The 62,839-nt window shown below is 32.1% G+C and overlaps 6 protein-coding genes across 6 annotated transcripts in view; 4 read left to right on the top strand and 2 right to left on the bottom strand.

Moving 5' to 3' along the window:
- Positions 1–12,223: 12,223 nt before the first annotated feature.
- Positions 12,224–20,690, top strand: TRIADDRAFT_53918 (uncharacterized protein; the record flags this gene model as incomplete). Its single annotated transcript, XM_002110150.1, has 24 exons — positions 12,224–12,354; positions 15,058–15,142; positions 16,243–16,323; positions 16,577–16,787; positions 16,906–16,961; positions 17,080–17,157; positions 17,243–17,458; positions 17,549–17,658; positions 17,745–17,813; positions 17,937–18,002; positions 18,091–18,135; positions 18,235–18,271; positions 18,512–18,547; positions 18,618–18,692; positions 18,856–18,948; positions 19,033–19,168; positions 19,253–19,317; positions 19,422–19,522; positions 19,615–19,751; positions 19,827–19,899; positions 20,008–20,111; positions 20,195–20,273; positions 20,391–20,439; positions 20,511–20,690. The coding sequence occupies 24 exons, from the start codon at positions 12,224–12,226 to the stop codon at positions 20,688–20,690; spliced, it is 2,313 nt and encodes a 770-aa protein (XP_002110186.1).
- A 2,107-nt stretch (positions 20,691–22,797) lies between these two features.
- TRIADDRAFT_21266 (uncharacterized protein) lies at positions 22,798–23,517 on the bottom strand (the record flags this gene model as incomplete). The annotated part of the gene is made up of 1 exon (XM_002109631.1): positions 22,798–23,517. One exon carries the CDS (start codon positions 23,515–23,517, stop codon positions 22,798–22,800), a length of 720 nt encoding a protein of 239 aa, XP_002109667.1.
- Positions 23,518–25,243: 1,726 nt separating this feature from the next.
- Positions 25,244–28,797, top strand: TRIADDRAFT_53916 (uncharacterized protein; the record flags this gene model as incomplete). The annotated part of the gene is made up of 10 exons (XM_002110149.1): positions 25,244–25,377; positions 26,101–26,274; positions 26,588–26,667; positions 26,990–27,095; positions 27,242–27,322; positions 27,445–27,516; positions 27,674–27,786; positions 27,889–28,037; positions 28,170–28,451; positions 28,540–28,797. The coding sequence occupies 10 exons, from the start codon at positions 25,244–25,246 to the stop codon at positions 28,795–28,797; spliced, it is 1,449 nt and encodes a 482-aa protein (XP_002110185.1).
- A 1,515-nt stretch (positions 28,798–30,312) lies between these two features.
- TRIADDRAFT_37272 (uncharacterized protein) lies at positions 30,313–34,344 on the bottom strand (the record flags this gene model as incomplete). The annotated part of the gene is made up of 14 exons (XM_002109630.1): positions 30,313–30,452; positions 30,570–30,651; positions 30,841–30,942; positions 31,064–31,103; positions 31,258–31,345; positions 31,420–31,489; positions 31,560–31,643; positions 31,732–31,809; positions 32,049–32,156; positions 32,233–32,314; positions 32,492–32,616; positions 33,043–33,168; positions 33,536–33,738; positions 34,272–34,344. 14 exons carry the CDS (start codon positions 34,342–34,344, stop codon positions 30,313–30,315), a joined length of 1,401 nt encoding a protein of 466 aa, XP_002109666.1.
- Positions 34,345–41,581: 7,237 nt separating this feature from the next.
- Positions 41,582–51,067, top strand: TRIADDRAFT_53914 (uncharacterized protein; the record flags this gene model as incomplete). Its single annotated transcript, XM_002110148.1, has 20 exons — positions 41,582–41,730; positions 43,797–43,902; positions 45,101–45,172; positions 45,592–45,663; positions 45,900–46,173; positions 46,279–46,352; positions 46,462–46,527; positions 46,670–46,833; positions 46,980–47,031; positions 47,156–47,274; positions 47,674–47,707; positions 47,972–48,007; positions 48,176–48,259; positions 48,877–49,018; positions 49,209–49,261; positions 49,400–49,509; positions 49,626–49,750; positions 49,845–49,974; positions 50,141–50,226; positions 50,928–51,067. 20 exons carry the CDS (start codon positions 41,582–41,584, stop codon positions 51,065–51,067), a joined length of 2,088 nt encoding a protein of 695 aa, XP_002110184.1.
- A 6,885-nt stretch (positions 51,068–57,952) lies between these two features.
- The window catches only part of TRIADDRAFT_53913 (uncharacterized protein), a gene marked incomplete at both ends in the record, with an annotated part of 6,257 nt that continues 1,370 nt past the window's right edge, over positions 57,953–62,839 (top strand). Inside the window, 7 exons of the mRNA XM_002110147.1 lie at positions 57,953–58,104; positions 58,364–58,435; positions 60,302–60,410; positions 60,665–60,718; positions 61,084–61,149; positions 61,311–61,663; positions 62,033–62,084. Coding sequence (XP_002110183.1) covers positions 57,953–58,104; positions 58,364–58,435; positions 60,302–60,410; positions 60,665–60,718; positions 61,084–61,149; positions 61,311–61,663; positions 62,033–62,084 — 858 coding nt within the window. The remainder of the gene's footprint in view (positions 58,105–58,363; positions 58,436–60,301; positions 60,411–60,664; positions 60,719–61,083; positions 61,150–61,310; positions 61,664–62,032; positions 62,085–62,839) is intronic.

The raw sequence follows: 62,839 nt of genomic DNA, 5'->3' as shown, positions 1-62,839 counted from the left end.
GCGATAAAGTGATAACTTATAATCTATATATAATATTCTATCGACCTTGGACTAGTTCAACTCAACTTAATACTCGTAATTGCTTGCGAATATGAGTATTAAGTTTTGTTAAACTAGCAGTACTTTAATATGCAAATTTATTATTATTTGATAAATGTGAAAGATTTAAATTTTAGTTTAACATAATATGCCGGCCATTTTATTAAAACAGCATACAACGTCGATAATAGTTACCTAAGGCTAATCTAATGCAAAAATATGAAAATTGCCAACATTTATATTTCCAATTGATAGAGTTTTCCCTGTTTTAATTATTGATAAATAATTGGACGCTATAGAAATTACAAGAAATATGATCATAACCATAAATAACTATCATACTACAGTTTTTTCATTAAAAAATCATCTTATGCACTATCGACTAAATTAATCGTAATATAAAGTGTTACAACTACATCGATATAATTATCGATGTAGTATCTGGCTAGGCTCGTCCTCCTTCACTGAATTATAATTTTCCTATCAGAAATTCATGCTTGAAAGCCTGCACTAATACAATGTTTAATATTAATTCTGATTATTTCTAAGATTGAAAAATATGCTCCATAATAAATAATTGCACAGAAAATCTTTCATTTGTTTCATTTTTATAATTTTTTGTCCTTAAATTTTGAACTATTGATATTCGAGATTATCATATTTATTGATGTAATTCTATAACTATAATCGAAAGGTATTACTATAGAATAAGCAAATAATGAGCGACCAGCCTTAAATTTTTTACATCCTGCTATCTTAATAGGCATGCCGGATGGGTTTACTTCATGTTGTTAAGACATTGTTTCGTAACTCTAACTACAAAAAAGCAATTAATGTCGCTGATGAAAATCTATACACTCCGCTACATTACGCTGCAGCTAATAATCATGTTGATGTTGTATATTTTCTGTTGGATAATGGGGCAGGTAGTGATACAATATTTGTATGCTATGTGTATTATTATAACTAGTACAGACTAATCTTTTTTCTTAACTTATAAATTTCATAATAGCAAATTGATATTTTCGAAATTAAATTAAACTTGAATAACTTGTCTGCATTAGACATTAATATATCGGGAGGAGAAGATTTTATTGGTCCACTACATATAGCAATAAAGGAGAATAGCTATGAAACTGTCAAGGTTTTAGTTGAGAGAGGAGCTGCTCTAGACAAAAATGATAAGTTTGGTCTTCAGCCATTACATTATGCAAGCTCGAAAGGCCATACTAATATTGCCACAGTAGGTGTCCTAATATATATATAATCACGTAATACTATGAAGATAAGCTGATTTTTGTTATACAGCCTAGTTTTCGAACTGGAACATTAGAAAGTTGATGTTTATGATTTTAATTTAGACTGCTTTGATCATGCTATCGTATAGTACCTTATTAACCGATGTGCAAAGCGTCCAGAGCTGATTAATAGCGTATGTCAAGATTCCCGAACACCGTTGCATTTGGCCACCTTTCGTTGTTGTAATGAAATTGTTTCAGCTCTGGTAAAAACATTTTTTCATTCTGAATTGAAACAGATTGATATTAGCAGAATTTTTATATTGTTATATTAAACTGAAGTATTTTTTCGTACTTTCAGTTGTTAGCTAATGCGGATATTACCAATCCAGCCGTTCGCGGTCGTACACCTTTACACTATGCCGCTACAAGGAAGAACTATGAAGGATTTATGTTGATTTTAAATCGAGGTACAGTTGATTGCATGTAGTCTAAATATTGAAAATTTTATGAAAAATTACATTTCACCTTTAAATGGAATAACCTATAAATTGTGCTTATTTAGCTAAACAGTTAGGAATTAATGTTATTGAACATTGCGATAAAGAAAATGTCTCTACTCTTCATATTGCTGTAGATGGCAGCTGTCTAGAGGTATATTATTAGAATTCTTATTTATACTTAGCATTTTACATAAAGTAATAGATGTAACCTTATAAATGAACGGATAAGAAGACGTATTTGAATGATCAAAGTAGCATCGCTAACTGTTTCTATTCCGTTGATCTAGATTGTACAGCGTTGTATTGATGAAGGGGCCGACGTGAATGCCATGACTGTAATGGCATATAATATGAAATATTCAAATAAAATTCACTAGTTTAAAGGAAATAATCTCAATATCATCTCTATAACCATTCAAATTTCAGAATGAATTATTAACGCCACTGCATTACGCTGCTACATCTGGCAATGTTGATATCGCTAAATTGCTTGTTGATAATGGTGCATTGATTGATACTAGAGACAACTTTGAAATGACTAGCTTACACAAGGCTGCCTGTGCTGATCACCCTGAGATGATGAAATATTTAATTAGTCAAGTCAGTAATAGATTACAGTCTGTTTGAATGCAAATTTTGATGAATTTACATTTGGCAATTTTGATTAATTATAACCATTAGCTGCTTTAAATTAGTTCTAAAAAATTTGTGGCACTATCAACTCGTAGGGGGCAAATATTGATATAGAAGATGTTGACGATTTTACCCCTTGGATGTACACCGTATGGAAAGGATACTTCGAAGCTTGTCGTCTTTTACTAGAATTAGGAGCTGAAAAATCCTGCTGTCTCAAAACTGGCAAGACAGTAATGCATCTTGCTGCTCAGCAGCGTAGCTTCAAAATCTTGAAATTTTTATTAGATGTAAGACAGACTGGAACCAATTCGAATATATATATACTTTAATTGTGATATAATATTGTCCAGCAGTAAATCCATGCGTTATATTAATCTTGGTAATATACAGATTGATTTGAAAGCTAAGCTCAATAATATTTCTACAATTGCCGTGTATTTTATATTTGGAACGGACTATCGGTATTATTTCAGGAATGTTGCAACTGCATGTCAGGGAAGAAGGATAGTGGAGGATTCACACCATTTTTAATTGCTGCTCGAGAAGGAGATTGCCAGGTGTGGTCAATGTTTGAGACATCGATGTTGGATGATTGTTTATATATCTCCCATAATTTTAATAGCCCAAGCAAATTTTACTGTGAACTGAGGAGCTTGTCAGTGAAAGTTTTCAGATTGTTATGTAAACAACTACTTGTAATATTTCTATTGTATACCTAAATTAACAAATTTAAAGATGAATTGCTCCTTCAAGTGGAAACACTAAGACTCGCGCTCTTCAAAAAATTTAGATTAAATTTTGACAAATCTTATAGTTTTCATTATGCTCTGCTAAGTATTACACATATAGAGTTTACTACTTGAGGACCTGCTACGGTAATTATGATAACTGACATATTCTGGAAGCGCTCAAACTTTCATTTGCTAGTAGTATTACATCTGATTTACGTAGCCAATTATCACCATCATATTTTCTTCCATTCATTCGATTCTGAAGTATTTTCGTGACTTAAACGCTATGACTAAGGCTACTAAGCGTATAATTAGGTATCAATATTCTGCAGTTAGTATTAAATGTTCTCAGGTACTAAGCCTTAATGGGCATTAATTTGCATGAAATTTAAAATACACTTCTATCTAAAAACTAGATACCCGTGTATCAGAATTTTTTTAAACTGTAATTTCTTCTATAACAATAGATTGTTGAGTACCTTTTGCAGAAGGGATCTAAAGTTACTAGCACAGATAATGAAGAGAATTCTGCCATCCATTTAGCAACCAAAAATGATCATTACGATATGGTTGAAATGATCTGTAACATGAGAAGTGAAGTTGATGTTAACGCTAGGAACAAAGTTGGTCAACGGCCACTGCATTTTGCGTCCATTAACGGTAGCAAAAGACTTGTCAAATTACTATTAAAATATGGTGCTGATCCTGAGGCGAGGTACATTACCTTCCTGTTATACTTTTAATGCCGTAAATTTCTTCCATTCTAGTGTTCACTTATTTTTATGATTCATTGATGTGAACTTCAAATTTTGACTTTTTGCTTATCGGTAACATAAATGAAATTTAAAATCTTACATTCCAATGGCACTGAATTTTAAAATGTTTGAATTTGTAAATAAATATCTAATTCATATTTGACATTTTTAGGGATAATTGTTTTGGTGCACCAATTCATGTCGCTGCCAAATCTGGATTTAGGGATGTTATATCCGTACTTTTGGATCACAGCGCAAAAATTGATTGTCGTAATAAAAACGATGTTAGCATTTGCAAATAGACCATTATAGTTTCGTACTGATACTAGGATGATAAGTCTGTCATAAAACATTATCCGTATGTAATAATTATACAATCAATAGGATAAATTTATGCAATTATTTAATCGCAATTTAACTTCATTTAGAATACACCGCTACATATTGCCAGCATAAATGGTCATGTAGACGTCATCGAGCACTTATTACTTGAAGGTGCTCCAATTACTGCTCTTAATGACAAGAACCAGACATGTTTAGATGTCGCAATTGAATACAATCAAATAGAAGTAGCTGTAGCTATAATAAAGAGCAAAGGGTTAGTATAGTGGGTCTTTGTCTGAAATAATTACTGACTTGCTGAGGTGGAAAGGAAGTTAAATTGCTATCAAATTACATAAGTTTGAATATTATATTAACAGTCAGTTTGTATATGATTAATTCTACTTACTAAATGCCCTTCAGATGGGAGAGGGTTATGATGTCTAGATCACTTGATGGCTATACGCCTATGAAGAGATTAATTGAAAAGATGCCTATTGCAGCTGAGGTAATTATCAAAGTAATACGTATATCTAATTATAGAACTTAAATAGGTAATACTTTGAAGTAAGAGCATCAATTTAATCTTAAACAGGCTGTTATGGATCGCTGCATTTATCATTCAAATCACAGCTATGATGATCCGGATAGAACTGTAAGATGCGGTAGTAACCTGATTAACCTTTAAGTAGGATCTTAGCTAAAATTGTAGATTGTTTACGATGATTGGTAATTTATTGTAAAACGATTCATACAATGTATTTTGCATAATTTAATTTGCATTTGATTTTACGAACTTTTTACCATGTATGTAAATCCAAGATTACGTATAATTTCCAATTCCTTGAATCAAGGCCAGATGATTGTCAATTAAAAGATATACAAAATAGATATCTTGCCATAGTAGTAAGTTATCTCGATTGCAGTTGAAAATCTATAAAATTTTCCATCTTTATTAAAAATTAAACTATTTCGTAAATTTAATTATCTAAATAAAATGATTTTATTAGACAATGGCAGAATTAGGAAAGAAAAAATTGCTAACACATCCATTAATTAGTGCATATCGTTGTCAGAAATGGTAAGTTAATTGTCTAAGCACGATTCAGTTTAAATTCATAATTGCTTTGGCGCTAGAAAATATTCGCTCCTTGCTTAAGAGATACTCATCATACCACGCAGTGTGTTAAATGTCTAAGAGTAAGTTATTGATAGGCATTACTCTATTTTTACAATTAGGCAATCTGGGCTAAATTTTCTATATTATATTCAAGCATTATACTTCATTATCTACTTAATTGGAACTTCAACAAACATTACTATTGAAATATATGGATTTCTTGGAATATCAAATAATTATTCCAATGTAATGAAAGGGCCAGTGGCTTTAACACCTAGTCGGCCACCAACGGTAAATGTTCCGAAATCAGTTACTAGTGTGATTCTATTTTTAATAGTAAGCATGACTACAGGCCTTGATTCTAGTCAGTAGAATTTATTATACTTTAAAATATTTGAATTGCGTACTTAAAATAAATTTATTTACTGATGTAATCTTTGATAAGTTAATTTAACTAATTTAATATTTGTATGGTAGATTTACATCTAATTATATTTTAATATTATGTGATATAATTAGTGCCGCAATTTATTATATCGGATTTTATTGTTACCTCTACAGGAAGCTGACATACGCGGCCGAATTGCTATTTTGATCTTATCATGCCTTGCTTTAAGCCGAATTTTATTGGTTGCGTATTTTATGGTACATCATTTTTGCTGATATTCAAATTTTGACCCAGTACAAGCATTACGAACATCTGTATATTATTCTTACTTTATCATGTGAAGACTTGATGGTATTCGCGTTCTAAAATTCATTTGTTCAATTTTTTACCTAGAAATGCCATTACTTCAGTTCTATTTTGTTCAATATATTGGATATCTTGCTAATCATCACCTCAACATTATTTTCACTACCAATATATGAACCTTTGACCTACTTTAGATGTCAGATTGGGGCGGTTGCTGTCTTCTTAGCTTACATTAATGTTTTGGTTTATTTTCAACGAGCAAGACAAGTTGGAATTTACATCATTATGTTTCATAAAGTTATCATGACTATTATGAAAGTGATATTTATCGTCATACTCATTATTGTTGCTTTTACCCTTGCATTCAGCTTAACCTTTCCTTCTCAGGTACGGTAATTGATAAATAATATTCTTAAGGAGTTGAAAATCAACAGCACCTTTCTATCACGATAGCGTTAACTTTGCATTTCATTATTTCAGGATGATGCACAGTATTAATATTTTTTCAAGAAGGATACCTTTATATTAGATTAAGCATGAGTTGCTTTTTGGAATCAGATACCATATCAGTAATTTAAATTATTGATAAAATAATTTCTGTTACAGCTCGAGTTTTATTGGTTCCACATTGCTTTCGTTAGAACTATGATGATGATGGTTGGAGATATTAACTTTGCTGAGATGGTTAGAGAATTGCATTTCTCTGGTAATTTGTCAAATACTGGTCTTGGATTTGCCTTCTTTATTATGCTTATTGTTCTGGTTAATCTTGGATTAGTTAATTTATTGGTATGCTAACCTTTGTAGTTGAAATTTTATGTAAAGCTCTAGCTTATGATCTCTATTATAAATTATCCCCTCGAAAATCCTTAATGCGCTTGGAAGTTGCGTAACGTATATTTCTATATAGTCAGGGCTTATTATACAGGATAATGACTAAAGATAATCTCATTTAACTTGTTGCATGATTCTAAACTGATCATCCAGTCTCATTTATTGTAATCTTCGTTTTATTGCTAGTAATTTAGTATGTTAAAAATAAAATTAACTTTTCTCTCAATTTTTAAGATTGGTCTAGCAGTGGGTGATATTAATAAAGTTCAACGCAATGCTCATATTACTGGCATTACCATGGACATATGCATGATAAATGAATTTAATAGAACGTTACCATTATATATTCGTCGGCGACTTTACAAACCAAGCATTACAATCTTCGTAAATGGGCCTAGAAATAAATTTAAGAAAGTGAGAACAACCACTCTATAATTTTATGTTTTTCTAGACTTTTAAGATCGTTGTCACTTTAATTTGTCTCTAACGTACAATTTGTTAGTTTATTTGGATAAAGACATCTTCATTAGCAAGTATACATAAAGAAAAATCGCAAATTGTTCAGAAATGTGACTTGGCATGGCAAATTAAAAGACAGGAAAATGAGTAAGTTAAGCGACGACAATCATGAATTAATTTAATCATTAGCATGAATTATTAAAAAGAGGAATTTGCAATATTTTAAAATAGCAGTGAGCAACTATTTACATCGTATAAAATTATAGACTTTGATATTCAAATTTTAAAAGATTAAATATTGTCATAAAACTAATTCTGCGGTAAAACAATCACTTATCCGTAATAACGCAGGATAAACAAGATTAGAGACAATCTCGAAGACGTCAAATCGGATATCGGTTGCGCTAAAGATATGATAAGAGAACTTTTGGTTCTATCAGGAAGTAAAAGTCGTTGTATCTGATTCAAAGTGCCGAATATTCCTCCGTGAAATCAATACTGCTTGATTTATCTACTTGCATTTTAAATACTAGACTAAATTAGATTTTAAATTAATTAATCAAGGTGTCTTTACATTTGTGCATTTATTGCGTATTGTGTATGTAATCAATATTTTTATGCTAATCCTCATGGAATATAGATCAAGAGATCATGATCGATTATGATTGATAAAGCCTTTATTGCTAAAGGCTATTTCTATCTATTATGCGGTTAATTAGATATCGGCTGAAATTATATCGTAGTAATGATGAGAATAAAAGTATTTGCTAAATCAAGGATTCGTAGAAGAGAATCTACTAGTCCTTAGCTAAATATAGCAAGGATGGAGCAATAAAATACGTAAAATCTAAGTTAGCAATGTATATCTAGTCAATTTTTCACTTGTATGGATGCAATGATTTAAAATTCTTGAGTATTAGGGGTTAGCTCATATCTATCTAGTCATGATAAGCTAATTTTCGAGGGAGGTACCGATATATACGTTTACATTGCTGAATTTTAAAACTAAAACGTTAGACTTTTCTAACTGAAGTTAGCGATATCTGATAAGATTCCCGTTTCATCCTTTTTTTACCATAACACTAGCGATTTTTTATTTTTTGTTACTGTATAAATATTATTATTACAGTACATTAGACTGCCTAATTTGCTCTTGGCTACGGAAGACGGAGGGTCTATATTAATGAAATTTGTGACTGAAGTTTTGGTATATAATTGTACTTACGCGAATGTTACCTTGTTGATCTCTAGGGACTTTATGATATTTTCATATTAATTCTGTCCATTTTGCAAACTAGATTGAAACTATAACCCATGCGAAAATTCGCTCTCATGTGGTACTGTATGACACAGCGATGTTGGCAGAATGTAGACTGCATTTTTCAGAAATTATTGGGCCGATTTTAAATAGTACGTTTGTTTTACGATGATATGGTGTTTGGTTTATGATTTAGCTACAGTTGCCCAGTAAACGCAAAATTAGTATTCAACCTTGGGGTACATTTCATCGTTTATAATACTCTTTAAAATCTTCTACTGGCCAACATATTCCAGCATACATATTTTATATATATACGAGTATACTGTTACGTTGCGGTCATTCCTAAGATCCATAAATTGATCTTGATATGTCGCATTAAAAATACAGTAGTATTTATTTCCAAATATAAGCATGAGGGCTTTAGCTGGCTTGCAGCTTTAATTTTTTCCCTGTCAAAGTAAGATGCACTGACAGTATGTTTCCTTGACTTTCTTCATTCTTTCGTGAATGTATAATAATCGTAGTGTATGATATTTATACACTCTTTGATTAGCTATTTTATAGTAGTATTTTAGGTTTCTTTTCCTCTTTCTAGCAATCAAATATTCTTACATTTTGGTGTTGTTTCTTTGCAGCAGTGTGATACTACTCGTACTTGCTTTTTTTTGTTGTTGTTTACAGAGTATTTTATATAGTTCGACGCGTGCATCGATGGTAAGATACGATATCAATACTCATTTTTATTCATCAATGCTGTTATGCGGATCAATTAGGCTTTTCCATTTTGAGGGTAACAGATAAGACAGAATGATTTTGTGACTTGTAGGGTGTTGTTATGCAAATTTTAAATCATCTTAGTCATCAAATTAGGCCGTATTTTTGTTACTATAGAATGATCAAGAGTAATTTATTTGTTTTCATCTAAAAATTAACAATCTTGCAATTTCCTTTTAATAAATACAATTGTTTTCATCTAGTTCCACATGGGTAACATACTGTTCCACATGACATTTAAATGCATTATAGAAGTATTTTTTTGGCTATGGCTTATTGCGTCACATGGAGTTGTAAGCATTGTCTTTTAATCATTTTAGTGGATAGGAGAATGAACTGTATAATGTTTTAAGCATATTCTACTTTCTATTGTTACGATAGCTCTTATTATACTGGTAATTTGGTTAAGGGTAACTTCTCTCTCAGTCTATTCCAACTGCAATGACTGCTTTTCATTGTGTTGCAATAGGACTGAAGAGCGGTTCTGCCAAGCCAATATCTTGTGTTATTCTAGACGTTCTTGAAAATGCTTATTGATTGTGAATAACCGCAATCTTCGTCTTGCATTAACTTAATTAATGGGAATATCCAAGGTAGTGCCGTACGCATCCAGTCTCATTATCTTCTATTTTCTGATGCATGGTCTCACGCACATTTTGTTATTGTACTAGCCAACTTTGCATGCGTTGCTTAGGACATTCCAATGATTCATCATCCTCAAATTGTTTTGTATTTCTTCTAGTATAACCAAGCTAAATATGTTTCAGATAGCTACACAATCAATAATAATTGCAACATTCAAATTTGGAAAGCAAGCTTAATACGTCTTAGGATGACATTTCATTTTAGCTCGATTCCAAGATTGAGGTTTATATATATACATAGGGTATATACTCTCGAGTTGATAGGCTAAAAGCATCCATTCCGGTTTTCACTGCTGGAAGAAATATCTAGTGGAATATGTTATTTGAGAGAACGGCCGCTACGATAAACTCTACATTGTTTCTTCTTCGTCGATCGCTGTTTTTCACTCTACCGTATAAAAAATCGGTGAAGAATTTGTGACATCGAGTCAAAGAATAAAGTGTGTTGTTCTTCACTCCATTTTTTTTTATCATTCTACTGTTCGTAGCTTATCCTGACAATATGAAATACTCATAGGGTGATCATAACTGTTTTAGGGCTAAGTTTGTGTCGAGTGAGTGTTGTCTAAGTACGTCAAAAAAATGAAGCAACGTACATGAATCCAAAGTATATCCTATTCTAGCTGTGCACGTTCTGTTTTGAGTACCAAGCTAAAGCCCTCTTATCATGTCTGTGATTAGGCGTTGTTATATATGTACTTATGTCGAGATCAAGGGCGCAATTTAGTGGCCATCTCGATTGAACAAGTATGGTGGAGCATCGCTGGAAAGCAAAGTTATTACAACAAAGGCGCTACTATCCACTATCCAGTACAGTATAGTCCATCGCAGAGGAGACACGATAGAAATATCCAATTATTAGCCAATTTTTCATTTTTGATTCGAATTTACAAGTCCATATTATAGCAGCAATAAATTAGTTGTACCCCAACCAGATTAGTTTAAAGTAGTTGGTAAACTCGATATCCATCTTCTCGATAAGCAGCAACCATTTCTTTCCAGTGCGGGTAGACGGGTTAAGTAGTGCCTAGCTGGTTGTCTGTTCGTGTCGAAAAGTACTGGGACGAACGGTCAGATGGACGTCACGCTGTGGGTAGACACCGGTGCAAGATCAATATGGGAGTCCATATTGGCCAATGGTGGCTACTGTTGTGCCTTGGTTTAGACCTGTTTGAGAGGATAATTTGGACTTGGAAGATCAGAAAGTGAAAGAAAAACAAAAACCTTGTAATCGCCGTCTTTTATCCTCTCCCTTCTCTCGCAGACACAATGGCCAATGCAGTAGAGACTGCATACTGTGCTTTGGTTTTATTGTTGTTGTACTGTAATCGAGTCTGGCGTAAGCAACTTTGAAAAGAGAAAAGAAAGCTGTGAGTAAAGAAGAAAAGTGTCTCGATCAACTCATGGTAACTCTGGAGAGAAAAAGGAAACGGAACTGGCTGTCTCGTTTTCAACACCAACGCTGTCATGGCGTTGGTATATAGGTAAAGGGATTGAATGGAATAGAGCAAGGAATTGAATGGAATAGGTCAAGGAATTGAATGGAATAGGGCTAGGAATTGAATGGAATACGGCAAGGGATTGAATGGAATAGGGCAAGGAATTGAATGGAATAGGGCAAGGAATTGAATGGAATAGGGCAAGGAATTGAATGGAATAGGGCAAGGAATTGAATGGAATAGGGCAAGGGATTGAATGGTATAGGGCAAGGGATTGAATGGTATAGGGCAAGGAATTGAATGGAATAAGAAAATTAAAAATGAATTCCAACAAAAAAAAAAAGACAATCCAAAATTTTCATGGAGGTACAGTGGACCCAACCGGGAGAGTATCCTGCTACAGTGTCCTGTACCCTAATCTACAGTGTACAGTATCTTGGTCCATCGTAGCACCTACCACAATACAGTACAGTATACTGTAGTCCTGGCGTACCAGGATCGCTAACCCACCAGGCGCAACCGGGGTATTGCCTGCGGTAGAATCAGAAGCTAGTGAGTTATTTTCACTTCTTGCAAGTTTATTTGATTGCACTCAATATTCCTGACTCAATTACATCGATTGGACGAGAAGGCATCGGATAGTGTGCTTGAAGAGTGAGAAGAAATCCAAAGCAATTAGGCATTACCTTGATTCTACAGTATTGGATCGGTTGATTGACAAGGAGATTGATATAACACTACCATAGCATTGGTCCATCGTTGCAAGGATTGAAAAATGGCTCTTTGGGCAGCATCTCAAAGTCTTCGCGGTCCTGCATTACAAGAAATGCTTCGCACTTATGAAAAGCATCAATTTCATATTGAAATCAGATGTACTTTTGCCAATTGGATTGAGAACCAGTTTTGGTAAGCTTTCTATCTATCCTAGCGTAGAGTAATCAAATAGTATTGGACCCAGTCTATCATACTTTACCTAAAGGCAATCAATCACCTAGTAAAAATATCCTAGACGAGAGAATCAATTGCATTGATCGCCAACACCGATCGTCCTTTTCTCCATGCGTTGATACGGTATGGCATAGCGTATCGGAAGACATGTTTTCCTCCATCATTCATCATCGCATTCTCCTTTTTTTTCTCTCTCTCTCTCTTTCCCTTTCAACTATTCCACAGTTGTATTCAAATTTTTTTTTATCCTATCCAATTTCCAAATTGGAAATTTGGATCTACATAAATAATGATTATTATTATCATTTTCTCTTTCTTTATTCCTTTTTGTTCTTTTTTCATATGCTTGACTATGAATTTACTTTGATATGGTACTTCTTGTTATTACGTTGCAGTTGAAAGGGGATTGGGATACTGCCCGAGATTGTAATTAAATAAACATTCGTCAAGAGTTGAGTAAGGGACATTTTAAACTGATCGCCACTTTTAAATAACAACACCAAGGCTAATGATGGTCTAAGACAGCTTACGATCTGATTCCACTGGATTAGACGTATATTATATGAATAATTTTTTTTTTTTGGCGGGGGAGGAAATCAATAGCGAGTTTTATAGACATTTCCACTCTCCCACAGTAATATGCAACGGATGTCATTGTTCAAGTCAAATTAACGCCAATGAAACCATCATGTAGAGTAAGAAGCCAACTTGAAACGATCTGCAATGAATTTCTGACAATAGACAGATTTTTGGACCTCTAAAATTCAAGAAGCGCAAGATGGCAAAGTAGTCGCAGTCTATTGCAGCACAGCCTGGTTTGTGGTAATATTCAATGAACCTGCCATGTACACGCGGATCAATTGCATAGAAATAACGACGTTATTGAACGAGCAACTGTGTCCTTGATCAGCTTGTTAGTCAAATTAGATACATCTTACAGCTTACAATCAAGAGCGATTTTTAAAAATCGGGTCTATGATAAAGTCGATGCAGATTCCAAGTTTTGCACATGAAATTGGTGTAATAATTTTCAGGCGTGACTGACTAAATGTATCATGTTGTAAGCGATTCGATAGGACATTCTAATGATAAAATTTCCTGTACATGATGGTTACTACCTTTAAATACCCGGCTGAATCGGCAAAATCATGGGCTAGCGTAATCATTTTAAATAAAATTAATATCGAGCCATTGGATTGATGTTTTCCTTTGTTAAGAGTAGTTTACGTTGCAACACCTTAAGAAATGGTCAATAGGAACGATAGATCACTAGCGTGTCTACGAGACCGATATCAGCCCCAAAATTGTAGTCTTACTGTATTTCTAAGGCTTTCTCAGTTTCTTATGGAAATAGATTAAATACTATTTCAATTTCAATTTTTTTTCCTTCTTTGACAATATTCTATCATGCTACGTTAATGATGCTATCGCCCATATTAAAAATTCGAGGAAGATTTATTGTGTAGTAGCGGAGAACGAAGTCAATGTTCTCTATCGACTGTACTAATTTTTATTTCTTTTTACCGTTATTGAAAAGAAAGATCACGTCCATCGATAGCACGAATTACTGCCGAATATTAATTTTATTAGTACACTAATATAGTGTTGTAGTACCAAATACTACACTATACCGATGCTAGTTTTCATCGTTATTGAATCTAGATTGATGTAGTTACATTTAATGTCCAAACAGAGAGCAATCAATTAATGATGATAGTGACTACTCGCTAATTTTTGCCCTTAACTTTAAAGTAAAAATTCGCAAGTATTTTTTTTTGGGGGGGGGGGAAAGGGAGAAAGTGGCGAGTAGTCCCTAAGGATGATTATTACGTAGACTATATTATCACGTTTTAGCATTAATAACGGCATTTAGCCGTATTTGATGGCAGTGTCAAGAAAATATGGTAAGTGTTATATTTGATGATCATCTTCTATGCTTATATCAATGCAGCCAAAAATTCGCTATTATTACACGCTTAAATCATCATAACTTTAGAGTTCGTTCCAATTTCTAACAATGATATCCTTCACGACTTTTTTTTGTGGCTTTACAGCTTGCGTACAATTTTTTTATTCAACTTTTTCCGATGTTAAATGGTTCCATATTGCGTGGATACTGTAAATTGTCATTCACACATTTGTTTTCTTTGAAAACCTCTATCATGGCTGGCAAAAAAAGTGAATATTTATTTATCTGTAGAGTAAAGACGTAGTTTATTGAAAGTGCTATTATTCGAATTCATAATAACTGACAATAACAACTTGAACTAAATTAACGAATCGACTAACGGGTTCTGAAATGAATACTAGCTCGCAATATTATATAACTTTACCTATTGTTTGCTAGTCATTTCTATTCATCTCGACTAAAGTGGATGTCCAACTCAAGAAAAATGATTCTGTTGTTTAACATTGATCGTCTAAAATAACTATTATGATAAACCTTACTGTTGGTAGCTCAATTTTATTATTAGTAGAAATTCATAGTGGAATAGTAGTAGAAAGTTTGCCTAAAACGTAAAGAAAAATACGCGTATACAGATCGAAGCTATCTATAGATACGCAAAAAGGTTGATGTTAAGAATAGGAGATAGAGGAATAGAATGGATGAATCTAGTAAACCAAAGCTTAATATAAATAGTTCTTTTTTATTTTCAATAGGAATTTAAGGCAAAATCGCGATGAAATGACCGCAATTTGCTTCCGCGATGAAATTCTGAATCTTATGAGGCAACAAGCTCAGCAGGTGAGTTTACTTTATTGATGAAATTGACAAAGTTTTACAATTTTTATTATTTTTATCCTTGGTACCAATTTATCATCTTTATTAATCCAACGTAATTTTTATTTTATGTCTAGTTTTGAAAACTTCATTGTATACTATTTAACCTTAATTGTACTGTGAATCTAGACATATAATTAATAATTAAATGTGTACAACAGCTTGTATAAGAAAAAACAACTTTTGGATTATTTATATAGATACTAAAGGGAAATAGTTTTATGTACTGTACATAATTATCTGCAATTAAGTCTAGACTTATTGCAATACATCCCAGTATTATTTCTCTGATCAATATATCAGCCTTGAATAGCAATAGATACCTTTTTATATTATTGTTACTTACCGTGAATACCAAGTATATTCATGGCGATAACTGCGCATCGTTGGGTATTTGTTAAATGACTGCCTATTTTACTTCTATTACAATGCATCATATTGCTAGACAACATTTTGATTTAATAAATAAATTATCACAATCTTGACCTTTCGCTGAGATACTGTATCTATATAGTTAATTTGAATATGCTTTGATACTGGATCGAATTAACTGAGATTGTCCATCAGTTAAGATACAGCTATCATACTGGATGTCATATGCTATAGATAGATAGTATAAGCGTGTAACAGTACGAAAATCTTGAGTATGATATACTAAATTGTATTTCTTGCATGTTTAGTAACGGTTGGCTGCTAACATACAGCAATCATACTGGATGTCACATGTTATAAATAGATAGTGCTGGCGTGTAACAGTACAAGAATCTGGAGTATGATGTACTAAATTGTATTTCTTGCATTTTAATAACAGTTGGAATCAATAATGACACAAGATTCTTTGCTTCAATGGTCTCGTATGACAAAATATATCGATGATTTCTCCGTATGTGCGCTAACTTACTATTGTAATTGCTAATATGTAGCTGGAGTAAATTCTAATATAACAGATGTATAAATTGATCATTGGTTATATAATATATATTACTGCTTTCCAATTCTGAATGATATGAAGTATGGTTTATAATTATTTATTTATGTCTCAAATTTTATTAAAATGCTAATAGAATCGGTTCCAGAATAATCCAGTCAATTTATTGGAGATTGTTGTTGAATGTCTCGAAACAGAAACTAGATTATGTCAAGAGGTAAAGAAATTATAAAGTAGCCGATAACGCTATATTAATGGATATTGATACAAACAGTAGTGGTTACAGATTGTACTTAACAAACTAGATCAATAAGAAGAATGTGCGGTATAAACATTTTCGTATTTGAATTGGTAACCAAAGAGTTAAAAATTTAATTTGGTGTTTCATTATTCCTCACTATATATCTATAAATATGTACATATATATATGAGCAAAAATATTACTGAAACTGTAAATAATGTCTTATAAGGCCATGATGACATTGCAGAGGACGGGAAACTCTTCGGAATGGAATAATAATAGTAATAATACGAACATCTGTTCGACTGCTGAAGATATTAGAAGAGTATGTAGTCAACTACAGTTAGTAACTATTGAAGCTGAAAATGGCTGGAAGAATATTCAACAACTTGGAGAAAATCTCAATATTCTGTCATATCATTGGAATAAATTTCTTTCTGGTACGTAAGTTATTTCGGGATGGTGTTGTAGCAGTTTTAATTACTAATGTCATCATTATCACTCCAGTGTTCTTTAATTTTAATTTCAAAGTAAAAACTGATAATTACCTGCTTATAGAACACCCTGAATGCAGATATCCTCCTACAGCTGGTGCTAAATATCCTCCAAATCAGGTATTATAAAGGAGCATAATTCTAATTCTTATTATTAGTTTAAGCAACACTTCGGTTCTAGAAACTCTATTCTTAGCCTTCATTAATAATTTACTTTTCTAAATAATCACTTGTATAGGTTCAAGCATTTAAGCAACGCCAAGGTTTATGGAATGATATGCTTGAGATTATAAAATGCCGTAGAGAAGCTGAATTGGTAGGTTATGATCATATAATAAACACTATCGCAATTTAGTGGACGTACCACTGATGATGGCTTGCTATAATTGATTATTATATAGACTATTACAGAAAATTTTACTAAGATTGTTGATGGTGTCAAGCTATTGCACACGAAAGTTTTAGCCGGTCAGTTGTTTGAATGGAAACAGAGGCAAAAAACATTATGTGGCATAGAAAATTTAACTGTCAAGCATTGTGAGGAATTAAAACAAATTCAGTTATGGTGTGAAAGCAGCTTAGATGCCATATGGAGAACTAAAATTTTGGTGGAACAGGTTTGTATTTCAGCCTTAGCTAAAATGATATAATTCAACATTTAAAAATATTTTCTTTCACTTAATGATTCAATTGGCTTCCCTGTTAAGGTTCATGCTGTATGCGATAAAAATCTTATGCCTAATAATGAGCCTGTGAAACCTAGGCTAGACATCATTTTTCAAGAGCTTGAAAGTCTTCTTTGTGAACTTGTTAAAGAGTAATTATACTATTTCAACTGATTCAACATTCGCTTATTGCCTTATTCATTTTTGTAATGGAAATCTCGTTTATTAAATTCTACAGAACCTTTATCATTATGAAACAACCTCCTCAAATTATCAAAGTTGAAACTAAGTTTGCAGCCTCGGTTTGGTAAGATCATGCTTTTGAAGAGTATACAGAAAAACTGCTTCTATGCAGGGGCTATGTCTGTTATAACTTATATATCATGAGACCTATCTGTAATTCTTACTTATGACTGTATATCATGCTTAGCTCCTTAATTGGTACTAAGTTAAATGCACTATCTGGTTTAACGGACGTTAAAGCTCATATATTAAGGTTTGATGTAACTTTTATCGTGTCTAAATGTTGTTAAAAAGCAATTTAAGGTATAAATTGACTAAATTTTATTTTATTTTTTTGATAGCGAATCACAAGTTCGTAGTATACAAAGCGGTAACTTTCCGCCTGAGTGAGTGCTTGAGAGAATAGAACTGTTGTTTGCTTGATAGTGTATGATGTGACAGTTGGAAAGTTTGCGTTAATATAACTCATATTACTTTATTTTCAGCCTAGAAGCTAGTGGTAAAATTTTGAATAGTTGCAAGGTATGCGCTATTACGACCTAGATTTAAAACGTTTGATTACACACGTTAAAGAGAATACTTATATCACTGATTACGTATTGCAGCCTATGCAGTTTGATAGTCAAACCAGGATGTGGAAAGTTGATTTAACAAATATGGTATGGGGCCGTTCACTTCAATTATAATCATAAACTGCATTCAAGGTAGTGAAAACTTTTGAAAATTTATTAATTTAACATTTGTGCTTGTTTATTTTGTTAGAAAATTGGAAGGAGAGCCTCAACAAAGGGTGAAGAGGTAGATCTTTCAAAATTTTATATAAAAATTGCATAAAAGTTACTGAACTTGAATTTCTTTTGTGCCATAGATGGTTACAGAACTGAAATTTGCTATATTATTCACGTCGGAATTTGCTATTCAGAATAAAAAGATTGTAGTTCGGGTATTTTAGTTATAATTAAAATTATCTAATTCTACTATTAACGTTCATAAATTGAATACTGTATTTGCCTTACTGGACGAGATGAATACCTGATGTTTGGTATTATATAGTGATATAGTGTATAATATCTAGTAATCAGTTGAATTATTGTTATGTTATACAGGATCTATCTTTACCAACGGTAGTTATAGTAAATACCAATCAGACCGCCAATGCAATGGGCACGATCGTTTGGGACAATTATTTTTCTTCTCCGGTACTGATAATATTTCACTTTTTGTGAATTGAATATATTTTTCGAAGATGAAAGGGATGTGATTACATTCCATTTCTATTATAGAATCGCGAAGGTTTTGAAGTACCAAAAGAAGCAAAATGGCCAAGTGTTGCGCATATGTTAAATACAGAATTTCAAAATAGAGTTGGTAGTGGTTTAACTGAGGAAAATTTGCAATTTTTAGCGTCAAAGTTATTAGGTTGGCAATCTTTATAGAGCTGTTAAGGAATTGCAATTTTTCCTTAAGGTTTACTCTGAATTTACTCACTGGCTGATATGATAGGTGATATGAATCCGATGAAGGTGGATTTATCTTGTGCTGCTGTTAGTTGGCAGAAATTTATTAAGGTAACTTTATGTTGCACATGGCATGATTGCAGTACTGTATGCATCACAATAAGGCAGGTTTTCTAATCTAGCCATTTAATCCAAAATACTACTTTTACCTTCAGATACCCAATTCAGAATTTAACCAACCGTTCTGGAAATGGTTTTACACCATTATGGATTTAATGCAAAGTAACACAGAGCTTAAAGCAATTTGGTGTGAAGGGTAGGTCGAGTACTCGGATGACTATGCTTAAAAAAAATATTTTTCATATCATATTATATCTATATTGTTAAAATTTTTTCTTTTTTATGTAGGTCATTTGTTGGATTTATCACTAAAGAACGAGCGAAAGAAATTTTATTGGGTTGTGATCCGGGAACTTTTCTACTAAGATTTAGTTCCAGAAAACCTAAGGCCATTAGTATTTGCTACACAGGGATTGGAGATATGGGTATTTGAGTACATGCATATTGTCTATTTATGCGGGTGTGATGCAGTTATAACAAATTTTTTACTTGACTTTCAGGTCAAAAAGTTGTGGAGTTTCCCCAACCTCTTGATGAAAAGAACTTTACTGCATTAAAGACATTATCAGAATGGTATATTGGCGATATTACTTACTGTTCTAAGATTCGCTATGTTAGAAATGTTTTGTTATAACATGTAATGAACTGCGTTTACGAGGTATACGTTTCTCTCTGCTATAGTTTAATTGACATTCCTCAGTTCGTATATGTTTACCCGAGAGGGATCTCCAAAGAGGAAGCCTTCCGTAGTCATACTAACAAAGCACCGAAGCTACCAAAACAAGGTAAATTTGAAGCCTCCAAAATTTAACCGCATTTGTCGCGGACTGTTGGTGACCTAGATAACTTTTTTAATAATTTTGGTTAGTGAATGATGCAACATCAAAGGAAAATGGTAATAGTATCTACGTTCCTTTGTTAACGTGGAAGTTAATCCTAAATGGAAAGTAGGTTTTTCATTATATCATTTTATAGAATAGTTGTAAATTGTCTTTATTTGCCAATTGTCATGCCAAAATTGCTTATTGCATTTTTCATTCTGGCTATACGAATGTTGTGTTTAGCACCAATTCTGGTTCGATGTCTACATGTACAACTCCAGCTCCAGAGACGGTAACATTTTACTGTATACAATTTATAAAGTGTAGATTTCAGATTTCTTACCCTGACTTTTTTTGTAATAGCCTCAATCAATGACAACAACAGTTGAGACAGAATGCGAAATGCCTGACCTGAGCGGAAACTATATGGAGCCACATGATAGCATTGCTGACGAAATCAATATTCGTGAGAATTTGCAAGCGGAATTTCCAGATCAAGCGAGCTTTTTAGGTCACTCGTCATATGATAATAGTGTAATGTGATAATTTATAGGACCGCAAACAATCAGTTTTAAAAAATAAGAGTAGCTATAGCTATTTTTACCTGTGCATATTAGCCGATGGTCACTGGTAATCATGCAATAGTATTAGCCAATTTTTCCCGAATTTTACAGCTAACTATGTGAAACCATACATTGTATTTTATCTCTTAGCCTGATGATGCCTGAATGTCGGCACATTTTCTGCATATATAATTGATGTGATGTATTGATGTAAAGTTACTTGCTTTCATTTCCATCTATGCAACTTCTTATTAAGTAAGTATATGCGATAATCTACTATTATTGACTAAGTATCTTTTACTGTACTCTCTCGCCTGTAACATCATATCTGTACTAAGGTTTCAACTGGGATAGACTTTAAGTGTGTATTTATGATCTGTATGCAGTGCTCTGTGCCGTAAATAGTAATTGTTAGATACAGTCATTGCATAGCTTAATTGTAGCCTCATTCGTAGGCTAACTGCAGTGTGCACGTATAGTACTTTAATAAGGATAGTATCGACCTTAAGCTGTAATCATAATAATAATTTCTTGCCGACACCGTCTTTTTCACTGTTTTGTTTAGTATTAACAGCATACGTTCTCGTATGCAGTATAACTAGGATGATATACGAGTTTCATTTGTTGATGCGCTCTGATTTATTTGTAAGGTGTACCCAATATAATACAATCAATTGTTGCGTATAAGGTATTAAATAATTATCAAAGTCGCTAAATGTCGCCTTGATGGAATTTCCGTCTCCATTTTACAAATGATTGAAAACATTAGAGCAAATTACCCAAGATATCACCAATTATGACTTACTGTCATATAAACTAGAAATATTCTTTTATGTACAGTGCATGGTTTATTAAATATGCTGAGTATCAGGTTGTTTAGAACTCAAGTGAATGTGGGCACAGTGCATGTTTATATCCAGTCAGTGTAGGGATGCACGTAATACCGTAGAAACTGCTTTACATTTCAGCGGTATACACTGGCAATAGGCTTCTTAATACCGAGAGCTAATGTACACTTTACAGCTTGATTAACATGCATAAGGAATAAGTATGCCACACAGTCATCTGTAGCTATTTCAGATACTAAAATGTAGCATACCTAATTGTTAAAAGTAAAGCTCAAGCAAATATTCTAACAAAATTGATAGTATCGCTAAGTTACCAAGCTATCATATTTACTATAGTATCAATGCGATGTGAAAAAGAGATAATCAAAGAATCGCAAAATTAATTTCTACATGTAAATAACTAAATAAGGCAATAAGTAATTGCACGCATACTTTTTGAATGAAGATATCTGTATTGTTAAAGACAAAATATAGTCTCTACTAATGATGAAGAACGATATCCCATTTTTAGTAACCTATTTCAGTTTGTAAATGGAATGAAGTTTATTAGCTTGTAGAGCATCATTAAAACGAAGCAGCTTTGATAGATCGGTTGCTTTCTTGCTTTATCAACTATTTCTTGAGATAGGTTCGATATTGGATGTCAGGTATTATTTTAGTAAAGAACTACAATAATTATAAGGGCAGTCGACTAGAAGTAAAACTTTTTCTAATAGTGAATGATCAATCTACTTTAAAGCCGATGGTGCAATGTCCACATGGGCTTTATTCGTCATAGATAAAAATTAGCAATCAATAAGACATCAGCGATAAAATTATTATATAGGTAAATACAGGGTAGGTTCTAACCTTCTCATTGCAACACAATCGATGCCTCTCATTCAAATAATTTTATCATACAGATCGTGTCCCAGTCTGTAATAGGCTAAATCAAGGCGACGCATGTACTACAACATAATAACTTAAAACCACTTATAGTAAAGATAAAATAGTAGTTATTTCATTTTAGACCATACATTGTACAGAGGGATATCATTACTAGGCATAGCCATTTCACAAAATGCCTGATTACGTCAATTTCCGGTAACTCTAGTACAGTATACTCGACATAGTACTATATGATATTAGCTGTCAATTAACATGTAATTTTCAGTAGTTATTTCCGGCAATAACTTGATTGCCAGGTATTGATTGTAAGTTGTATTCTCCACAGTAATTGATTGTTTGGATCTGTACTCGTTAATTTAGTTGTTGTCTGGCAGCTGCCATGTCTGCCAGACTATTAAACTGGAAGTCAGGTTTGACTGGATGGGAAGGTTCCGGCGTCGCTCCCCAACCTGACTTATTATAGCGTCGATTAATCCAACATGTTGCCATTCCTATCGCTTTAGCCGGTACATGATCATGAAATAAACTCTGGGCTGTATGTAAGACTTTACTGGCTTGTATATCACAAGTTGCCAAGTTATCCAGTAAATACTGAAAATTTCGCTGATTGGGTTTATACGATCCAATGTCCTGAGCCGAAAAGACGTAATCAAATTCAACGCCTAATTTGTTAATGCTATGTTGTATGGATTGGTTGTCTATATTGGAAAGTATGGCTAATTTATAGTAACGCTTTAGTGTTTTTAAAGCATCATGAGAGTCGGAAAAAGTTGGCCAATCTTTAACCGACAAGCTAAAGCGGGTTGCTTCATCATCCGTCGAATGGATGATATTCCACTCTTTTGCTAAAGCTTTATGAACACGATATAAGATATCCGTATAGACTATACCAGGAAAATCGTGCTCAATCTTCGATTCATGGCGTGCATACATTTCCAAGATGGTGGCATCCGTCAGCTCAATCTTGTGCTGGTTTAACCAAGGCTTGAGCGCTTGAAGAATACCACTCTCCCAATCGATTAAGGTGCCGTAGCAATCAAAAGTTAAAACATCGAAATCAGATAGTTCCATCATCACCCTTAATAATAACTGAAATCGAAATTGTTAATCTTCCAATGGCGATTCGTCTCTCCAGCAGTATCTGGTCTCTGTTAAGCCCTAGCAACTCTGTGCAAACTGATTTCCCCAGTAATGACTATTTAAGATACTACACCAACACATACTGAATTACCCATACTGGACGACTGTCATTCGTAAGGGTTTGTTAGGGAAATAAATACGACACATACAGTATCACCATGCCTACTGTACTCTACAAGTAGTCTAGTCGTCGATTACTGTAACTTTAAGTTAACTGCAGCCATCAACTACTGCTAGACTTCTAGAAATATACTCCGGCAGGATATTTCTGCATTTTTAGCAGTCTCTGCTAGACTGTTAGTACCGGTAGACATCGATGCTTTCCAGTTCAAGAGCGGTATTAAGGCCTAGTAAACTCTGACCATTACGTCACCTCAGCTTGCAAAAACCGAGTACTACACATCGCTAAAACAGCTCGATCCGTTCTCTTGTCCCAACTAAACCTAATACCAGCTATGTCTAATCTTAATAAAATTGTATCAAACTTTGATATTAGGTAGAGTAGAGACAAGAGAATCGATAAAGCTGTTGCAACGATCTGGAGTAGTAGGTTTTTTTGCAAGTTGGAATGCTTACTAAGAGTTTACGGCCCTGATTGTTATTCCATTCACTACAGAGGTTTGATTGCGAGCGTTTTAATTTAGGATACATTTTCGATATCAATCGATAGAATCAAAAATGAGCATTGGCATGGCATAGGTAAGTAAAGACTCCAAATTGCCAATGATCAGTGTAATCTGCTGAGTTGATAAGTCAAAATTTGCAGTTGAAAGGTAATCTTGAGTTCCGTCATGGTGTAGACTAGAGTCTGCCCTACTTACTATATTCATCATTTCGTCTTCGCTTCCGTCCGTACTTATCCGTCATTTCGTCTTCGCCTCCGTCCGTACTAATCCATCATTTCGTCTTTGCATCCGTCCGTACTTATCCGTCATTTCGTCTTCGCTTCCGTCCGTACTTATCCATCATTTCGTCTTCGCCTCCGTCCGTACTTATCCATCATTTCGTCTTTGCATCCGTCCGTACTTATCCGTCATTTCGTCTTCGCTTCCGTCCGTACTTATCCATCATTTCGTCTTCGCTTCCGTCTGTACTTATCCGTCCGTACTTATCCATCATTTCGTCTTCACTTCCGTCCGTACTTATCCATCATTTCGTCTTCGCTTCCGTCCGTACTTATCCATCATTTCGTCTTTGCATCCGTCCGTACTTATCCATCATTTCGTCTTTACGTCCGTTTGTACTTATCCATCATTTCGTCTTCGCTTCCGTCCGTACTTATCCATCATTTCGTCTTCGCTTCCGTCCGTACTTATCCATCACTTCGTCTTCGCTTCCGTCCGTACTTATCCATCATTTCGTCTTCGCTTCCGTCCGTACTTATCCATCAATTCGTCTTTGCTTCCGTCCGTACTTATCCATCATTTCGTCTTTGCTTCCGTCCGTACTTATCCATCATTTCGTCTTCGCTTCCGTCCGTACTAGTATGGCTGAAGATTGTCTCTTACGCCATACTGGTATAATGGTATAAGAGAGATTACGAATTTCTCGATCTCTAGTGTACTGTAGTTTAGCATACTAGTGTATGGTAACCTAGACCTACGCCGATAACCAAACAGTCATCGTAGTTCTCGTAGGAGGCGTTGCAAGCCAAAGTATGGAGGAAGAGCTATGCGATGTCTTCTCCGATTGCATGATATCTCCAAATCCAGATGCTTCTATTGCAAATATTCAACGCCACGTTCATGAATTGGAAACATTAGTTCAATTAAGTAAATCTCCTACCTATAGGTAAGATAGACTGTATAGATAGACCAAAGAGTATACTGTATCATCGATACTGTGTACATGAATGCAATGTTGTTTTGTGCAGCAATAGGAAATCACCTCAATGGATTAAAGTAGTTTACTCTTTACGTGTAAGCAATATTGTTTGATGTAGCAGTGGAGATGAGCTTAATTGATTAAAGTAGACTTGATGATGGTTAGGCACTTTGAAATACAATAGTATAGCGTACAGTAATTCAGTTTTTATACGGTAGTATACCGAACCATGACTTAGCAGAGATCGACGCTCATGCAGTGTTGCTTTGTTGCCAGTTCAGTATTGTAAACTGTAGGATGTTAGATTTCACTTTTTCTAAAATAACCTGGTCATCTACTGTACACCTAATATAGATCTACTCTGATTGAAAGAGATAACATTTGAGTCTAACATTTTGCATGTGAGCTTTATATCATGTTCTTACAACCTGCAGCTGTAGTTAAATATGCAGAACAATATGCCCAATACTTGGAATAGAAGATATTGATTACTGCATGGCTATTGTAGACATAGCGATGATAAATGCCTCCAAACTTTCTACCGTTTAGTAAGCAATCAGTTGTTTACATTGATTGGAATCAGTAATGGCCAATATTATCTTCACTTTAATAATGGAATAGGCTTTGATTTTTTAACTGTATGCCATTGAACCAAACTGATATGTATGCAATATACTGCACTAATTGCAGAGCTGAATCACATCAACGAGATATCAATTTTGCGAAAGACCTAATCGTGACATATTTTGCGCAACTGATACGTCAAGACAGTGTGAATGATGATTTAGAATCGGCAATATTATATGGACTAAGATATTTACGTAATGTTTGTGTCGAAGCTCCGCATGGTCAGGAATATTTATTGTAAGTAACCAAATAAAATCCCCCAAATGAATCCTAATCTTAGGGTATTATGATCAACACTGGAAAATTTTTTACCGGCTACACTAGAGTCTACTCCATTTATGTGATTTTTAGTATATCCGATTGATACGATTTAAATAGATGGTAGCTTATCTAGCTTGATTACTAATAGATTGGTGTTTTACTGGAAATATGAACTGTTTAGAGAATAGCTAAGCGATAATTGCCAGTCTATAGATTAAAGTTTAAATTATCGTGTATTCGTACATCTTATCTGAATAGATACACCTTGTATAACTTTCATTCATTCTAGCCATGTGCAAGTTCACCTTCTCACTGGCGAATTGATCTTACAAACCCTTCAAAGCCGTATAACTTTACAGAATAAATCGGGTAGGTGCCAATGCTAAGCATCTTTATAAAATTCGATTTAAAAGAGTAATGATTTTTGCTGTTTCTGCTGCTGTAATTTTTAATTGATCGGATTAGCGGAGCGCCTAGACGTCTACTCTTCTCTATAATCTATAATCGATACGATAACATATACACAATTCTCATGCTACCTACTGCATTATTGTATACTCAGTATAATTTCATTACTCCTAATTAAGCCACCTTTTCAAAGTTAAACTGGATAAAGTAGATATTTAAATTGCGATTTGTTAGTTATCTAATATTTTAAACTGATTTTTGTAATCTCTTTGCGATCTTGCAGTAATTTCTATACCACGAATATGCATGCAAATTCTATGCAATATGTCAGTTCAACAAACCTTTATTCAAAATGAAATTTGGTCTATGTGCTATGATAGAATATTCTAGTAAGTATCAATAAATTATTTAGTTGTTGCTATCATTATAATTGTTTTACCTTTGAATAATATACAACAAAAACTTGGTAAAAAAAATTGAGCATAAAAATAAGGTTGCTATATGTAAATTGACACTAATTTATTTGTACGGGTAGTGTTGGATTAAACTGTAGTGATGAAGTTGTCAGAGCCTATACTTGCGCTACACTGTATAATACGCTTTCAGGGCAGGAAAGGTAGGATAAAGATTCATAAACTTGGATGTGTTAGCTTAAATGCTATATATCCAGCTATTGAAATAAACTGTGTTCTATTTTCTAATTTACAAAGTTTAATGATAAATATTTATCCTTTGCAGATCTCTCTGCGATCCGCTTCGTGGCCGACCTATAGTGATGGCAGTTTTAGAATTGCAAACATGTGAATGGAGGTAACTACAATGTAACTGATTTAATCACATTATATCATCTTAGAGCTCATTCCATACTTTATTATATTTAACGAATAGTAATCTTTTGGCATTTATTCAACTATCGAGGTATCAAATTCGTCTGGAAATAACCAGGATCTTGTTGACTACATTCTAGGGAATTTGTAATTGAGAGGCTTTTACAGGAAAACTTTTTACCTGATTTATTTGACTGTTTAGAAAATCAATGCCATTTGACGTTACTTAAACACGTAGAAGTCTTACTTAAACGTAAGAATCGCCTTACCCACTGTGCTTCATATTGAAAAAGGAAATGATATTGAAAGTATTTGCTTATTTACAAATTTAAATTTCCCTTAAACTAAATCACAGGCGATATCAGTAATCCATATGTAAATGGAAGTATTTATCTCCGTCAACCAATTATACCGGAAAATACCTGTCTCTATATATCAGATAAATTTCTGTCCATTTGTGGTGTAATTGCACAATACGCAAATACTCGCCAATTTACCGAAGAGGTTGTAAATATTACCTTTTACCGAATAGTACACTTATATCTTACTACCAGCCGTGGTAGTGATAGCTTATTTCATATACTTTTGTTATCCTTGGATCTATTCTTACAATTCAATTGCATTTATTTTGATTAGATGCAACTTGCAATGAAATTATTGGATATTTTAGGCTATGCAACGAGCCTCAATACTCTGTATCCGAATCTTCATAATCAGCTGCTTTTAGTTAGAGCTGCTTTGGAATTACTCAGGTCTATTTACGAAGTTGATCAACAATCGGATGGTGGTATTTTTAGCAAAATCCAAGACACTCCAACCGAATTAAACAATCCGGGTAGTCATACTGACAATTTAAAAAAGAATTTGATACGGTTGATAGGCAATATGTCATACCGAAATCGCATCATTCAAGATGAGGTATATGCATACTGATAGTTGGAAAAATATTAAACGTTTCTCCTTCGGTATGCCTTTGTCATACTGATGTTTGTACGATATTTTCTAGATTCGTATTTTAGGTGGCATACCGTTGCTGCTAAATCAATGCAGGTTTGACGTTTGCAACCCATTTGTCACACAATGGTGCATATTAGCAATTAGGAATCTTTGTGATGAAAACATAGAAAATCAAAATGTTATTGCTGAGTTGAATATTAAGGGTGTAGTTAACAGTACTGCATTAAATGAGCTAGGACTTGAAGTAACTATGCAAAGTGGCAGAATTAGAGTCAAACAAAAAGAGCACGATAATGCGAGTATATAAAATGTATAGATTTCATACATTTGTTAGGCTATCTATCTCTTTGAAATTTAAGTTAAAATCCTAAACTTGCAGATATCGAAATTTTGAAAATACTTTTAGCTTTAGTTTACGAATATACTAAATAATTAAAATAATAGTTTTCACTAGGTTTAAAATAATAGTATAATTTCGTAAACGTGTACATTCGTATCTTAAATATATTTTGGATTAGAAGTGGCCCTTGTTTTAAATCTTCAAAGTTTAATCGCCGTAAAATGGTAAATGTTGGAAACGTAATCAACGTAGACAAAATTAATGTATTATAGCAGAAGTGAAATGATATTTTTGGCATAATGTATGCTTCTGTCTATTCTCATACGAGTGCATCCATGATTTACTTCTGCAATACGCTAACGGATTCTTCGAATGCAATACGAGTATGGTCCGAATTAAGCGAATTGATCAATTTTAAAAATTTTTTTCAATGTGCCGTAAATAATCAATCAAATGTAACCATTACAATAAAATCACGGAATTTGACTTATTACAGAAGTCCATTTGATTTACTGAAAAGTAATGCAGTGTGCTGTCGTGTACCTAAACCACATTATTTTAATGCAAAGAAGCAGAGCCATTGCAGCTAATGTTTGATCTATCAATTAATAACCATTACAATTAACTATAGAATAAGATTGTGCTTATATCGAGAGTATCACTTGTGTGTACCAAACTTATCAGCTATATCTCTAGTTCATCTGAAATTTGTAAATACTCAGTTTAGCCACATACACCTTGAGTATCTTTAGTGAGCCTGTCCATTGTTTCGCTAATTATCTATTTACGCGCCATGACGCAATCAAGATCGCACCAGCTTGGTGTACAGACTATTACCCACTCTTACTTTTCTAGGCCGTATGTAACATACGGTAAAGATATTAACAACTAATTGGTTCTGAATTACTGACGTTAGCTGCATATTTTAAAACTACACCACCCTTTCAAGCCTAATCTACGGTCTATACCATTACATCGCATATCAAGATAAAATTTGAATTTATTTTACTGTTAGATGATATATTTTCAATGTTAACATTTTTCTTACAACAATTTATTACCAATGTAACATTAAATGACTCGTCAGGATAAGGTTACATATTAATTACAGAGAACTAAAGATCAGCAAAATCAAAATAATTGACGAGCTTATTACAATGACTGTAAAGTACAGTTCTATACTATAACTAAACAAAGTAACGCAATATTTTTCAAACTAAATTCATAAGGCCTTGAGCAGCAAATTTTTAAAATTACAAAATGGACTTGATTATCTGCAAGATTGAGAAATATCACAAATACAGAATTTTAATTTTCGTGAAAGTTTTCGTTGATTCCCGGATACTCTTCAAAAAAGGTCTATTGCGTAATAGGATATGTAAACCGTATTATCAGTACTATAAAGAAATAAATTTGCAAGCAACTGCTCTTATGATATGAGTGCTATTCTAACCATGAAAAGCTCTATGATTCTAACATACGTTATGAAATTAACCGCAGACTGACCGAATTTATTCCACTACAAACTATTATTACCTTATATAACTCGGTCGCCTGATAGACACCAGTAGTGCAACACATCTCTCGAATTGAATGCATTGCCAGTTGAGGATTTCCAATATCTAAGGTGTCAAACCCAAAATAAAACTTAATGCAATCTATGGTAGGATAACCATAAAAATTCAGAATTTACACTAAGATTGTATCAGTAGAGTGCTGTCATAGAGTAAGCCGCATACCAATAGTACGCAAACCCAGTTTGGCAGACAGGATAGGTCCAATGGTACTACCACAAGCGACGTCATTTCTTACTACAAAGTCCTAAAAATATATGAATTCATACAAGACTGAAAATTTATTATCCCAGAATGAGGCTGTACTACTGTACTGACTGCCTTTATAATATACTACAAATCTGAAATATTTTATTTGTTAACAAAATACTGACGTTTGAATTAAAATGCAGGCAAAATTTTTACTAAATGTCAGAAAAATTAGGATCATATTCACCTGTAAAGGTACGTTGCATTTATGCGCTACTTCCCTTAATATTGCTGAGGTGACGGCCGTAGTCGCATACCGTTGGTTTGCGTTAAACTTTATTACAGGACCCTGAATTTATTCGTCATTGGTTAGAACTTTTAGAAGGAGTGATTTCTAAAAATTATTCTATAGTTATAGTAATCAAATCCAAGACATACAACGTTATAAGTCCATAACGTGTGAAATTTACCTTATGTAATGCCGGCTGATGATCGTCTTCGTGCTTGTGTCTGCATAGATAACATGTACAACCGATTTAACTACATGAGATTATTTCATTACTTTCTACACAGGCTGCAATAATAACAGCTATTCATTCACTAGAGACTACGAACATAGTAAAAGGGTACATCGCTAAATACATAAACTGTAAGTGGCCCATACCCATAATTTGGATGCACAGCATGGGCTTGATCAGCACTTATAAGGAAGGACTTTGCAATACTTTCTTCAAAAGCGGTTGTAGAGCCACCTAAATTATTGCAATGCGAAAGCAGTTTTTCAAAATGAAGGTTTTAAATTGGCTTCCTTTAATAGTTAAATAACCTGCAGAAAGTCTTCGCAAAGTATATTCTGTAGCCGATGATCCGGCTCCTTGGGCACTCTGCGATCCAACCTATATATGTTTGCAAGTACGCTTACGTTACACTCGAAGTCTGATATCATTAAGAATAACTATAGCTAACCTCTTCGTTATCATATAGGCAGATCATTCGAATATTTGGATCATCTTTCAGCGAGTTCTCATTCTGAAGTGAATCTAATAGTCCCTATCATATGCAGTACATTTAAGACAAATTTTATAATAAGTGTTACAGGCATATTTAATCTACTGATTTATGCTATCATAAGACGAACCTGTAAAGCACAGAAACAATTCATCAAGTTGTCCAATCTAGGTGAGAAAATGAATTCGTTTAGAGCGCCACCAATAGCCTAAAGTATATATAGTTGTTAAACACAAATCAGATGATTAGCAAGTATCGTACATTCGCTTTAACATGGAATTTTCTGGCTCAAAATTAAGTAATAACATAGCGAATTCGATATGGGATAGGTAGCGCGTTAAATTTTAACGTTTACATATTCTGAAATGACTAGATGTGCAGAGGGCCGACAATGCGTTTGTTTCGTGTTAATCACATTTAAACTACAAGTGGAGGAAGAAGACTTACGGCAGGCTGCGTATCAGCCAGGCATAATTCAAAATCTAAAATATGTTCTGGCTTGCATGAAATCTCGTCGCAAATCAATTTTATAAGAGCTGAATGATGCTTTGATGCCTGAAATAAATTAATTATTGATACAGGCCATTAACGGTTGGCTTGCACATGGACCAATTAACAATATCAAACTAACGTAATTTTTACGTACCTGCTGACCAATATGATTAGTAGACTTTTGTAATTCTTGCTGGATACATGTCGCAAGAACAGGCACACTGTACAGTATCAGTTGTTGATGAATGATTAATGGATTGCAGTTGTATTTGATTCGTATAGTCAATAGTAATTATTTTTCAATTCATTTTACCCCATAACAGATAGCGTAAATCACTTTCCATTTACAATGTTACAAATTATTTGTTATCAGAAACACATCATGATATAATTCTTACATCTCGGTTTCTTTGTTAGCTCCAAAATTATCATTTTTACTACGATCTAGATGTATACATAAATGCGGAACTCGCAATATCGGACGCTTGATATGTATTAACTGGTCTCCAATACCGTTTTCATCCTGTCATAAGAATGTTATAGCACCACAATTAAAGATAGCAAAAGATATCGCAATTAAGCATCTACAGTTTACAGTAATATTGGAAGTACAGCAACCCATTCGTGGAGATAACATTACAAACGCATGTGTTTCTTTATAATTCTAATTATGATACCTTCAAGATGATATTACTGTAAAAGTGGTAGATGAGATAATCTGTCGGATATTTAACAGTAAGTACGCCATTATAGCCTGAACATGATATGACCAGTGGTCATACACAACTACCAAGAACAAGTGCATGAAATGGAAACCATTTGCTAATACTATGAAAAGGTAATGTGACTATCATAGCCACTTTAACCATGATAAACGACCAACATGAAACCTAACCTCAATTCCATGATTGCCTACCATACACGAACATTAACAGAGAATTTTACTTACCTTTGTTAAAACTCTGCCAGCGACAGTTAAATCACGATCAAACCACGTATTCCAAATACCGCCGCCATAGCATTGAACTCCGACACATAAGTAATCCCTTTTAATTTTTTTGGAGATTGGCTTAACCTGAAAGGAACAGAAATGGATTATAAATAACGAAGGGGAACCTTGGCTTAGGGGTAACATTATAAACATATTAAGCAGTGTTACGTCATATGATGGGTATTCTTCCTGATTACTAAATGAAGAGTTAGTAGTTGTGTCATCATGACTACGATGAAGGACTATTATTATAATAATAAAATAGGTGGCTTATAACTTGTAGCAGCAGCTAGTCATTATAACATGGCTACACCACTGTCATTTCCATGCCTCTGCTTTAATGTTGTTGACTTGAATACTAGACGGTTACAATGTATCCGTTATTGACAATATGATGAAGGTGTTGGATATATTAATCGACTTGATATAGTAGGAGATTAAGTTTACAGACCTTTAAGCATGGGCTATCGGTATGCGCTCCAACTATACTAAAGCCATTACCAGGCTTGTATTTGCCACCAACAGCAAATGCAATAATGGTCGATCGATTTTTCTGCGTAAAGTACAGTCCATTGGGCACTATCGACCATGGTTGTCGCTCATCCAGTTGTCGAAAGCCAGCAGGCCCAAGGCGTCGCTTGACTTCTTCAACCACTGCAAGATAATTAGAAAATAATTCGGGCTGATTGATTAAGCATGTTCGAGTAAGTATAACAGTGATCGCTCGTATTTCATTTTAACTAACATCTCATTGACTATCCATGAATTATTCTCTGACTACAGTTTGCTTAGGGATTGAAACACCTATTTATCTCAGGAAAGCCAGATTGGCTCACATTGAGTACCATAGTAACGAAAACAAGAAGGCAAACTCGTTTGCAGAAACGTCATAGCGAAGATTGTACAAGAGTAATAGTCGTCTCTCATTAGAAATGGAAGGCATACATGAGCCTATAACATCATATTAACCTCACACTATTGAAATGGACTTTTCATAGATTACTTTTTCACGTCTTGAATCAACTAACAAGAAAACTATTGCCATTTTCTCACTTACGACAACATTCACAACAACAACAAAATTAGACCGAACAAAGACTCCGTAAGTTATAGTGAGTGCGTCAAAAGAGTTTCAATTGCCTCTTGCTAAGCGTCTATTTTTGGTCATCTTCTGTCGATAGAATTACCGTGAAATGGGGAAGGCCCACGATTAACGAAATGGATCAATTCTTCTGCTGCTTGGAAAATATTCGACTCCATGTTCCTGCTTTCTTGCAACAACAAGACGAGATCTGATGAAGATTGAGGTCTTGCAAAAGCTCTTATACTCTACTATAGAATAATGCGAGCGTTTGCGTACTGTATTGTGGGCAAGCTCAGCGTCGACCAAAGCAACCAATATCAAATTATGAATTAAACTAGGCTGATAGTGTCGACTATCATGAGCATTAAACTATACTGATTAATATCACGTGTATAGGATGTATTTCAACGATGATTGACTTTATTATGGACCGCTATGACAATATCATACAGTCAACTATTCAGGAGATTAACCCTAGGGCAAAAGGTATACCCCATTATTGCCATAGTGTAGGAAATAATTTGCCTTGTAGATAGTCAAAGCCAATCGAGGAAAGCGAATTGAAAGCCTAAAGGGTTAATTGATAATTGAAATGTGTGATGAAATAGCAAAGCAATCCAACATGCCCCATATAGCACTCATCAGTTGAAAAGGAATCATAATAAGAATCCAAATAGACCCGGTAGTAGTGCAATTTTAATAAACAGCATCAGTTACCAAGATACTTGTTTTGAGCTATTTACTACTGATTATCTTGTTGAAGGAGAAAATAAGAATTGAATGCTGTGTATTGAATGTATATCTACAGTAATGGACTGTCAGTAATGTAGCCAGGCAGGGTAAACACACATGAGGTATCCGTAAGAGTTTGCCCAAGCCGCTTTGGCTGCACTATTTGTCAGCGTGAGTAGTATTGTCCAAGCTAAATCTATTTGTTAAAGATATACAGAAACGAAGACATAGACGTACAGTATTACAATAATATTGAAAGTATCATATCTTTTCCTGGTAGCCAATTAAACTTTTTATTCATTTATCCTCTACATCATATCCAAGTCTAGGTAATATACAAGAGATTTGTATATAATTATCTTAGTTGACTGCTCATGTCGGGTAAGGATATGACACGCGAATTAGGTATAACTTACTTATTAATATACCGTATGTATTATCTTTGATATCGTTAGCCAAGGTTAAGGATCATACGTATTTCGCTTACAGTCAACTACGAGCAAGAATTGCTGTAAATAAACTAAATATTCTGATTAAATCATTTACCCTTACACGTATACGATATTCACCTTTCATATATACATAATATAATGGAATATACTGGCTATTGCAATTGCTTGAAAGTAACTATAAATTGATTTCATTTTATCTGTTTTTGTATCCGCCAAGCGATATACTCAAGGAATAAACAATATGCTGAGAAGCACAGCACTGGTACTCAACAGGTTTTGTTTAGAACAGGCTTAATAGGTAGAAACCTTTGATATTGTTTTATGTGATCATTGATTAATTAATTGATAATGTCGTAATCTTAATATTACAATAAACTTACGGTGAATGAATGGTAAATAAATAGCCTAAAGCACGCGCTATTCACTCAACTTTTCTGGAGAAAATTGATAGACTGGAAAAAAAATAGTATTCTACCGCATTAGGTTCGTTTAGGATAAAGCGGGCGAAGGTAGCATTATGGATTACTGTCTTAACTGAATATACAACTGTAAAAAAAGGTCATTCTACTTTTAAAAGCATTATCGAGTTTATAAATATACTAGTAATAAAGTCGTATACGAAAACAGTCATTCCTGCTTGGTAAAAATAGTGTATCTGCCCATCGGTAATAAATGCCATCGATATTAAAATCATTTTTCAGATAGCTATAATTAGCTAGGATCGTTAATGAATTTAAGACACAAGGTTATGATAGGCCACCGTACGGATAGCCTGCATCAGGCCATGGCTATTATAGAAGGTCTTAAATAGCGGTACTTCATAAAAAATAATTATTTTTATTAGTCTACGTAGAAGATCGTCGCTTTATCTTTCAAGTGTGCAGTAAAGTTAGTTAGATAGAAAGTACTGTGCTAACACTTTAGTCGTAGTGGTCGCTAATGACTTTAGTAATATCATCGGAGAAAAAAACAACTCAGTCTTGCTATTGAATAATGACAGAAGAGGAGATTTCGTTCGTTATTTTCGTTCCTTTTACTTAAATAATCTTGATACTATACTCGTAAAATGAAGTTAATGGCTAGGCATTATAATTTACTATAAATTTGATATTCTTACATGATTCTATTTTATTTTGTATAGATTTAATATCGAAATCATATAGCGGTGCTATCGTTTAAATAACTGTTTATAAATGCCATCTTGTCCCGTGATATTCCATAATACTGTTATATATAAAATAGCTCTCAGTACCGTAGCCCGTAGGCGATGTTATCTGTTACCTTCAATTGTTATGTGATTGACGGTTTAGATTTCATCTACTCCTAGCCTTATCAAATTAGTGACCTAAAATGTTTTAGATATTATTTATCACCGATAAGAAAATTTTGATACTTTATGTTGATACCTATGCACCCGTAATTATATTAGCATTGCAACTCGAACATTAAGAGATAGTGAACAGCTTCATAGCAGCCATATCTTTCAAGTTATTGACAGCTTAAAATAAAAATGATATTTAAAACCTAAATACATTAATCGCAACGTATAGCAAGTGCAGATTATTCGATATTCTATATATACAAAAAGAAAGGTTAAGAACTTATTGCTAATGTCTCGGTTGTGTGTTTGAATTTTTATAATATATTAATTACAGATCTTATTGTATGACAGTACTCGGTAAGAATCCTTCTTGAGCCATCAGTAATTACATTTAAGATAATCATTACTCGTTATTCATTCTAACTTAGTAGGAATGTTTAGTTTCAAAGTTATTTAAATCTATAATCAATCTGATACGAACTACTTTAGCCTATAGTTATGATATGGATAGTGGTTAAGAGATAATATTAGGCATGATTATAATGGAATAAGATGTTACCGATTCTCTTTTATAAGTAAAACTCGATAGGTGACTGCTTGCTATTCTTAGTCATCGAAATTGCTTTAGCCATTGTCTTAATAAGTCAAAGAAGGATTCAAAAATTAAGTCCAATAATTAGACAATATCAAGTAATAGAAAAAATTAGACCGTATAAATTGCGTAATTGTTTAAATGAATGTTTTCATATCACCTTTTCCATTTTAATGCCATTGGATTTATATAATTGAGAAAATGCTTATTTGGGCTAAAAGATTGCTTTTGCGGGAGTACATTGGCTATACCATTGTGCAACTAATACTAAAATAGAAATAATAGTGAAATCAAAACGTTCATAACATAAAGTAAGTCCATCGTTGTAAGGATTATTGTAATATGACGTCTATTCATACACTTAGCTGCCTTGAGCATTTCATTTTTATAGATATTTAAAATAGATATCTTTGTGAGAAAGATTCGGTTAGTAAACTATTCATTCAAGTTTTAAAATAGTGAAAACATAAAGTTGCTCTATTATTCGATACTACATGCAGATACATCTGGCGATAGTAAATATTAGTTAATTGCTTTAGATCTATTCCTAGTAAAATAAGGTACATTCTTACTCTTGTATAACTCTAAAGTACATAGTTTCCTTATATAGCATATAAAATTATATTGGCAGTTTCTATGATTTAAAATTTCGCTTTCGTTGCTCTTCAGGGAAGGTAGGCATCATAAATAAAGCCTTAAAGTGAAAATTGTTAGGGTTAGAAACCTGGAGGTTTATATATAGGTCAATGTTTGTTTAATGCTTTTTGGGGAATGTGATAACTGCCACACATAGTGAGTAATTTATGCATATGGAAACACTACCACACATGTAGTTCCTAGTGCAAGCATTTTCTCTTTTACAGGGAAATAGCAAATCTTCAAACAAGAGTGAATACTACTATTCTGCACTTCCTATTAATTCTTTCGTTTGTATTAGCGTGATGAATTCTTAATTCCTGATTTTATCCAAGTAGAATTGATATCTAGTTGATCTTGCTTGATTACCGGGTAGTAAATGATTTAATAATAAAAACCTGTTAAAAATCATTAAATAATTTAGTAAATTATTAATTGAACAATAGACTAAAAACTAAATTTATTTGTTTTAATGCTGCACGATAGACATAATTCTTTTTATCAACTATCAAATTGCTTACTATTTTAGATTATTTGATTGTATTATGCACCAGTATAGTATTTTTTCCTTTCCATTTTAGAGTTGTTGAAATTTATATTCAATATTTTAAATTATTTCCGTTTCCTGGAATAGCCTACTGCCGAAATTAGTCTTATAAAGATAAGTTCAATTTACTACATTTTTACTAAAAGAAGCTTGGAAAGTTAGGCAGATGTAGTCTGAATATTTCATCATTCGAGTGGATAAGCAGAATAGTACCGATACTGCAATTATTCAAAGCTGTAGAAAATACATACGTTTTTTGTGCCCACAAATTAGCACTATCTATTTTCCTAAATTGAAATCCCTCTACATGTATTTCTTTATCATCGTGTTATCATCTAAATTTTATAATTTGTACAGTACTGACTGCATTTAATGATGATCAGCATCCTAATTTATTTTTTGATACTTTGTAAGTGAGATGTTAGAGTTGTGTAGCTAACCTTTGAAAAATTGATTTACACTAAGTATATTAAAAATAGAATAAAGATAAATAAAATCACAAGCAGTTTAAAAAAATTATATAGTTAAAAGTCTGCGATAGAAAGTCGTAGATGATTTGTTATTTCTTCTTATTTAGTTCTGTTGGAATAAATTTGACAAGCTTAAACCTATAGCGTCTATTGTTTATTTTTTTGGAACAGAATTTAAATTGCGATCATTCAAGTGAAAAAATACATGATAGACATCATTATTGTAAAAGGCTGAATGCTCACTTGAATTTACTTTAGCTCATTAACTGGCTTTACCCTTTATATTTTACCAGAGATTGTAATATAATTCTAAGATATATGATTATTTCCATTATCTTTTATATTCATACATATTATCTACCTGTTAGATTAATAGTTGATTATTCGATTACGCCTAGATAAGATTGTATAGTACAGCGTTTAAATTATCTCATAAAATTTAATTTTATTCATCGATAATTGTATTATTTTAGTTTCTATCTGTGCCTTTTTTATATTACGGAGATATCTTCCATTAACGTCGATAAATGGATCAAGAATAGGCCCTTTATCCAGACTGTTAAAGCAGGTTTATCACCTAAAAAAATGGAAATACTAGGAGTTACTCTCTTTAAAATCACTTATTATACGATGTATCTTCTTTAGCCAGTTGTTTTGTCTACAGAATTACTGTTATAAATAACATTATACAACCTTACTCTTTCACCATTGCAGAGTAAAATATATACCAAGAAAACTTAACAATATTCCTCAATCTTTGCCCTAAAACAAATTTATGCTTTTGTAGAAATAAAAAAGTTATCTTTACTTATTTACTACTTCTTGTATTTAACAAATCTAGAATAGAGTACTGAAGCAATTTCAACATTTAATTAAGTTAAATACGAATATATAGGGTTAAATTGTAGAAAAAGCTGATATCTCTTTCTATACTACTGTACTAGCCAAAGTAAAATATCATATATCAGACCTAAGTACGCTATTAAAACAGTTTCTATGCATAGAAGTAATTAGTAAAGCTGAAGGTGAAATCATAAGAAATGAAGTTAAGTTTACCTAGTCAAATTTTGAGTCTTAAAATAAAATTGGATAAAAATTTAGATTGACAATTATAGCGGTTCTTTCAATATTTTATAGAATTTGCGATTTAAAAAATATCCTAACGATGATCATTACTTTCTTTATCTAAAATAAATTTCAAATCTAAAATAGGAAGTAAAAGTCACATATGCTAATTTTGGCTAAAAGCCTCTTTCGAGTATTGTAATTTTTTCTGTCCCTCAAGTGTTTTAATTTTTTCTTTCCCCCCAAAAAAATCTTTACATAAAATCAATTCCTTAAGGCAAAATAATATTGGAAAAAAGTTGTATCAATATGGAGTAATGATTGAGATTAGTACCGTGATCGAGTATTCACAGAATCAAATCAAAGCAGGTTAATTTCGAATATCTAGAAGTAAATACATTATTTTCTAGCCTACGTAACCTAGAATTCCTATACTCTGTTAGGCTATATTATTGTCTTATACATAATAAAATTGACCGCTACAATTATCCTGATTTATTCCTGTTACTACTTGCATTGGAGTAGATGTATTCTAATTAAATTGAAGCATCAATATTACGTAAAATACGCAAAGTATAGTAAGTAGATAGTTTTTATTAGCATTAGGATACTCCAGACCAACTTCCGCAAAACTCGGATAGTGTGTAAGCCCAATTTCTTAAATCTTGATTTATTTTTAAAGCACTTCTAGTAAAATTTCATAAGAATGAATCAGAGATGTCAATATTTCAATGTTCTTTCTTCGTTGCCTGATTTTTATCGATGAAACAATTAATGAGACTATTTATAGGAAGTAAATAGTTGCTGGGGAAAATATGTATCAAAGTGATTTTTAGGGAAAGAAACAATTTATTTAAGTGCAAATCCAATTTCTGTACTATCTCTATTATTATTAAATACCGCACATTTCGCAATATTTTATTAAAATATATTTCAGCTTGCGTCTTCAAATAACTTCTTGAAAGAGAAATTTCACTTCGAGCTTCATTTTAATTGAAATAGAGTAAAGACGATTAGAACACTAAGCAACCAGTATACGGAACTACAACATAAACCATAGCTGCGACAAGTTCTAATTTACTATGAAATAATTTTTATCCTCAACAATGAGTGTATTCTTTCATTTTGGAGAAAAAAACAATCGATTACTCCTATTTAGTATATTATATTATATTACAATGGAATGATATAGTTTACTCTGAAAGCACTATATAAGGGTATATAATAAGCTGCGAGCATCAAAGATTATCAGATTACCATTAATTGTCGATGTAGATAACGGTAACAATTTATTTGCTAGTTGATTCCAGTCGTTTTGATCATAATTTACTTTCCTGCTCACAGTAGTTTCTTATTCAAAAATTTATCATTGGCTAGTATTTTATATCTGGATTAGGAATAGGATACTATCCAAAAGTAGTGAATATATCAGTATTATTCTGTTCATCGAATTCTTGAACGTGAAATTGGCTGCTAGGACAAGATAGAACCACCTTATATTGGATTCTCACCCATTAATTTATTTCTTAACTATTGTCGTAGTTATATAGAATTATTTCTACATGGTGAGCTACAGCACAATTTCATTCGATTTCAACATGGCCAGCTGGATCGACCATTTCCCCCAACTCTACCATGTGTTATGTAATATAAGGCCCTTTTTCAATCAAATTTTTCAAGATAATGAAATGTTAACCTTGCCTTGTTCAGACCAAATATTAAAGTGGGATAAATCCTTCAGCTACAAGTAAGTAACTCTTAAATTTATCGCCTAATCATTAAAAGATATCGGTATGGACATGTTATAGGCTGCTTAAACCACTAGATCACGATAATATTGCCATTTAGTAGTGCCTGTAGCTGTAATTTTTCATCCGTAAAACCTTACTCTGATTATCCGGAATTAAACTATTTTGGTGATTTTCTTCCGGGCATTACTGTATCTTAGTTTACTTACAGTCTGAAAAATTATCGTTTACTGTAATTTCCAATTTGAGAACAAAAAAGGGGATTCAATTTTTATTTCACTGTTAAAGTACAGTCTAAATAATGCCCGGTTAATCGATTATAGTTTAACAAATAAAGAACTACGAAGTTTAGAATTGTTGTGTCCACGAAAGCATCTTAATTTTTTTCTCCGAAAATTAAACATTCTTGACTGTTATGGCGGGAAGATTGAATATAGAAGTAAAAGAACTGTTACTTATCTCAAATAATACAATTAAAGGATCCATTCTTTCAATTCTATTATGCACGTAAAGTAACCCTTTAGTGTTAGCTATTTCAGGGGTATCAAACGTTAACTTTTAGAGTAATTTTATATTCGTTGAGTTCATTTAATGGAAATATTATTCCTTCAAAATCGACAACATGTATAGGCCATACATTTATCAAAAGCATATTTTATTATAATTTTGCGATGAAAAAGTTTAAAACTTGGGCACGCTTACTTCCGCATCATAGACAGAATTTAAACATCTGTTTCCTCTTAAAAGTTTCCCACATAGATACTGTAATATCTTAATGGACCATGATATGACATCATTGTTGCTCTAATTAAATGATGTTATTAAGTTGGTGAACAATCCTAACATCATTTAGTAAGAGCTATTAAAGGATTACTAAATACTTGGGTTAAGTAATTAGCTGTGTCCGATATCAAACACTAAAAGTCTTTACTTCTATTATTACAGTTTGAATAAGGTAGACAACTATCTTATAATTATAGTCATACCAATGGGAAAAATGATAAAACTAAGAATAGTTACTGTAAGCATTAACTTAATGGCGTTGTTCTGTCTGGCAGAATCGATTTAGCTTTATGATTCATCATTTTCAGTTTAATTGTAAAATCGCATATTATAAAGTAGCAATCAACAGGAACTATATTATGCCTAAAGGACTCGTATGTCTGATTTTTGCTCTTGAATTCGGAATTAACGAATTTGATTAAGCGAGTTTACTGTTGTAGTGCACTACCCCAAGGTTGCAAGTACCTTAGTTTCATCTATCGATACTTCAGCTTCAATTGCTCTATTCAATCGTTTTACAACATTCAAGTTCTACCCATTTAATAGAAAATACAGTAAGATTAGTGTTGATGCCATAATTAGAATATGTCCTATCCACATATTATCTTCCATGGTGCTACTTGTTACACTGGAGTTCTCATAAGTGGCTCGTAGTAATTTTTGAAATAAGCAAATTTAGTTAATACAACGATCATCTTTTATTGTAAAGTACTTATTTAAATAAAGGTTTTCCACGAGAAAGCTTGAATAAGCCTAAAATTGATTTTATAGAATTCTTTTGTTATTTAATAACTATTATTGTTTTGATTACTATTGACATTATTGCTATTAAACGTAATTATATGGATTTAACGTCGGAATAACCCAAAAAAGTAACTTAAATCATTCCTTTGATATCTCTCACTTAGATCAAGTTTGGATATATAAGCTACTATCAGTTCTGTTCGTTCAATTTATAGCTTCAACTTAGTATAATTTTAGGCGTGATACGTTCTATCGGTTCTATCTGTTCAATTTATAGCTTTAACTAAGAGCAATGTAGATGAATGAATGAAAATTTAGCTAAAATTACAATAACGGGAAGCACAACGTAACTTTTGTTAATTCTTCCTGAATTGGCTTCGAGTTAAATTAACCTCGCTTATCCAAATTAATAGAGAATATGGACAAATACGTACTTGTTTGGCTATTCTAATTCATGCATATTTTGCATTCTGTGAATGTCCATGTTAGATAAAGACACCTTAATTATTTTTTGTCTATTTTATCCGTTGTATATTAGATATGAAGATGAATTTTCTGATGCATCCCAAGAAACTAAAATTGGAGATAATAAAGCTTTTTTCTGCGATATAGCATTTCATTTAATCCACAATCAATTTAATCTCGTAAGTTAATTTATGAAATTAACGTTTATTCATTACAGAGACGTGTATGAAACTCGAAAATTCCTTGACATCCAATATTATATTTATCTTTCTACAGATAGTAGTAATTTATCACTTCGAACATAATAGTTTTGTAAACAATCTGTTTGACGTAAATAAATGATTCATAGATACTTTAAAGCAATAATGCTCTGCTTCCCTCCGCTTTATAGTATTTCGTTGATTTTAGTATTATTTTACGAAGATTGGATGCAGATATTATTATTTCTTTATCTTAATACAAAGCACCATTATTTTAAGACTACGAAAACTTAAATCATCTTTGAAATCATAAACAAATACAATGTAATAGCGGGAAAATATAACCATGGCGTCAAGTATTGATTGTGATAATTACGCTTCCCATCCAGTAATTATACATATTACCATAAACAACGTAATCAGTAAAGCATGTGATCGTAATAATGAAAAATCCCTGAAAATCTTCTATTCATTGTTTACGTTCATCGACTGATAGCAGTAAATTGTCACTATAACTCAAAGCTTAGACTATGATAGCTACAGTCATATATATAAAGAAATGATCAATATTTATCGTTATACGTACGTAAAATCCTGAAGAGAATTAAATTAAATATCGAATCAGGAACGTAATTTCTAGCTGAAATTAATTATCATATTGTGATAATAAATCAGTGATTAGATATAGTTCCAGCTTAGCAGTGTGAAATTAAAGTAACTTTTCAATAATACGGTCCTTATTTACCGTTGCCATGCTATCCTATAAATATTATATAAATAATTGAATTGAAAGAAAATCAAGCTTTTCTATTTTCTATAAACAATACTACTGTATGTTATCGTTACTTAAGAAGTGATGCAATATTATTAATGATATTAGTCGAGATGGCAGCTCAAACTGACCGACATTATCAAAATCATTGGATCACTGGCATTTTTATAGGATGATTTAATGACTTAGTTTTAATAAATATGTTTTGAAACTTAACATCAGCAAAAAATTGTTGTAAATTCAATATGAACGCATAATAAGTTGAGTGATGATGATAGCTGATATAAGGTTATCTGATCAACAACTTGAAGTAATAAGATAAGTTTTGCGTCTTAAAGTATAATTGTTCATTGAATTTATTTTATATTAGACTGACTTTCTTGTCCTTTATTTATCTTCATTTAGCTAAAAGAAAAGCAATGTCCTAATGTAATTGTACATAACCAATATATTACTGAAATGATTAACCGCTTCAGGGTAAGGCAGATTTAATTAGCAATTCTAGGCTAGTCTCAGTTATATGGGATATTGATGTACTACTGAATTATAGTTTCAATTAGTCGCAGAAAATATGAATTGAAGTACGCACATTAATCATTTTCCTAGTTAAAGTTTATATTGTAACAAATAGAAACTATTGAGACTTTTAATTCGAGTATTTTAATGCAGTGCATAAATTGATTATAATGTTTCGCTCTTATAATTCCAAAAACATTCAGCACTATTTTCATAACTTCTATCCACGCCATCCATAGTATAGTACTACTAAATGTCGTTATATAACTACTTAGGTACCAGCATAATGTAAAATATATCAAGATTTTGCTTTTAAAAATGGTAAAATAATTCTACATTCGGTAAAAATTTTAATTTATCCCTTCTTTACCCATTGTAAGGTAACATGTTCTGTATGTGCTATTGAATATTTAAAGCCATTAGCAAACTTATTCAGTAATTCCTCGTCGATGGTAAGTCCTAACTCTATGCTTAAGTTAACGTTGAATATCACGGCCACGGTACATAAAGATTGCAATATATCTAAATTTTAAACCCTGTAGTAAACTTGGAATCTACATGTAATAAAACCTTATTTTCATTAAATCACGTGTGCATTTGATTTTAATTTTGTTTACATGTGCATAATTTATATCTGTAAGATTAGTGGTAGAAAATACTACATCCAGCGATAATCTTACTATTATAGAACGAACTACATAAAAATTATAAAACTCCAAACTATGCCATTTTGATAAATCGATCTAAATCTGAGCTTAATCTATTTCAGTTTCCAATAACTGCTTATAAAGACGTAGCAATTCCATCTGAAAATAACTATCAAATTGCCCACGTTCATATTGATGGTTTATGCAGTCATTTTGCTCTATCGATGCTTATTATGTACATACTATCTATGGAATTGCAATGGCGCACACTAAGTGTTTCATTATTAACAGAAGATGATATCGCATCACCAGATGGTAGTGTAATAAATTGTATATATTATAATATGCCTACGCATAGTTATGAATAAATATAGCATACAATATCTATAAGTGAATAGCCTTATTCGTTTCTTATTGCAGACATAGATCCGCCTCCTTACGATGATATTATATACTCTAAATATGGTCAAGAAACAGCCGCAGATTTACAACAGGTTAACATTCATTCCTACATCTAATATTTGTTCTGAGTATTATTGCTAGTAAATTTCTGTATTTCACATTTAAATCTAAAAATTTAGTACAATTAATTCTTGATTATAGGGCAAAAATAAATCGAACAAAGACGAAGTTTCTAAAAGGAAAAGTAAGATTCGAGATATTGAAAAGGTACTGCTTGGATATTTGATAACATAAAAAATCTGTCAAATAACTCGTATAACAAATTGGTTTTGGACTTGAACAATAGATGTCCAAATATAAGTCAATAATGAGTCAATTACGGTAAAAGATTAATTGTCGAAATATATAGTTTATTAGATATTATTTGGATGACGCTTTGAATTATTTGGATAAAGCGCAAAATGTTGTACTAGATATGATAGCGAAATTAAAATATGAGGGACGCGAGAGGAGTTTAAATTCAAATTCAAGTGATGAAGAATTACAAACGAAATTGTACTATATCAGTAATCGGTAAATATTTTTTAATTTAAATGAGTAATAAGCATGTATCTTTCATTTAAAATCTCTCGCTAGATTATATCTTATTACAATATATTGTAAATAATTAAAGTGACACAGCGCAGTATAACATCTAATGCAACAATTTTGATTTATAGGATAGATCAACTGTTTCACTTGCAAGATAAGTTAGGCATTTTTATTCGGGATGTAAGTTGAATTGATATGCATTTACTGCAGATATCACATTTTTCTGTAATTATAGCCACTGCCTGCCCAAATTGGTTGTAAATAGATAAAGTGATCGAATATACTATTTTTATTCAATGATTAGGAAAAACGAAAGCTGTCAGAGAGTTATAAAGATATAAGCGAAGAACCATCTCAATTATTAAATCAGCTTAAAAAATCTGAGGAAACCTTATTTAATCTCCAATTAAGCTTACTTGAGAGGTAATTTTTATACCTGCAGTGCCACAGCTCTCGTTTTTTTATGTTTTTATCGATACTATATTATACGCAAAAGCTTTGTATAAATATTACTTTACCAACTATCCCATAGATCTATTGTTGTTATTAATGTGTCAAAACCATGCATTCAAAAAGGGACACCTTTTAGCTGCAAGCTATGGTAAGAAATAGGTTTTGATTGGTACATAGTGTAATAAGTCAATTTTTAAGGATATGTTCTTCGCAGTATTTTAGGCATTAATAAAATAATATCTCAAGATTTTAAAATCGAAATGAAATTGACTGGGTTAGTAAAAATTAGCCATATTCGCATTTTTCAAAGTTATACTAAACTTATACTAAACTTAACATAATATTCTGTTTTGCAAAATTCGTAAATAGAGGTAAAAGCAAGCTGGAAATCGATGGCCTAGGGGTTTGTAACTGGGATTATTTTTTCAATAGCATCATTTTTGGAGATACTCGGAACAATTTTTTTCGCGTAAATGTTGAGCGAATAACTAATCGGCTAACATAAATTACAGATTATTTCCTCCGAAGAAAGTAGATACCTATCTATAGTTTATAAAGACATCGTAAGTCACAATTGAAGGATGAAAAATTAAGCTAGTGTAGCTGAATAATTACTGCCTAATAGAATTTAAATATCATGTGATATAAGAATTTACTTTCTTTACAGTTAATTCCCGACTTCTCTGATTTTGTTTGCCGAGAAGTAAGTATATCCGTATCATAAATATCGATACTTTATTGGTAATATGCGAAAAGGTATACATCGCACAGTAAGAGTACATAATGTATACAGTACATTTCCTACACGTAAATTATGTATATGCCGATGGTAATAACTTACTTATTATTGTTTCTATCTATTCTGCTTCAGAGCTCAACGGATGATAGATTCTTTTTTAATTGGAAAATGCCTAAAATTGCTGTTGTTATATTGGATAAGAATATCCATACGACGGTAAATATTTCTTCACGAAGTCTAGTTCAAATATGTTAAATTTAAGACTTGACTTATCCTGTTTGATAGCCTACCAATAAGCTATTTCTATACAATTTATTAAGCATACGAGTGTAGATAACTAATCAAAATATATACCGTAATATTTATAATAATTTTAATCACATTTTACGCTAAATTGCGGTCAAAAATAGACTTTTCTGCACTGCAATGTTAACTGGAAAGAGATTTTAGATTTTATTAGTTTAATCCTTATTGCATGATTTCAAAGTATCAGCAATTTTCATAGAGCGATTTTACCTTATTTTAGTTGCAGGTAACTTCTCCTTCGATTCGCGTAATAAATCGAAAGAAAGACACAATTGCCGCAGAATGCTCACTTGTATGGGATTACTACATCAGCCCATGGGTAAATATTTCATTTGATATTAGAAGAAACCTAATAACGAAATTTAATGTCATGAAAAACTTGACGACAATACAAGGCCGGAATAAATAACTGTTTTTGCACCTGTTATGCAATAATAAGTCAATATAACGAACAAATTTAATATAAAATCTGCAAGTAGATGGTATTTCTGACGACGAACCATCAAATTTCAATGATTCATTTGTAGGATAAGGAAATGCACCAGGTTGATTTTCCGCAACGTGCAAAATGGTGTCAAATTAAAAACATGTTAAATAGATTTTGTTTCTGCAGACTAAAACAAAATTTGACTGATCAGAATTTGCGGTATATCTACAAAAGAATGACAGGTTAATTATACTATATTTGTTTAACTAGCTATAAAAGCTGTTGGCAAATTTTCTCAATATTATTTGATAAATGAACATAAGACATATTATGGTTTATCAAAGTGTTGGATGGAGCGTAGACTAAATATTTCGTTTCAAAATAATGGATACTGACATTGCATTCTGAATTTCTAATGTGTGCCTTATAAAGGTGCAGACATAGAAAATCCCGCTCATCCTATTTCTTGGAATCAATACTACAAGGTTAGTGATGAATGAGATAAAATAGGTTGTGCGAGTAGAAGTGCATATCATATGTACTATAATTACAAAGATATAAATTAAGATCATTTATTTATATTCATGAAACTGCAAGAAATAAACCTTTTTTTTATAAATTAGGAAAAATTACGTGATATACAACAAAGCATTACCTTCGGAGGATGGTTTTTTACCTGTATTGAACTTTTAAACGAGCCAAAGCATAATTTATTAAAGTGGTGGAAAAATGGGTAAGAGTTAATATTTAATCAAGATTTAATATTGAACATCATAAAGGCGCGTATCTATTATTTAAATGTCACGTATTGGAGTAACCCATATAGTTAATGTTACCTTAATTTTAAAGTTTAATGATAGGATTCATATCTAAGATCGCTGCTGATGAATTACTTCAATACTATCCGCCTGGGACATTTATTATTCGATTTAGTGAACAAAAACTCGGCCGAATATCTATTAGCTATGTAAATGGTATGAATTATATATCGGCTTTTATACATATACTAAAACATTAAAGATAAATTATTACGTCGATTTTATAACTTAATTCATATTACTCATCTAGAAAATAGAAAAGTGTGTCGAATTTACCCTATGAAATGTCATATAGAAGTCGAATTAAAACATAGCCTTACCGATACTGACATTCATGGAATAGTTCAAAAAGAAAGAAGAATCATTACTTGGATTGATTGGTTAGAAAATTGTACCTTAATGGATTCCATTTTCCGATATCACTGTTTATATACACGTAGTATGAAAGCATGCCCGTAAAATTTAGAGTAAATAATAGAACTATTAACATAAGAATTACAATTCCTGCTAATAAATAATTTTTTTTAATTTTGGTTTCGCATAAAGGATTTTAAAGAGTGGTAAAAGTAAGTTAAAGTATTTTTATCCGGTTCTGCAAACAATTGATATTCTAAAGGATACCTTGAATCCAGGTATGATACTCCTCTCATCGTTATATTTGACATTATTATATATTATATTCGTTTACACCTTTTTCTTATATACCGTACCCGTATGTGTCGCGATTGTAAAATAGAAAATATATTTCTTCATTTATTGTTATTGCTTTTAAATTTTAAAATTAAAAATGAAGGCATAGATAGTATTTTAAATCGGAATAGTAGATAGTTAAGACAATACCAGTACGTTCTTGAATTTTTTTTGCGGTGTAGAGTTTTATTAACCTTAACCAAGTAAGATGGCAATATAATAATGAACTATTTTTATTCAAGTAGAAGAATCAAATGCCGATGTTCCAGTAGAGGGATATACCTCATTCTTCGAATAAAGCTTACATTATGAGAGCAGAGCTTGTAGGTAAACAGGGATTTTACAAGACTGTACCGCGTCAAAGCGCCCATACTTGTCATAAAGATCAAGAAATGTAAATAGTCCTTGTTCTTGCTAGCTACGTAGTCGTCGGCATCTCGGTGATCCAAATGACTGAAATCAACATTATAACAACCAATTCGTAGCAAGTGTTACTGCACTGCACCAATGGTCCGCTTAACAAGTATTTTTGAGTTAATTCCTTGGCATTATTGGCTAAACGATTCATAATTGTTAAAGAAATCATGCCATCGATGTATTACATGAATTAAATGTGGAGAATACCTATTTAAACATTTCATAGGAAAAACATCCCATGAAGTTGAAATTCGTTATATAAATTATGGTATTTACACTATTTCCGATTCTAATGCTGTAGCAACGCGTAAAAATGATCGCAAATGCCCCAGAAATGCTATTTTATGGAAAAAGTACGAACTTTAATATCGTTTATGTAAGCCTCTCTCATATCTGATTCGTCAACTTAGTTACTGGATATCATTCCCGACGGCTGTGCACTATATCACTAAATTAACGCAACATAATTTGCAAGTATTAGACATCGACTCATCTTAACCATTACGGTGCAAGAAAATTAAAAATATCTTTTTCGCAAGTAATTAATTAATATTCAGCGTTGAAAACAACCTAATGAAGAAGAAATTAAATAAATGAAATTTAACATGGCTATAAGAGCTTAATGGGTCATTTGATCATACTTATTATCCTTTTGTTTAGTTTCGAAATATGTCAGTAAGTTATAATTTAGAAAGTTATAATAAAGAAGATAAAATATTGCCTGCTATAAAGTTATAAAATATCAAAAGCAGCTAAAAATCCAAAATTAAAACAATCTAGATGACTCGTTTAATTAACTCCAGGATCCAAGTTCTACTGTGTGCTGGAATTTAAGCAATATAACAGGATTTAGTTATATTAAGAAAATATACAATTTATAGACAAATGTGATCATTAAAGTAGGATAAATTTGACATAAATTCAGTTTTAATTTTTTAACTGTGCCTTAAAATTACTGCGATGAATCATAATATACAATTTGAAGCTACATGATAGTTACTTCCTGGGCACTGAAATAATTAAGGATAAGAGTTGATCAGAAAAGTAAAATAACATATCTTTATTTGTGATCACGTCATAAATCAAAGACGGGAACAGCAAATTTATCAAATTCTGCTCATTTAAATGCAATAATTAAAACATTAAGTAGTGAAGTTTTTATTTTTAATAAATGATGTGATTTACGAGTAAAATATTGATGATTTTTATATTACCGAATTAGAAGTAGATCAAATAGTCAATTTAAACTAGAATTCTGATTCTGATAACATATAGTAAGTGTAAGGATGAAGGTATCATGATCCAAACTAAATAATTTAAGCTATTTATTACTGCTATTCGCTGCTAAAATAAGAGGAATTAATTTTACATTTTCCTTTTTTCACGTGCAAAAACTATAAATAATTTTATGTAGGTAAATCTTAGCGAAAAATGTTAAATGCTCTATTTATTCGATTATTAAAAGGCTTTATTAAGATTTTCTTTTCTAAGTTTACTGATTTACTTCCCACTCCTTTCCAAAGAAATTTCATTACTCTGTCCATTCTGCGTTGCTTTGATAATAATCTTTTAAAGTTTTTTCAATGTAGCTATGTCATAAAACGGCATTAAAACAAGATAACGTAATGTACGATCAATAAGTCAATTCCTTAAACCACGTATCAAGGAACGATATCTGCACTATAAAAAACATTTTATCTCTACTAGCAGACTACACAAAGACTTAGATGCCTTGTATTTTACGTTAAACACTAAGTTTAAGAATCCACTTTATTACATGATATACTGCATTTATATACTCTTCCTCAATAGTTCATGAGTCATAGTTAGTACGATTAACTAAGGAATCATTTACTGAATTAGATATTAATTTTAGCTACTGCTCCCTTAATGCAGACAACAGTATTTACGAACGTAGACACCTGATGACTAATGCAGAATAGTCAGATTACGATATGTCCTATCACGGAACATTTCCATGATAATTTGCAATCTGCCATAAGAAAGTTACAATAACAATGATTCGAACTGTAAGTAGATGATTTGCATACCCTATTATAACTATTAATTTCAGTATGTGTATATGTGTCACTGTCATAAAAAGTCAGTGCTATATATAATAAAACACAGTATATCCAAATTAGAAGTTAACTAAATAAGGATAGGGTAACAGAATTATCCTAACATAGATATTTCTACTCTAATACAGTACATAACACTGTCACAAGCTAAGATATGTATATACAGAGTTATTTTCTGATGAGCTCAAACTTATGAAGTAGTAACGACAAATTTAGATTTGAATGTGAATCGAGGAAAACTACAAAAAGGAATCATGTTCTGCATTTATATCAGAGCTGTCACTTTTATGAAATGTGCTATTTTTCAAGTATTAATGTATCGCATTCAATCCTTCAGGAAATAATCATGCTGGAATCAGAGCTGGCTAATACTTTGCACGTACAAACTAGCATAATTTTTCAACTCTTTTCATGCTCTTCTGCTCTTCTCAAAAATAAAGTTTTCGTTTTCTTATTGTATTTAACTGTCCGTGCAAACTGTTCAAATTTAAATATTGGAACTGAATTTTAAAGATAAATTCCATTTCCAACGTATCAATAATCACTAGCTAGCTACCCACATTTCCAAATAACACGTTTGCATTTTTTATGACCAATGCTACAGTATCTCATACTCATATCCCTTTTTAACTATCTATTACGAGTAGCTATACAATCCAGCTGATCATTAGCTACTTAAAAACGTAAATGCAAACCATAAGGTTCACTATAGCATAGGCAATTGCATATTTTGTCTTTCGATTGTGGAATACGGTAATTGTTTTCTTTATAAGACTTAATTCCATAGCCTTTGGCTCAGATTTTTTCTTATTTCTGAAGGTAAATAGCCTTTTCCGATGTTTTCCGTTAAAGAAATCTAAAGCTAAGGAATCATTGCTTGTAGACTCAATCCGATGAATTACTATTTCTTAGAAATATGTAATCGAACGGAAATAATCCTTCAGACTCATTCATAATCTTGTATTGTGCAATGATACAATTGCAAGCTTTCGTTGGTTTTTCAGCTTTATTTGGAATTGATTTGTGTTATTCAGTCTTTAATGGCCTAGGAACAATATTAAAATCTTGCCAACCCGCAGGTAATACAAGCACATGATACCTTTTTCTATGACAAAGCCAATCATTTTTGCTCGTATTCTTTTTTCTTAACTATTCAATAATTGGACTTTAATAATCGTAAAGCTGGTCCTAATTGCTTTAGACACTGACGATCATTACCTTATCGACTAATTTGAGAAGCACTTCCGCGAACATATTATGGAAACAATAGTTGTCTTGATTGCAAAAATGATATTGATAATAGGCACGGCGCCTTCTTGTAGGCTAGTCGTCAGCTGTTTCAATAGCTAACAAAGCATTATTTATTGTACAACTATTAAAGCATTGGAGAGCAATATTAGTAAAAAGCCATTACATATAACTTTACGTGACGCTAAATCTTTCTATTTAAATAGAGAATATGATAATTTATTGTGGAAATGAAGTCGTACCGACGCTAATGGATTCATTAGATGAAAAGATCACTTCCTTTCAGATTCTTCTTTGCTAGTAAGTCTGTGATCGGATGACAAATTCATAGCTAGAATGTAACTCTGTACAACATAACAAAGCATAGTATAATAACTTCAGGTCTATATGAATAATAAGCCATCAATAAATGGTTGTTACGGATGATCCATAAATTTTTTCTGCATGGATTCAATTTTCTTTAAGAATTAATAACTAAGGACGCTATTTCTAAAGAAGAGTTTGAGAAAAACGTTAAATTGGAATATGTTCAATGGCATAGAATAACTGTTGATTCGCTGAAATATTGTAGAACAACAACATAAAACCATTTACGATGGCTTTGAAATAAGTTCTTATAGATTAATTGATATGGAAGGTTACGTAGAAGAAGATTACTATAGCTATCACTAAATATAATACTATGTGAGAGATTTTCGTCTACTATCAATCTACGGGCTGATAGTAAATTTAAATTGTATATTTTTAACTGCTTCGTATTTAGTTTAGTGATAAAACATAATCATCAACTGTTCTAAAATAGACTAATAGCAATGGATGGCTTTCAATTTATGCACACAATCAATAAAATTGATAAAATTTTAATATTTGATTAGAACTAAAAGTGTTACTCTAGGCGATATGCATTATGCCTGTAAAAAGCTATGAAGATCTTTCACTTCTATACGTATATTTCTGCTTGTTGATGGCTAATTTTTAGGAATGACCATAATAATTCGATTGTGATATGGCATGACAACAACTTGTTACCTAGTCGAAAATAAATGGTCTATTCTTACTGAAGCTTCGTTAGCATCATAATATGAATCAATTAATAATGCAATTACTAATTGTCGTATTCTCCTGTTTATATTTATCTTAAATCGTTGTAAAACAAAGTGGGTTATTGTCTATTCGTTCAAATCAAGGTAAAGTATATAAATAAATCCGGAAGTCAATTCAGTTATCATTACAAAACATTCATTATCATATATTGATCTAGATGTTTGCTAGAAGTTGTCTTAAACAGCAAAACTACAGATTGGGTTAAAAGCGTGGATACTGCCTACGGTTGATGCGCTTAATTGTTTGAGAAAGTAATCAGAACTTGATCGTCATAAGTCATTTTAGTAATGATACGTATAGAAGAGTAAGATACCAATAATAGCCTGCCGTGATAGTTCAGTCAGATTAGACTACGATAGATTTCATATACGTTAGGGCAGTAATTTAAGCTAGCGCTAATGTATTTTTGACTCTAAAATGAGAACAGCATAATTACGAGATTAAAGTGTCTATGGCAAATTCAGTATAATTATCAAGTACTGTACTTAACAATTATGCGGAATGAGCCATTGTAGAAGACGTTATCATCGACGCAATATTAATTAGTGTATCACGTAAGAGATAAATTAAATATGGAATATTCCAGTAACACATGTGTTGTTTCATTTCTAATTTTTATATTGACTTCTTCAGAAAATAAAATCGTATAATTCTTTATTCTTATGTTCTAACTTGTGAATTTTACCTCGATATCGCTATTTTATTTATAATCATAAAAATCTTTGAAAGTTACTGTGATGGTCTTTAGCGAACTACTTTATTTTGATCAACTACCAATTGGCTTATTCAATAACCCAAGCGGTTAAGTATTTCATGGATGATTGAACAATATCAATTATTTATTTCAGTATAAACTGCTACAGGTGATAGATCCCTCCATCGATCTGTTATAGTATTTATACGAAATCGGTGACTTTGCATATTCTCGTCAATCCAGGAGTAGTATATTTACAGTAAAATCTAACATTAGAGGCTGTGCACTCAATAACCAGCTGTATTTACTCAACAACTTTCCAATAGCAACCAAGTATCCAATTTCTTCTACTATGTTATTCCCACGCTACTGTTAATTTCTCTATGAAATGATTTTACTCCACCCATCAGTCATAACATCCAACTCTATAGCTCTAACTGTACTTGTACAAAATTTCCTGCAATTCTAGAATGGTACGGTGAAGGTTATTATCTGGAGGTTTTACTTCTTTTAACGAATCATAGTCAAAAAATGTGTTATAGAGGGTAGAGTATTTCTTATTTTTAAGTCTACAATACATTTAACGCTCGGTAGAAGATAGGCTAGAAATTGAATTAATCTTAACTATTTCACTGTTACCAAAAAAAAAATGATAAGTCATTTCCAGTAGAGTCAATTAAATTAGTTATGAAGTTATTGTTACAAGTCACATTGAATCACCATAATATCTATTTTTCTTCTCGAAATAAATTTAAAAGGTTTCACTTGCTATTCATCGGGATATTATCGCATGACTACAATGGATTGCTTTAGTTCACAGCAACACTATATTGATTTTATTGGTCAGTTCTATCATTATTTTGTAATATATAAATGCTTTGACCATCGTAAGTAGTGTTTTGGTCAGGCTGATTTTCGATTTATCTAGTTAACGGGTTAAATCATCTTAAAATTGTAGTCGTTACGGTGGAAAACGGACAACCGTACCACAAAATTAATAGAACATAATCAAATAGTCTAATACCGCAATGTATCAGTATTTCAGAGATTAATGGTCCCACGCAAAGCTGCATGACCAACGATATGATCATCTATGTTGATTAGGTGAAGGTTAAATCAGCTTCAGTTAATGAGATGATGGAGGATGAAAAATAAGATTTTACTTCCCGTATCATTCATCATCAATTGTTGGCTTAATTTAATAGAGATTGAATTGAAAGAAAATAATATTAGCTAAAGATAATATAATTCGAGGCACGGTTACGATATTACTGTTTAAGTTTTCTACCATTCCGTATCCCAGTTTTTAGGTCTAACATGAAGTATTTTGATACCAAAAGGTACGGTGGGGGCACATCGTTAATTAAAATCAAGTATTAAACGCGTGCAGCAATAAGACTGATTTTATTTTTGTTATCGGAAGGGTACAGACTCAATTATTTCGTAGTTTTTAAACCAAATATCAAGCTTTATAAATATCAATAGGTAGGGCATGTCGATAACAACAATCAAGTCTTAATTGCTAGCAGTAATAAAACTGGTTTTGTTTTGTTGTCGGCAATCCATTTCTATATTATTGAATTTGTTACAATTAGTACTGATATCTAAACTAATGGAACCGCCAGTTAGTCTGCAGGCAAGTTATGGATAGCTTATTTTATTTCATTAGGATGAGATAACAACAGGAAATTACCTACGAATACGGAGCTGCGAGGAAGACATATTCGTTACCTTCGTTTTCGGCATGTTAATGTCTAGTTTCAGGACTGTAGTTTAGGATAAGTAACATGCCATCTTGGCTGTTGATGATATTGTAATAACAATTGCCATGCCTTCAATTGTTTGATTTAAAAGACTTACATTTTTCTATTTTCTTTCTTGTATTGTATCATAAAGATAAAAGATTATTATGAACAATAATTCATATAATTCACGGAGAAATGACCCGATAATCAAGTGGTTAATTGGACAAGTTATTTATCAATCAGTGGGAGATCGCACATCTACGTCATTATAAAACTCTACTCAGCAGTTCCACCTGTGGCTATAATATTGAGAGTCAATCAAGAAAACGAATCATTTCTACTAATTGTTGACTGGTGATAGATTGATCAGAAATTAATCATGTCCTCAACTATCGAAGCTAGCTTTTATCTGAAAAACATAGAAAATATGTTTCATGGAATCATCAATTATTCTGGTTTACAAAACACGTGCATCCATGAGAATCTTGCATTTCTTAACTGGCTACAACAACAAGACTTTCATTCCTCTTTGTAAGTCATCAATGTTGCATAACTAGCCAGACAGTTAAAGTTTCACTTTTTGCCTATAAATTCTCTTCTATATAGTTTACGTACTTAATTTTTCTTCCATAACAGCTACGCACCGATTCTTTAGCTTGAGATGATAACAATCCAATCTTGTTCATTGATAATTTCTTCAACACTTTGTGAGAAGTGAATTTATACTTTATTTATTTGCTTTTCTTATAAACTTCGGCATTCATCTCATACTCTTATCATATCATACCAGAGGGTGTCAATTCTTCGATTGTGATATTAGACTAGATGGTAGTTTGAATTGCGGAGGTATCAAATTTTTTAGGTAAACAAAGTTGACCTTACTAGTGTTAGTCGCTACCATTTATCCACACTTCATGGTATACGCGTAAATAGATTGAGCTATTTATTAAATGTGTACCCGTAAACATAATTTTGAGTTTACCCTTAGTGGCTAAAATACTATTTTTTTGGTCTTTGTTATACATGAATCATATGACAGCAATCTCATCTATGTGGCATCAAGAGTTTGTTCTACTTTCTAATTAGAATTCAATGGCTAGAAAGTGTATGATAGAACATAAAAATATGCGCCACTTATGATAACTGTCACGCTATACACGGAACGAAGAAACAAGTTTAAATAGATGCACACAAAAGATAATATAGCGTGTAAAATGTAGTTCAGCATCCATTTTCGACTCTCGTTATAGCTATATGTAAGGATAGAAAGTACATGCTGTTTGAGATCAAACTTTAGCATAAATATTATAATTAATCAAGGTGGCTGTAGTGTACAGCTTATTAGCCCTAGGTTAGTAATCCGTCAACTCAAAATTCTGAGTTGTTAAAATCGAGCAAATCCCTAACGTGACACTAAATAGTCAACACCGTATAATTGATTTATAACAGTCCAGTTTATTAACGTACGTGTGTCGTCAGTCAGAGAAGAATTCCAATTTCTTCCCCTCATAATAATAGTCGAAAGTGGCTAAGATAAATCGGATAATCGACTTAGCCTCCACGGTAACAATTCTATACAACTTATACAAATTATCATCAATTGCTCCTCTACATAGGAGTCATCGATCACATTAGTACATTGCTTAATAACATTACTTAATATGGCTATCAGCTACGGCCTTATATAGCATATACTTTATTAAGACATACAGTTCTATACTACATGCTATCACTATATTGCATACGCAAAACTGCTGTAATTAGCTGAAATCACTACAGCGGCCCAGTAACCCGTAGAATTATTACGACAATAAAAAATTGATTACTAAGAATTTTGATCAGTTTTATTCCCCTTAAAGATTGTCATCAGCTATTTTTAAGTACTCCATTTATTCTTATACTGTTATTGATATACAGAAGTACGTTAAATATATAAATTGAAGTCTGACCTATAATTATCGCTTAGCATTATAAAATTTATCTTATATATTCTTTACTTCAGAAGAATCAGCATACAGAAGATCATTATAGCAACACTTATACTCAGATATATAACATCTTTAGAATTACTCCTTACAGTTTGTCTAGATATATCATCTATTTGATCATTAAGAAGTCTGATCAATTTAATTCTCAAAAGAGATTGCCATCAGCTATTTTTAAATACTCTCTCTATTCATAATTATATTATTATTGATACATAGAAATACGTTGAATATATAAATTGGAGTCTTACTTGTGATCATTGCTTAACATTACAATATTTTATTTATTTCTTACTTCAGAAAGATCACTATAGATCATTTTAGTAAAACTATATGCTATGCTACAGTAATATAACATCTTTGGAATTCTTGTAATAAGTCGTTTAAATAGATCGTCTATGCTTGATTATCGATTAAATACTTTAACGATATTTAATATCCTAACCATCAGTATGTATCATTATAGCAGCATTTCATGCTACAGTAATATAATATCGTTACAATCGCTTCTAAAATGTCATTGAGACATCACTTTTTCGCTAGTTATTGTCTAAACACTAAAAGCTTAATAACCTTTGAAATTTTCATTAATATTTATAAGTATAAAGATGCTACCATCCTCATACACATGATATATCCTACTCTTAGCAGAAGTGATTTTAAACAGCATCTGATTACTATTATAGGAGTTAGATAATATTGAAGAGCCAGCCTAATAGTCTATATTCTTGCTTTTAATGTAGTAATGAAGGAATAACAGTGAATAATACTTGCAGTCTGGCTATAATCAAGTACTGGTTAACTGTTGTCGTCGTACAAGAAATTGATTCGATGAAAAACACTATCGATCAGGTTTAGTGCTTTATTTATATTCCCTCTATAGGGATTAACGAAATATGAATTATGAATTCAATTTACGAAATTATCCAATTTCAAATATAACTATGAGATATAATATACTGTCAAATTTTTATTTAATTCATTGCTTAAGTATCATCCACTGCTTAAAATTTATTTAAGTTAATCATTTCGTAAAGTGAGTCGTGACAAGATCCTATGCATTAACTTAGCTATCATTAATAAATGTCTATTTTGCTTTTTAACAGAAATTTGAATATTTAACCAATGATAAATTAACTTCGTCACTTATGAGCTTGTGGGTGAGTCGTTATCATATAATTTGCGAAAAGAGTAGTATGATGTTTTGAATTTGTAAAATTTTTAATTTGTTAATAACTTATTTGGCATGAAACAATGTTTTTAATCAAGAAGTTTGTTCAGATCTGCTATTATACAGTACATGCTCTTAATTCATGATATCATAGTAGAAATTCTAGGAATAAACGATTTCGTTATTTTTATAGTAAATGTACAGTAGAGCCAGTACATGATAAAATTTCCAGTTGCTAAATTATGTTGTTTCTCAGTAAATGATCAAATCATGTAAATATCTTATTACTCTACTGCTACTGATTACAATTATCTATGGCATCACTGTAAGTTTTTAAATTACGTTTCTTGTTAGCACAAACTCAGAGGCTGCGGAGTTAGTATCGAGGCATTTCAAGGATACGATGATGGTAGCATCCGGGTAGGATAAGTTATTAGTTCGTAATGTGCATTTTGTGCTAATCTTCTTTACCTACGTTAGTTTGTAGATTTCGTTAGAAGCTAAATCTCCTAATGTCAAGCTCTAATCCTATCTACTAATGCCTATCTTCGAAATTATCTTTAATCATGAATCAATTACAGAATGCCTGTCGTACGAAAGCATTTGATAGCTACAGCAAGGCCCAACATTTCAAGTTGTGTATGGACATTAGATTAAGTTGGGGTGTTTTTTTCCTACTGCAAGCACTATCTTCGAATATATGTTGCAAATTAGAAAGCTTTAGAAATAGCTTAGATATCGATTACCCACCCATGAAAGAAATTTTGCGGGATTGTTGGGTAATTCTTATAATATTGCTATTCTGGTATTCCTGTAAAAGCATGAATTTTTTCATTCAAATTTTAGCGGGATGGAAATGGCAATCACGTTTTTACTCTGAAGAATCACAATTTCCGAGTGAATTTAAAGAAAATTTGAGAGACATTCACGCTGGGTAAGTCATTACTTAACAAATGATTACAGTCAGAATTTAAAGTAATTAAAATGTGAATAAAAAATATCTTCTATCCATGTAGCCTGCATATTCTCATGGATTGTTTAGCGTAACATTATTTCACATTCTTGCTTTCTTGAGATTTCATGATATAAGATGTGAATAGAATGCACTGGCAGACGATATAATCTTAATGCAGTCATAGTAGCACGCAGACATTACCTTAAAATCTCAGCTTGTTACCAATATCGAAAAATAAGTTTATAGATTCTAATCTAAAAATGCTGTAGTCGTATCTACCGTATATATTCATAGTGTATTTAATAGTAAATGCATTGACATACGTAATAAATCTATAAAAATTTTTAGAATTAAAAACATACTGGAAGTCCACCGAATATTTTTAAGCGTGAATCAAGAGGTTAGTATAAGTTTTTGTATTGCCACCAGTTGCACAAAGAAGTAAAAAAGATTATAGAATTGATGGCATTTAAGTAATATACTCCTAGCGATAATAGATATTTCGAGATAAACGTTGCCGATATTACAGGTCATGAATTTACTATCACAACTGAACAATAAAGATGTGTTGGAAGAACTCGACATTTGTCATCGAAACTTGCAATATATTACTTCTCTACATGACCAACTAATTATGAGGTAATTATGAATCTTATAGCAATTAATTCACTGGAGCTTCTGATAATTAAATATAACCCATATAACAATACTAAGACAAGTAGACTATCTTATGTATATTGATCAACTTGTTATATCTATCGGATTATTTCCATTTCAATTTCTATTCTAACTGGACTCCAAAAGATCGTTCTTCGTCATGATTCACTGCTCATCAGCTAGCAAATTTGAGAATTTTATCAAATGTACCACAGTGTATGTTTTCTATTAGATATAAATTTATTCGATATGGGATAAATTATTTCATGAAAACTTAAATTTTTACTAGCGCCTTAATCCCAAAAACATGATTTTCTATGATTTAATCTGTAGATTTTTGGCTAATGAAAAATGTTCTATCATACAGCCGATAAAGACGACATATGATGGGTAAATGTTTTTTAAGGATAGCGACAAAGTTACTCCTATAAAATTATCATTACCATTATCATAATTATCATCTCACTCATTTATGCTAAAAATAAAATATTTTTGTAA

Source organism: Trichoplax adhaerens, genomic scaffold (assembly GCF_000150275.1).
Source record: "Trichoplax adhaerens TRIADscaffold_2 genomic scaffold, whole genome shotgun sequence".
In the NCBI taxonomy this organism is placed as follows: Eukaryota; Metazoa; Placozoa; class Uniplacotomia; order Trichoplacea; family Trichoplacidae; genus Trichoplax; species Trichoplax adhaerens.
Note: the sequence above shows the minus strand (reverse complement) of the source record. Positions and strands in the feature narration are given on the sequence as shown.